At 34.2% G+C, this 72,089-nt stretch overlaps 1 protein-coding gene and 2 pseudogenes across 1 annotated transcript; 2 read left to right on the top strand and 1 right to left on the bottom strand.

Annotated features, from left to right (window-relative positions):
- Positions 1-17,894: 17,894 nt before the first annotated feature.
- LOC149219632 (uncharacterized) lies at positions 17,895-19,823 on the top strand. The gene is made up of 2 exons (XM_089386875.1): positions 17,895-18,513; positions 18,934-19,823. Exons 1-2 carry the CDS (start codon positions 17,895-17,897, stop codon positions 19,821-19,823), a joined length of 1,509 nt encoding a protein of 502 aa, XP_089243001.1.
- Positions 19,824-23,758: 3,935 nt separating this feature from the next.
- Positions 23,759-34,374, top strand: LOC149219631 (CEN-like protein 1; annotated as a pseudogene).
- Positions 34,375-40,436: 6,062 nt separating this feature from the next.
- LOC149219630 (putative protein phosphatase 2C 62) lies at positions 40,437-58,883 on the bottom strand (annotated as a pseudogene).
- Between the last annotated feature and the right edge of the window lie 13,206 nt (positions 58,884-72,089).

The raw sequence follows: 72,089 nt of genomic DNA, 5'->3' as shown, positions 1-72,089 counted from the left end.
CTTAAAAAATTGTCTTAAAATCCCCCTCCATGTAGTAGTGCCAAATGCAATGACACAAGTTGTCTTTAATCGTATTACCAGATATGAAAGGGACGGAAGAGGAATTGATGCAATGATAGACAAGTTGACTTTAATCGTATCACCAAATATGAAAGGAAAGGAAGAGGAATTGATGTCCAAGAAATCTTGTCAGTAAAAGTTTTGTGTTCTTCTTAGTTGACTACCTCCACAAAACAAACAACCCAACAAATCGTTGTTTTTATATAAGATAACATGAATGGTAAGTAAAATAACAACCTTGGTATAAACCCAAGAAAGCTCTATGACTCAAGGCACACTCTCAAAGACAATTTTGTAGTTGTTAGATAATATTGTCTTAAATTTAAAATAACAAATAACTAATTGCTATTAATAAAAAATATGCACGCCATAATTAAAAAAAAACAACTTTCACTACTAATTAAACTAAAAATTATAAAATAGATAACTTATAGAATTTGAAAAGCTACATGCTACATAGTATATAAAATATTTAATAAAAAATTGAACATATTTTTTTTTAAATACTCAATAAATAATGGGAATAGGAAAAAGGGATAAGTAATAACTTTATGTTGAAAATTAATATTCAAATAAAATGGATTTAATTAAATAATGCTCATTTATCTTATAATAATCGTTCAAGTAAAACCGTGTGGCATCCAAACGATTCTGTCCGGTTTCCCGATCGGAGAATAACTCATCCACTAGGTCCTATAATTGCGTCATTAATCTGACCCGTAAAATCTTCTTTATAACGGCTCCACTCACTATATTAGCATTCTTTATGCCATTAGTTCCATGAATGTATTTAAAACTGCCTGAAACCGTCGCATGCTACGAGGTGCATGCAAGCTCGAGTACTGACAGTTCTGTTCTCAATTATTCAAGAGGAATATTACGCATGCTTAACGGCAAGGATAGAATACCCTGGTTGTAATGTAAGCTGATTACACCTAATGTAATGTAATAGAATAGCGTTAGAAAAATCAACCTATTTTTCTCTGTTCAGGCGTGAGGGGTAACCATGCATAAGATTCATCTTGGGAGTCTGGGACAGCACCTAGCGGAAGGAGCTGGGTTTAAATAACTTTGGAAATTTTGGATGAGCCTGCTAACAAATACTTTTTGGCCAGCATTATCTGTATCTGGTATTTGGAAATAATAATAAATTATTTAGGAGAAGTATTTAAAAAGTTGGGCTCCCCATGGTTGGTTAAAGAATGGGGATGCTTCATATGGCAAGCATTCGTGAAAATAAAAAATTGGCTCATTGGAAATTTGAGTTGAGACATCGGTGCTGGCTCTATGGTTAAAGTGAGGCTGGATCTTATTAGTAGTGTTCAAAGAGATCGTTCATCTTATTTGTGAAGGAAATCTATAGTCACATTTCTTATTCTCTACAGGTCCCTGGAATGTTGTGCTCGTTCAGGCAGGTATGGTCATCAGGCATATGCTATTAGAATTAAAGCTTTTCAGTTGGCTAGTGTGGAAGAACAAGGTTCTAACTTGGGATAACCTTTGCTAAAGGGGTTACTGTGGACATGGTATGGTAGATGATTTATTCCTCCATAATTGTCGTCTGAATAAATGTGTTACAACTTTTAAATATGATTGCATACTGGAGTTTCTCGGCTATTGAAGCATGTAAAAAGGTGTGGATGAAAAATTTCATGTACGCGAGGAGACTTCCCATTTTCATCTTCCGGGGTATATGGTGTTGCAAAAATGCCATTATTTTTTTTAAAAAACCCTTTCGAAATTGATAGAAATAGCAACAAGATCTGTGCTTATTTTAATGAATTTTGTCATGTGGCTTAAAAAGGAAAAAATATCTAGCAAGTTTCTTTGATGGGGCCACCCAACAAAAAATATGTGGATGCGGGGTTCCCATTAAGTTTCTTTGATTGGGCCACCGAACAAAAGATATGTGGATGTGGGGTTTCTATGGTATTATCCTCAGATTTATATTATCAATTTATTATAGCACTTTGGGGATCACTTTTGTGTGCGAGATGGCTTTATATTGAGACAGTATGTGGGGTTTCTATGGTATTATCCTCAGATTTATATTATCAATTTATTATAGCACTTTGGGGATCACTTTTGTGTGCTAGATGGCTTTATATTGAGACTCTATATATTTTTGGCGAGTCAAAGTTCAGTATTGATTGGATTAACAATAGATCTTCTTTCGACCCTCCTTTGTTGTGCTACTTGATGCGCAGCATAATAAAGTTGAAGAGTATGTTTCAAATCGTTTCCTGTGCACATATTTACAGCGAACAAAAATCTTTTGTCGAAGCTCTATTGAAATTGGGCAAAACCCTTCGCATGGGCGAAATTCACTACTATGATTTTTAAATGGGAGAAGTTTAGAGTTCTAGCAAGATTCCATTCTATTGAGTTCTATTTTCCTTTGTTGTTTATAGATGATCTAAAGGATGGTCTAGTTAGTTTAGTTTAAAATGATTCATTGTGTTTTTTTATGTATTAAAATGAGACTTATTATATCTATAAGAGTTTATATAGCCTAGTACATGAAGGAGATGTTATCACTTCACATTAAAAGAAATAAAAAATATATGTGTTGGCATATATATATGAGAGATGTTGTGTCTAATGTTACTTTAAAAAAATTAATAACATTATTTTAAAAATCAATATAGACCATAAATAAAATACTTCAATTTTCACCTTTATTTTATAGCAGACTTTATATAGTGAGACAAAGTAATTGAAAAAAAAAAACTTTTCAATATGAGGGATATATGTAATTTCTTCATTGTCCTAAGATCTAATACATTTAATATCCTAAAAATGTGTAAAGTAAGGTAATGTAATGTAAACATTTTAACTTGGTGAAAACAAAATAAAATAAAACAAAATGACAAAATAAAAATAGCTCTATAAAAATTAAATTAAAAAAATTATATTGACCCATGGTATTCATGTGCAATATAGTCTATTTAAGGGGAAATTAAACTAGCCTAGATCCATCTTAGTTTGATATGATATTTCGATACATAATTAGCTCTTGAAAATGAAATTGAATCCATGTAGCCTGTAGAGGTAAAAAAAAGTTTATGGATATGTTCGTGTTGTTCATTTGAGAGGATATATTAGGAAAAATGTAATTATTTCATTTTATCTAATATTTATGCTTACCTCCATCCATTTTTTACTAGCTTATGTGAGTAAAATATAATACTGTCATGTTACATTTTACCCAATATTTCCCGTCAACCGGTCCATTTTTTGTTGTAATTTATATTTATATTTATATTTTATGTTTAAAAGTAAACAAAATCATGTTTAAAATTAGCACGAGTGAGGAGGAAAACTGAGTAAAATGTAATATTTAGGCGGGTGGAAATATTAGGTAAAATGAAATAATTAGTTGAGGTGGTAGGAAAAGGATTTCACATCACTTTTTATTAAAAAAATCTTTGTAATTGAAGTTTATAAGTAAACTTAACACCTATGTAAGCATTTGATCCCAATATGGTAGAGATATTGTAATATGTAACATCTTTACTTGATAAAAAAATAATTAAAAAAAATAATAATTAATAATTATATTTATTTAAGCAAAGCCTTTAGGTAGAAATGAGAGAAGAGAATTTTTTTGGCCGACGCTTTTTGAACCAACAAGTGTGGTTCATCATTAGGTCCAGATGAAGAGGCGGACCATGGAAAGGGGTTAAATACAGAGTAATGTAGAGACATAATTTCAAGTAGCTGCTAATATTTAAATTATGATATTAATTTATTAGTATATTAAAAACTAATATTATTAAGTAACTGCTATATTAAACTAAGCGACTAGTTTTGAAAAATAATATTTAAATTATAATATTAGTATATTAATATTTATTAAAAACAAATTATAATAAGTAACCGCTATATTAAACAACTAGATTTTAAAAAAATTATATTTAAATTAATTTATTAAAAATAATAATAATAATAATAATCAAAGTCAAACTCTAAAAATTATAAAAATTGTGAAGACCAAAATTGAGACTAGATCATTTAATAAAATAAAAGAATTAATGGAAATAAAATAAACTAAATTAAAAATAATTAATGGAAAAATAAATAAAATAAAACAAAAATATACTTAAGTCAAAAGAAATGTATGTATATATATATATATATATATATATATATATATATATATATATATATATATATATAAAGAAAAGTAATCAATAAATAAAACAAGGTCAACAATAAAATATGGGGTTGATATCCATTAAACAAATAATAAAAATACTAAAAGGAGTCAGGATGCTAAAATACATAAAAAAACATGAAGGATGGAGAAAACAAACTCTAATTAAGAATAAATGAACAACAAATACTATAAATAGGATGCCAATGTCTCCATAGATAAAAAAACAAACAAAAAAATCCCAAAAAGAAGCCTAAAAAACTGGGAGGATAGGGACCCAACTTCTATTAATATTCCAACTATCATATCTATTAAAATTATTGAGCCTTTTTCCAATTTCTAGGCCTCCCTCAATTTGCCATGATGGAAATGACTAACCGTAGCAACGACTAACTGAAAGACTTTACTTAATTCATTATGGATCTCTGAATACATAAATTATATTTATATTCATAATTGTAATTAGTTATAAATAATAATTAAACCATCCTAGGTCCATCTTAACTCGGGATCTACTAAGCTTCTAGAGGGATAAAATTTCTTGACATACAAACCTATTTTAAAGGGGAAATAAATTTGATCCCTCTTGGGGCTTGGTACATCCAGATTTAAGATGGATCTAGTTTAGTATAAACAATAGGGTGATAGATGTTCATGGGATCTTTATCAACATGAGCATGACTATCTATTTCCAAATATCAAACATTTGTAACTTGGTTTTTTATTAGTAGAAAAATATGTAGGCATATGCTTAAAATTGAAAGATGGGTTGATAATAATAATATTATTACAATCACATTAGCAAATGTCATTGATATACATGCATTATGAATATGTCTATTATTGTATAAAAGTTGGAAAACAACCCAAATTACTATATGTCAACCACATTTATTAACGAGGCACATGGCATGGGGAGAAATAGTAGATCATAGTTGAGAATAGATGGCATTGGTTGTCCACAACTAATCATTATAATTGAGTATGTTAAATATAATTAATTATGATTGTTCATATTTGGTCATGGCACATCATCGTTAACAATAATTTTCTTATGCCGGTCCATATTCATAATAGATCTTACCAGTGAAAAAATAGATTAATAATAATAATATAATAGTAACTCAGTGCATAAATATATTGTAAAACATTATGGACTGTAATGTTGTGCGAGTCTATCATATTAAAAAAAAAATAGTTTTCATTTTCAATTCTAAAATAAAAAAATAATAATTAAATTTAAAACCTTAATTCATTCTATATAAAATTTAGTGATGAAGTGATTCTGGTAACATGCAAAGACATCTTTCGAATTGGTTACATTTCTTTAGTAAAATGATTATAGCGAATTTCTATTGGATCTACGAAATAGTGTTAGTTTTTCGCATCTACTTGTACTGTCTTCACAAAATTCTAGCAAGACAATTAAATTGTTGGAGTAATTCTCAGTTTTATCTTTACATATATCTTAAAATCCATCTGAACATCTAGACACATCTTCAAATACATTTCTTTAATAAAACGATTACATCTTAATTTCTGAGGGTTCTTTAAATAATGGCAACATCTACCTTGACAGATTTAATATTTCTGCATAAGACTTCAAATACATTTCTTTAATAAAACGATTACATCTTAATTTCTAAGGGTTCTTTAAATAATGGCAACATCTACCTTGACAGATTTAATATTTCTGCATCTTTCTTATGCTCTGTAGGGTACCCAAGGCTTGAAGATGGATTTCAGAAGTTGAAAAAGAATTGGAAGGTAAAGGAGTCTGCACTGATTGAAGATAATGTAACCGTGACTTACTCTTGGAGATCCTGCCCATCCATATGCTTCATCACATGCTCTCTCAACATTGGATATTTGATTCAATGGAAAACCTCGGACACCTGACAGATATTGCGTTTGTCATAGTCTCTCCGTCGATTATTTTGTCTGGTTTTGAATGATTATAGAAACATGTGCACGGTGTTTGATTATTGCCTTGTCGCATTGTTTGGATGTTGCCCAAAAATTACTTCTTATAAGTTAAATAAACAACTAATTTTTGTATGTGTAAATAATCCATATACTCTGAGATTTGGAAGCTTTTCTTTATATAACACGGCTGTAATTGAACCTGGATGATTTATAATTATAATTATAAATATAATTATAATTATATGTGGGTAGCACAATTTTATAAGTTTTTATAATAGTATTTATAAAAAATACATTTAATTTTATATATAAAGAGAATAGGTTAAATTTTATTTCATTGATTTTTAAAATAATAGAAATTTTAATATTTTACTAAAACTTTTATAATAAAAAAATAATATTTTAAAAATGATAAAATGAAATATTAAAATAAAAATTAATAAAAATTAATATTTATATTAGAAAATAATAATAAACTAGTTTAGATTCATTTATATGCTTTAATTTAAAGGTTTTATTGTAACTTTTACCTAATATAATATTATGTGGATAATTGTCTTATATGTTTCATGCCATAGTTTACTTTATGGACATGTTGCATTATTAATGCATGATTTTAGATATTTATGTATTGATTTTTTTATTTTTAAGCTTTATTGAAAATCTATCCAAAATATAATCCTTGAAAATTTTTCATAAGTAAATGACATATTTATAATTATTTACTTCAAACAATAATTTAATCATGTCTTTGTATAAAAAATGGATAGCTAAATATATTTACCAAGAATTACATACAACTATTATTTATGTTTTCCTCACCACTTATGTATGAGTAAAATTGTAAATATATACACTTCCTAATCGTTACTCCCCACCAAAATTTATGCTAGTGTTTATACTAAATAAAAGATTAATTTAACCACTTCAAATCTCAATTTATTAATTCGGTTGATGTCCAAATTTAACCATTTCAAATCTCAATTTATTAATTCATACTAAGAAAAATACTCGTAACAGTATTAATCCCAAAGAAAAATACAGTATTTAAATCGCAGAAGGGCCTCTAGATGTCACGGGCTGGACGATTCAAAAGGTGACGTTGACGGTTAGGAGCTCCACGAGGAGAGAACCGAATAAAAAATATTCGCAACGTCGCCGGCATAAGCAAATCGTTTTATGCTAAACCTTGTTAAGCAAGCTTCTTGCATGTTACGTTTTGTGCTGGCATGATAGTTCTGCTCGATTCGATCTCTTATGTGTATATCAATTGTTATGTCGATGGAAGTAAGTGTACAGCTGTAATTGGCAGAGTTGAGTCGAAGATAATCCTTTTAAAAGAGCTTTATTACAGTGGATTTCAATTTAATTCAACTGTTTTGTCTTCCACTTTGAGTGGTTGTCGTAAATTTCGCCAACGGAATGGCAGTTCGACTGACCGAGGCCTTAGTTGTATTGGAAAATATTATCCCAGGATTAAGAGATTAAGGGATAAATGACTTTTCGCCTATTCATTCACTATTAGAGTAATCACCGGAGTCATCCAAATTGTTTTCATTGGAACCATCAAAACTGTTTTTGGAAGATTTCTCAAAATAATGTTCATAGATATCATATATTTCCTACATATCATATATAATAATTTGAGTTCTGATACATATAATTTACAATAATTTCAGTTCTAACCACCACATCAATATGCATTTGTTATTGTGTTATCTATGTCTTCATAATTTGAAATGTTTCTAGGGAAAAATAAATTCAAGGAACAAATAGTTTGATCGAGTAATCTCTTATCAATTACATGATATAGAAGTCTTAACTGTCTAAAAGCTGCTTCGAATCTCAATCTAGTTGCTTTGTTATTCTAAAAGGCTTGGAGTCTTCTTTGATTTAGATTAAAAAATGATAATAATAACTCTGTGTTTTCAAATTATGACAGATCCGGATGTACCTACTCCTATCGACCCTATCGCACGGGAGTATTTGCACTGGTATTTATTCATATTCTCTCAAAGTAGGCAATAAACTTTACAGTTCAATATATTGACCGTAGTTTAAAATTCAGAAATTAGTTTTGAAAATAATGGTACTTTGTTTGAAAATTATGATAAAATTTAATAGAAATTTTTGAAAATCTGCAGTTACAATTGTCAAATTTCAAGATTTTGAGTAACCAAAGTTGTTCATGGTGTTGAATCCACTTACCCATAAAAAAATGCTTCAAACACTCCAACCTAGATTTTGAGTAACCAAAGTTGTTCATGGTGTTGAATCCACTTACCCATAAAAAAAAACGCTTCAAACACTCCAACCTAACCTTTTGATTTGTTAATTTTTTTTACTAAATTCTATCAGAAAAAAATTGTCATCCATGTAAATTTGAGGCCACAATGCCAATATACACAAGCTCTATGAACTAAACATCGTGTCAACGTTGACCTTATGTATCTTTGAAACTTTATGTCATGTGCAGGATTGTCACTGACATTCCTGCTACAAAAGCGTCCATCTTTCAGTAGTAACTGAAACACAATATTCTTTTTAATTTGTTTGCATATGAAACCCCGATCGTTGTAATAAAATTTGAAATCATTTGAAAAATGTAGGACTGTTGTAATAAATATTGTAAAATTATCATAGTTTAATGGTTACATAGATTTGTGGCTTTTCTAATTTCCTTCTAAATTATAAGATTCAATTTATGAATGTAAGACGAGTAAATTTTTTTATGGCTCTCAGGAAGATAGTTGATGAGTTACAAGCTCCCAAGGCCTATGATTGGGATTCATAGGGATGTATTTCTTTTGTTCAAATAGACAGGATGACAAACAGTCGTCGTCCCTTCTAGATTGCGTCGTAACTTCAATACTAGAGATTTCGTCGTCCCTTCTAGATTCGTCGTAACTTCAATACTAGAGATTTCGTTGATCGCAATGGGCTTGGATTACCAATGGTTGTTGTTTCTTTCAATGCTCAAGGAGATACATCGGCTTGGAGACATTAGAAGGAAGCTAACAAGATTGTAATGCCAGTCCCTTGCCACTTGCTGCTTCTATATAAATAAAATTCCATTACTTTGTCATCTATAGTTATTGACCATAAAATATTCATAATTTGTCAAATAACTTGATCGTGTAATAAGTATTTGCTAATGTTCAGGTATTCATTACACCAAGTATTTGTTAACGTTGATGTATTCATTAAATCGGTAGGCATTAAAACTAACTTTCTTTTCTCAAATGTTACACCAAAACTCCGATGTATTAAATCCGACACTTCTTTCTTAAATGTTACACTAAAAAATTTAGCCATTAAATCCAAATCCTTTTTTTTCAGATGTAAATTGGGGAATTGAATCTTTCCCAAACTTCTAATATCATGTTGAATTTTTCCATTAAACGAAAACTTATAGACATTAATAAATTTCTAAACTATTATCTTTTTTTTTAAATGGTATTATCTAATCCAGCATGAATCTTGCTCTACCAATTACACACAATAAACAAAATGAAAGAACTAGCACCTAACCCCTTTCAGGCTGGGCACCCTTGCTAAAGCAACACTTGCAACACACATTCACACTGCTCAACTTGAACAAATGAAAAAATTAATGCATGGACATGATTTTTTAACATTAACATGGAATAAAATATATCTACATGCATGAGTTCTGAGTGGTTACAGCGACAATAATTGCAACATAACAAGGTCAAAGCTTTTCTGCCTGAGAGCCAACTAGTTTACGTTTTGCCTTCAATTGCAACCTACACAACTGAAATTTCTTAAACATAAATTCTTCTCATTATATTTAAAGGGTTTGCTCTACATAATTTTTAACATCGTAAACGGGATTCTACCAAATAACTTGGACTGAAAATTCCATATTCACACAACATTCATCTGTAACTACTGTTTTCTCCAAAAATTTCAAGCTAGTTCCCTTCAGACGATTCAACTCAGCCACATCCATCCAGTTCTACCTAGTTTCCCCTATGGTTCTTCTCTCCGTCGTCCCTCTGACCTCTTTCCCTTACCCTTTCTTTATCTTGGTATGCTCTACTTTATCTTTCTCCACCAACAGATTAGCTTAAACTATTATTAATTTACCTCAATTCAGAATAAAAATTAATAATAATTATAAATAATTATATTTAGAATATAGAATTATACAATTAGCTATAAACTTCATTCATGGTTTTACAAAATAAATAATTATATGTAAATATCTTTTTGGGATAAATATGGCCCCAAAAATGAGAGAATTCTTTTCTAAATACTCTATATAACAAATCTTTTATAACGCTTACATAGCGTCCTACAACCTAGATTTAATTTAGATTTAATTAAGGGTTATTTTCCAATCTCTTATCCCTTATTAAAAAATTATAATTAAAAGTAATAATTATTATATTTATAAGATGTCTGTTAACTATTATAGATAGCATGTATATAAGTAACTATTTTGCAATGTTTTTATGGAATTATAATCATTACAAACATAACACGATTGTTGTGTGCTCTTAGTATTAGCTATGCCGGAGAATAATTTAAAAAAATACTTATTTTTTCATGCTTATCTGTATGCTCGGTAAACTTTTTTATTCTTTTGGTTTAAATTTTATAGGCTGTATATCTTATCTTTTTCTTCCTATTTCAGTTTTATTCTTGTTTTCTTTTTCTTTATTATTATTATTATGTTTTTCTTTTTCATTTTACTCTCCCAGATACAGTTTTGTTATGCATTTTTTTTACTTAATTATTGTTGATTGAGCATTTTTGACACTTTTAATAGGACTAAAAAAATATTTACCTTTTTCTTCAATTTTTCTTCCATGGTCACAAAAGATTCAACAAATTCAATGGTTTCCTTCATTTTCTTGATTCATGAAGAAATGCTAATTCATTATCAAAATTCAACTCAACGACATTTTCATGCATATTTTTAACAACGTCCATTACTAGATTCTCCTACCATGTTGCTATTTCTAGAAATACAATTTCACATACATCTTCAACTTTAATTTCATCATCCACGTGTATGTAGACATAGGGATTAACTCTAGTCAACATTTTCTTTTCAGATTTATTCAATGAATACACTTTAGTTTCCACGTGTTGTATGTTCTTTTGCTTCAACAAGTTCTTCCAAAGTCAAAATCTTCTTCTTTCACAACAATTATTTCAATAACAACTACCATGTTCTACAGCTTATCTTGAGGTTTATTGATGTTTCTATTCCATGTGTTGTATATGTTCTTTTTGTTCATCATGTTCTTCCAAAGTCAAAAATTTCTTCTTTCACAACAATTATTTCGTCAACAACTACCATGTTCTACAACTTGGCTTGAGGTTTATTGATGTTACTATTCCATGTGTTGTATATGTTCTTTTCATTCAACAAGTTCTTCAAAACTCAAAATCTTCTTCTTTCACAACAACTATTTCATTAAAAACTACCATGCTCTACAACTTACCTTGAGCTTTATTGATGTTACTACTCCTTTCACTTGATGACATCTCGAAAATATACCAAGTTTCTTTGGACTTGGTTGTTGTGGTACTTTCGAAAGAATTTTATCATCCAAACATATTTGAATGAGAGAAAATAATGCTAGATTACCCTTATTGTTTTTAATCTGTAGATCTATCTCATATTAATTCATGGCCTCATAGGTTGTTTTATTTTCGGGTTGTTCAGACCCCTTCAACACAATATCCAATGAATTGCCTACTCATAGTTTCTTATCTTATTAATGACTGAAAAAACATAGTTTTACTAGAAAGGGATGAAATTGATTTTTCTGAACAAATCCATATTGGTAACTCCAAATTTAGTAAAACTCACTTTCTAAGGCCTATGATGGAGAAGAGACAAATCTAAAGAGAATCAAGACCTATTGTTGTGCAAGGATACTACATGAAGTCGTATGTTGTATTGTTATTATAATTTTTTGTGTTTTGATGATGAAAGAACAAAGCTTTTTTACTAGCAAGGCTTTAAGGATCCTATGGACAATGGTTTTACATATTTTATATTTCACTCATATATATGTGTGTTCCATTAACGGTAATTGAAGCACTATATCAAAGCTCTATCAACTAAGGAGAATCAATTGTACTCTTATCTGTACTACCTAATTCCCATAATATATGAGAGTATCTTCATGATTTGTGTTATTGTGCAACTATAGTCGTTGCTCACTCAAGTACTTGATTTAGGATTGGTTTTAGGATACCTGCATGACTTCCAATGTACCTTACGTTCAATGGATGCGAAATTTCTTGCATATGTTTGTATAATGTGATACTATCAAAAGGGATACCAATGGAGGTTACAAGGGTTTCCAGCTCAAGTGAAACAATTTGTTTTGAACCACATGAAACTATGCGTACTTCCTACATGTATGTTATGAAGTTGTAGATTTATGAGATTAATAGTAATGGTAGATCACGATAGATAGTAAACATATCTCGACCATAGAAACCTTCTAAAAATTATAGAGGAATAAATCCTTCACCATATCATGAGGTGGAATGAAATCCCTTCATGCAAAAGTGAGATGTATAAAACCAAGTCTTTAAAAACCTATTAGTAATTGAAATTGGGGCTTTTGTACCTTTTCATATGCATCAATTCTTAACCTCCCTCGAGTTCCACAACCTCTTCTATTTTTGTTTTTATTCTTTGACCTTTCAATACATTAGATTATCTTCTTGATTGGTTTTATTCATGCCCTTATAGTAGTTAGTAATTTGAGTTTCTGATTTAGGATTGGAATTAGGATGCCTACATGAATTCCAATATAAGTTATGTTACTTGAGGTTAAATTCCTTGTACAATTTTGTATGATGTGTTTCCAGCTAGGTAAAAAAATATGTTCAGACCACATGAAACTATGTGTGCTTCCTACATGTATTTTTCCTTAGTTGTAAATTTATGTGCTTACCATATCACGTTGATCTCTTATATACATATAAACATATATCTACCCTAGAAAAATTATATAAGTCATATAGGAATAAATTCTTCACCATATCATGAACTAAAAACAAAATCACTTCATGAAAAAAAGAGACGCATAAAACTAAACCCTTAAAAAGTTTCTACTCACTTAAATTGGCGTTCATGTACCTTTTCACAAGAATCTCTTGTTGTCCTCCTTGGGTTCCAAAGCCTATTATATTTGTGGTTTTATTATTGGACCTCTTTATATGTGAGAGCATTTCCATGATTGTTGTTCTTGGTGCCACTATAATAGTTAGCCATTTGAGATATAGGACTGGTTTCTAGATACCTACATGACTTCTAATATAATTTATGTTACTTGGAGGTTGAACTCGTTGTATAGGTTTGTATGAAGTTGTACTGCTCGAAGGCGTACCATAGTGGTTACAAGGGTTTGGAATGAACTGAAACAATGTATTTCAAATGACATGAGACCATAGTGTGCTTTCTACATGTATTTTTCTCCAATAGTAGATTTATGTACTTAATGGTAACTATATATCCCTGGTGAGTTCTTATACATATTGAAAAATATCTCTAGCCTAGAAACTTTTTAAGAATTATAGAAAACATAATTCTTCTCCATATCATGAAATGCAAACAAAATCCCTTCATGCAAAAAATAAATACATAAAATCAAACCCATAAAAAACTTCTTCTAACTTCAATTGAGGAGTTTGTACCTTGTCACATGGAATCCACTTATTGATCTCATTGGGTTACATAGCATCTTCCATTTGTTCCTCTATTCTTTAAAATTCAGGTCTAAATGATAGCTTAGCCACCATAGGCGTTATCTCTTAGATAAAACCCTCGTTGTAAGGGAAAAACTCTAAGGTAACCTCTGACCAATGCTTTTAATTGAAAGATAACCCTTTCAATTCAAGGGGGGTCTCTTCTATGACTCAGTCAAATCTGTCTTGTTATGTACTCAGAAACAAATTAGCTTAAACTATTATTAATTTACCCAGATTTAAAATAATAATTAAATTATAAATATAAATAATTATATATATCCAACAAAAATATAAAAGTATACACTTAGCTATCAAACTTCATTCATTGTCTTACAAAATAAATAATTATATGTAAATAAAATTTTTGACATAAATATGGCCCAAAAATTGAGAGAATTCTTTTCTAAATACTCTATATAACAATATTTAACAAAGCTTTTATAACGCTTACAAAGTGTCCTACAACCTAGATTTAATTTATATTTAATTATGGGTTATTTTCCATCTCTTATAAAGAATTATAATTAAAAGTAATAACTATTATATTTGTAAGATGTCTATTAACCATTACAGAGAATTAGAAGGCCACGGAGTCTGCACTTGACTTATTTATTCATGAAGCAAACGTGATGGGGATATTAGAATATTCGAGGACCTGGAATCCTGCCCATCCATATGCTTCGTCACATGGTCTCTCAACATTTGATATTTGATTCAATGGAAAACCTACCTGACACATATTACGTTTCACATAGTCTCTCCGTCGATTATTTTGTTTGTTTTCGAATGATTATTGAAACATGTGCACGATGTTTGACAGTTGCTTTGTCGCATTGTTTGGATGTTGCCCGAAAATTACTTCTTATAACTTAGTTAAACAACTAATTTTTGTATGTGTAAAGAAAATTTAATCCATATACTGGGAGATTTAGAAGCTTTTCTTTATGTAACACGACAATTGAACCATGATTATTTATATTTATGTTTATATTTATAATTATATGTGGGCTAGTACAATTTTATAAGTTTTAATATAATTTTTTATAATTATATTTATGAAAAATACATTTAATTTTATATACAAATAGAATAGTTTAAATTTTATTTTATTAATTTTTAAAATAATAAAAATTTCAATACTTTAGTAAAAATTCTATAAGAACTGAGAGAATTGACGAGAAGAGGAAGGAGCTCTGCAACTAGGGTTCTGGCGACTTTCTGAGATGGCGCGGTCAGGCACGACTCTACATCCACCGAGGGTCTGACCTCCTGGTTTCAACAAAGTACCACAGGCTTTACAACAGCGCACATGGATCCCCCCAGGGGAGGGCCTCAAAGCCCTCCCCTCTGTCCAATATCGCACCGCCAGGGCAAACGGGGTCTTTATTCTTCAGATCGATCCATGAAGAAACGAACAATAGCGAGATACCGCAGCAGAATAAGTACAATGAATCAGCCAGTCAGTCAGACAAGAGAGGTGAAACACCCGAAGGAAAAGACAAGCCAGAGGAAATGACCAAAGTCAGCTCAAAAACCTGCAAACCAATAGCAGCTGAAAGACCCAAGATAGAACTGCCCAATCAGAAGATCAACGAACGAATCCAATATATTGTGGATCATGCACTCATCGGGAAATTTATAGGATTCTGGCCGACAGAAAAAGCCCTGTATGGCTGGATCGCTGCTAAATGGAAACCCAAAGGCCATATCACATTGCAGCTAGGACCGAAGGGGTTCTTTACTGTGATCTTTTTGTGCTTAAAAGACAAGTTCAGAATCATGGATGAGGGACCATACTTTTTTAACTCAGCAGGATTGTATCTAAGGGATTGGGTAGTAAGATTTAACCCGAACAAGGAAGACCTCACCTGGGCTCCAGTGTGGATCAGAATGTATTCACTTCCAGAGGAATACTGGGATGAAGGGCTACTCAAAGATATTGGAAATGGGTTGGGGGAATACATAAAAGCAGCAGAAGAGACGAAGCTTCGAAGATACACATCCTATGCCCGCATCTGTGTCTTCATGCACCTAGACAAAGCCCTGCCAGACTCGGTAAGTCTCTCTCATGATGATTATGAATGGATTCAACCCTTGGATTATGAACATGTACCTTTTCGCTGCCGTAAATGTCATGCTCACGGGCATCTCTTTAGGGATTGTCCGCTAAATGCCAAAGCCAATGCCTCCGACCCCTCTAAATTGCCGGCCCAAGATGGCTTTACCAAAGTTCCCAGCCGCAAATGAGCGCACAAAAAACCTGCCACCGGGAAAAAACCCCAGCAAGACACTGCTTCTATCCCCTCCACGAGTAATAGTTTTGAAATTCTGGCTCAAGCCTCAGAAGAGCAACCCTTGAACACAAAGCATAGCTCCATACCCATCTCCTCCTCTGCATTTCCTCCCCCCCCTGGTTCCTCCCCAGCTTCACTCTTCCCTAAGGATGACAATGCAAACCCCAAGGAGAGCCAAAAAGGACTTGATGGAAAAGTAAATGATATGGAAGTAGATGGCACTCCAAACCAACCCCTGAGCTTAGAAGCATCTACAACAGAAAATAGTCAGATGCAACAGATGGATGAAGATCCAGAAAATATCGATATGGAAGGACTGGACATTCATGAGCTTGAACTAGCATGCAAAAAGAAGGACTATGATAAAATCCCAGAGCTTCAACTCAACAAACTGGAAGTTGTCCTCTCGAAGGCTTATTAGCAGAAACAGCTAGGCATCCAGCCAAGTAGTTATTTGGATGGTGGCCTCCCTCCAAAAGATTTCAAAAAGAGGGGGAGGAGAACGGATCTCCAGTGAACAATTGAAGTAGGGAAAATCCTGGTGGATTCAGGCAGGTATGCAAAATTGACGAAGTACTACAAACCCTCCATCAATAGTGAATTATAAAGCTTACTTCATGGAATTTAAGGGGGCTCAATAGCCCAGGGAAACTACGAATACTAAAAAACATGATAAAGTTGGAGAAGCTGCAAATATGCTTTCTTCAAGAAACAAAGTGTAATAGCAATACTCTAGGATGCATCCTTTCTAGAGCTTGGCCAGGATGCCAATCGGTTGCAGTGGATGCCGAGGGAGCATCGGGCGGGCTAGCCATTGTGTGGAATTCGCAAGTGCTAACTCTCTCTGATTTTCATGCTTCTCACCACATTATCCAGGCCACCTTTCACATTACAGGCACTAACATTCATGGCCACCTTACAAATGTTTACTTCCCACAGGAAGCAGGGAATAAAATAGCTTTACCTAACACTATAGAAGCTATGAGCCTCAATAGAAGGCATCCTCTCTGGATCATTGGAGGGGACTTCAATATGATCACAAGCTGGAGGAAAAGCAAGGAGGGAGAACTAGGATGGAACAGGAAAATGTCCACTTCAAATATTTCATCCAAAACAATTCTCTAATCGACCTACAATTTTGTAATGGCACGCATACATGGAGTAACCATAGAGCCGGGAAGCATCAAATCGCTTCCAAACTAGACAGATTCCTCATATATGACAACTTGGTTCATTTGGGAGGGGATATAGTGGCAGCAATTCTCCCTCATTCAGGCTCAGATCATTGGCCCATCTCCCTCCAATGGCAAAGACCAGGCAACACCACCAAATGGCCTTTCCGCTTCGAAGAGTTCTGGCTCACTCACCCCTCATTCAAGGACTTCATCAAATCAACTTGGAGCACCTTCTTTCCACCAGAGGGATCCAAAATGTTTCAGTTCCAACAGAAACTCAAGTATCTAAAATCCCAAATAAAGCGCTGGAATCAAGAGACATTTGGAAATATCTTCAAGGCACAACAAGAGCTAAACAAGGAAATGGCAGATCTCCAGCAACAAATAATCATAGGGGGACACACTGAATGGACCTTGGAACTGGAGGAGAGGAGAAAGCAGGAGGAGATACTATGGAAGCAAAAATCCAGGATTAGATGGTTGAAAGAGGGGGGAAGGAACACTAAATTCTTCCATCGAACCACTGTCCAAAGAAGAATGCACAACAATATCTCATTCATACAGAAGCAAGGAGGGGTAAGAGTGGAAAAGCATGCTGAAATCGAGGAGGAATTTCTCAGGCATTTCAGGCAAGTTCATCAAGAGCCCCTCACAGACAGAAGACCTGCTATAGAAAAAATCACCCAAAATGTACCAAAAATTATCACTGAGGAACATAATGAGCTTCTTCTACGCCCAATCCTACCCCAGGAGGTGGATGTAGCTATGAACCAACTCAAGGAGGGCAAAGCCCTTGGCCCGGATGGCTTCACTACCACCTTCTTCCACAATTTTTGGGAGCTGATAAAAGTTGAGGTGTGGCAAGTAGTGGAGGAATCAAGAGCTCTTCACTGGCTGTTACCCTCTCTCAACTCAACTTTCATAGCGCTCATTCCAAAGGAGGAGAAATCCAACACACCAGACAAATTCCGCCCAATAGCTCTCTGCAACGTTATTTACAAAGTAATCTCTAAAGTCATCGCCAACAGGTTAAAGCCACTTCTGCCCCTGCTCATCTCGCCTGAACAATCCGGTTATGTGGAAGGGAGACAGATACTAGATGGCATAATCCTCACGCATGAAATTATTCACTCCCTCAAGCACTCCAAACAGGCAGGTATGATACTTAAGCTTGATCTTTCAAAAGCCTTTGATAAGCTTAGTTGGACATACATTCAAAAAATGTTAAATGCTTTCGGATTCTCTCCTATGTGGGTACGCTGGATTATGAGTCTTATCTCCTCATCCTTCTTCTCCATTCTTGTGAACGGCATCCCCTCCCGTCCCTTTAGTCCCTCCAGAGGAATTCGGCAGGGCGACCCTCTCTCCCCCTTCCTCTTTGTGTTAATGGCTGAAGGCTTGGGTCACCACATCAAACAAGCCCTCATCACCAAGCAGCTCAAAGATCTCTCCATTCAGCACTCCCCAGCTATAACTCATCAGCAGTTTGTTGATGATAACATGCTATTTGGTTACCCGTCAGTCTAGGAAGCCTCCCTCTTCAAATCCCTGCTTAATGACTTCTCTGAGGCTTCAGGTACCAGCATCAATAAAGCCAAATCACAGATCTTTTTCTTCCATACTCCCCCTGTCGTGCAGCATGCTATAGCTCGGATATTGGGCTTCCCCATTCATACTCTCCCTTCCAAATATCTTGGAGCCCCCCTCATTGATTCGGCCATCAAGCATTCCTATTGGCGCATCCTCATCGAGAAGCTGGAATCCCGTCTCAATATATGGACGCACAAAGCGCTAAACATTGTAAGTCACGTGGTGCTCATAAAAGCTGTGCTTCAGGCAATGCCGCTCTATTTATTCTCTATCCTTGCAGCGCCCAAGTGGGTAATTAAAAGAATAAGGGATCTACAGCGTAACTTCCTCTGGGGAAATACAGCCACTAACCGCAAATGGGCCCTGGTAAAATGGACCACAGCCTATATGCCTAAAGAAACAGGTGGCATTGGCCTGAGGGACCCCAATCACAGCAATGCTATCATGTGCGCCAAAATCTGGTGGCAATGGCTCTCTTCCCCTGACAAGCCGTGGGCCGCCATATGGACAGCCAAATACGCCAATCATAGACCTCAGGAGGAGCTTATAAGATTCACTCCCAATGCAAAAGGTTCACTCATTTGGAATGCTGCCAAGCAACACTTCTTGTTGATTCAGCAACATAGTTTTTGGGAAGTAAGAAATGGTAGAATAGCTCGATTCTGGACAGATGCCTGGAACCAATTTCCAAAGCTCAATAAAATTCTCCACCCGCTTCCAAGCCACCTCGGGGAGGAACAACAACAGAAAAAGATTTGGCAGCATTGGACGCAGGAGACAGTGCAAGGATACAGACAATGGAAGCAAGGTGACGGGTTAATCAGGAATGCGGATCACCCTTTTATGAAGGATCTGGAAAAGGAGCTCCAAAAATGATGCATAAGATACTCTGAAGGTAGGGACATTTTATGATGGGGTTATAGGCCTAAAGGTACCTTTTCCACCTCAGAAGCTTACAAACTTATATGTACTGACCCTTCGCCCCCCGATCCCATTTGGGGGAAAATATGGGGTTCAGGTATCTGGCCCAAAGTCTCCCTTTTCCTCTGGCTGGTCGGGCATCAGAAAATTCTTACCTGGGATAGGCTGAGGCGAAGAAACTACCATGGCCCTTCTATATGTGTCAACTGTAAATCCCAGGAGGAAACTCTCCAGCACCTTCTGGACTCATGCACCCTGGCCAATCATTTATGGGAGAAGGCAAGCTTCAGGTGTCAAAGAAGATGTAGAGTGATGGAGGACGTCACCAATTCCTTACTTCATTGGCAAAAGAATCCCTACCAAAGTGAAATCCTTAACCATTTATGGAGGATGATTCCCGGGCTACTCATCTGGGGCGTCTGCAAAGAAAGGAACAAGCACATATTTAAAGATCAAATTTCTCCCTTAGAAATCATCTGGAGAAAATTCTATATGAATCTCAAAGAGACTCTGATGCTCCACTCTTGGACTCCGGAGGACCTTCCCTCTCTCGATAATGAGAAAGCCATCTGGGAGAACTAGAATATGCAACTCCCTGAGGAAACCTACATTAAAGCCCCCTCAAAAAGCATCAACATGAAAAAGGATTCCTGGACAGCTCCTCCGAAGCACGCCTTCAAGCTCAACTTTGATGGAGCTTCAAAGGGCAACCCTGGAAAAGCAAGTTATGGTGGAATTTTCAGAAATCATACAGAATTGTCTCTACTGGTTTACTTTGGAAACATTGGATGGGACACCAATAACTCGGCTGAATTGGAGGGTCTATGGCAAGGTCTCCTCCTCTCATGGAAACACAACTTCCATCCCCTAGAGGTCGAAGGTGATTCCATGATCCTTATCAACATGGCCAAGCAGCTCCTAAATGGATCTCATGCGAGGAAAATAGCCACTAGTTAGAGACTCAAGGCTAGATTGGAGGCCATAGAACAAGCGCTTCTCAACAACAGGGCCATAATCTTCAATCATGTTAAGAGGGAAAGCAACAAGGTCGCTGACCTCCTAGCCAATGTGGGTGTGGAAAATGAACATACTCTACTCATAGGAACTCTAGACATAATATCGAACCATGATCAAGTACAGGAATGCAAAATTCTGGTCCAAAGAGATGCTGCCCCCCCAGATGCGGGTGTCTAAAGCTGCCTTCATTGCGATGGGACTAGAGTGGGCGGAGCAGAGACGCCACCTGCCAGCCTTGTACAGCGGACCGGAAGCCATGTGGAGGGAGGATCACATGCAGGTGGGTTTAACAGGGTGTAAGGGAATGTTTGATGTTAACATTAATATGCCGTCCATCTCCGCACGCACTGGCTGGTATCGGCTCTCGGCTCCCATGAATGCCATAGTTATGGCGGGAGGGTCTCGAGGCAGGGGAAAATGCTTATTAACCAAATTCCGCCATGGGTATACTCTGTTGTTCCTTGTGTTGTGTTGGATGGGCGCAGGCTCAGCTAGCTCGAAGCCTCCGTGTTGGTTGAGCTCTTGCTCTACTTCTCCGTCTCCCACTGCTGCTTTGGGCTCCCGTCCGCTAGCCTGTGTGTTTGGACTGCGATATACCTCTCCGGTGGTTTGTTCTGTAATCCATTACGGTGTTGTCTCTACTGTCATGCCTTGGCTCTACCAAAGAATGCTTAGCTGCAGAGGCACCGCTCAGAGCACTCCTTCATGCCCTTCTTCTGGCGATGCTACCCCGAGTCAACATCCACGCTCTCACAGCGGAAGAGGGAACATTCTGAGGCCTAGCCAATTTCTCGAACCCAGCTCCCCAGGCTCCTCGTCTTCGCCCTCCTTCAGCTCAACAATCTTCACTTTCAACTGTTCCCTTAACCGACCTTGGATCATTGCCCATGTTTCAGTCCTCTTTCTAGAGGAAGCCCAAGAAGAGGGGGAATTCAGTGTTCTTCGGGAGGACCAAGGAACAGTTCCGATTCCAATTGCAGGCTCACCGCGAGACACGGAACCACCAGCCAGCATCGTCAATGACACTATAATGGCGCCTGCGCCTTCGGTTTTGAACGAGAATGAGGAGACCCAATCCCAGGACCTAGCTGACGGTGGATGGTGTAGGATCGTGGAGGAGATTCCGGAAGTTTAATCAAGCTTTGCAGCTTCTTAACAGGTTATGCAGCCCAGTAGCGAGGGCTTTTTTGTCAAAACTGTCAATCTTTGTATCTGCTATTGTGTCGAGGTCAATCTTTTGTTTCTGTTGTTTGTTTCTGTTGTTTTGTGTTCCTCTGGATCCCCTGCACGGGACTGCAAAGTATGGTCTTGTCCAACATCTGTGCTCTGTACACTTCTTGTTTCATGCGACCTTCCTTTCTGGCCAGCTGGTTCTTTTTGCTCGCTATGTTGTAATTTTACACTTTTAATGTGAATAGTAGAATAGTCTTATTTAGAAAAAAAATAAAAAAATTCTATAATAAAAAAATAAAATTATAAAAATAATAAAGTAAAATATTAAAATAAAATTTAATAAAAAATTATATTGATATTAGAAAAAATAATAAAGTAGTTTAGATTCATTTATCATGGTTGTATTTAAAAGTCTTATTGCAACTTTCACCCAATATAATACTATGTGGATAATTGTCTCATATATTTCATGACATGGTTTATGGACATGTTGCAATATTCATGCATAATTTAAATATTTATTTATTGATTTTTTTTGTTTTTATGTTTTGTAGAAAAACCATCGAAAAAAAAAATCCTTGAGCTTTTTCATAAGTAAATGACATATTTATAATTATTTACTTCAAACAATAAATTAACTGTCTTTGCATGAAAAATAGATAGTAAATAAATATATTTACCATGAATTATTTCCAACTATTATTTCTGTTTTCCTCACCACATATGTACGAGTAAAATTGTAAATATGTACACTTACTACTGGTTAGTCCCCACCAAAATTTATATTAGTGCTTTCTTGAATAAACAATTAATTTAACTACTTCAAATTTCAATTTATTAGTTCCTACTAGAGAAATACTATCAGATTCAATTTGGTTAATCACCAAACTTAATTTAACATGCAATAATATAAGTTATAATTTATCATAACAAAGTTACAACACTTTTTTTTAAATACATTTAATTTAATAAAAATTTAATAATGTTAATCCCAATTATCTTTTACTAACCTTTTGCTAAATATCAAATGATAAAAACAAAAAAATCTTCTTAAAATAAATTTTGAACATCAACCTCAATTGTAACTCCTAATACAAACCTATTAGCATTTAGGTTAATTGTTTCTCCTTCGAGGCCTATCAACCTTAATTGTAAGAACATGTTGTCATTTAGGCTATATTTTAATACCGCTAGGCCTATCAACCTTAATTGTAAAACCACTTAGAATTTAAACTAATTTTATATAGATTTTATAGGTAACAGATTGCATATATATTTGTTAGTTATTTTCGAGTGTGATCCCAAAAAAAACACAGTATTTAAATCGCAAAAGGGCCTCCTGATGTCACGGACTGGATGATTCAAAAGGTGACGTTGACGGTTAGGAGCTCCACCAGGAGAGAACCCAATAAAAAATACTTGTAATGTCGCCCGCAATGGCTTTTAAAACAAATCGTTTAATGCTAAACCTTGTTAAGTAAGCTTCTTGGATGTTACGTTTTGTGTTGAGATGATAGTTCTGCTTGATTCGATCTCTCATCTATATATTAATTGTTATGTTGGAAGTAACTGTAGAGTTGTAATTGACAGAGTTGAGTCGAAGATAATCCTTTTCAAAGAGCTTTAGAACAGTGGATTTCAATCTAATTCAATTGTTTTGTCTTCCACTTCGAGTGGTTGTCATAAATTTCGCCAACAGAATGGCAGTTCGATGGACAGAGCCCTTAGCGGTGGCTAACATTATCAGTGATGTGGTTTGCATGTTCACTCCTAGCATGAAAATGACAGTTAGATATGGTTCCAACCAGGTCAACGATGGCCACAAGCTTCTGCCTTCAGCCATTGTTTGTCCAAAATGGATCGAAATCACCCTCTAAGTCTTCAAAATCCAAAAGCTTTTGCAAAAAGAGAACCTTTAAAAATGTTGGATAACACTACCGGGAAGTAAAAACATGAAGAAAACAGTGAAATCGAGCCTATCAGAGGTCAAACCAACTTTGCATAGGAGCCGTCAGATCTGGCCGATCAATGGTTCAGATCTGATTGGCATATCACAATTGGCGGTGGCAGGCGGAGGATATCAGAGCCTATCATATGGCAATTATAATCACAATCAGTGCGGGTCAATGAGGACTATCGATCAAGCGCGCAGATCAACGACCCAGGTTAACTCGCGATATTGCAATCATCGACTACAGAGGAGTGCTTACAAATGGTGCGGGAGTCTATGTGATATGTGATTACAATCAATCACATCGCAATATTTCATCGGGGCTACACAAAGTAGTGTGGCCGATATAAATATGGCTTGCGATAGCCGAACTCGATAGAGTTGTAAATGATATTTGATATATTTTGATATCTGAAAAACGAAACTTTTTTGTGTATTTAGCATTTCTGCCAAATAAATGAAATACAAAGGGAATGTGCCCAATGCGATGAAACCGGACCCGACGGGATTTATGAATTCGATATTATATTATTTCAAGTCCGATATGAGTCTTTTTGTGGGATTTTCAGTGCTTTAATGTATTTTCCAAATACAAAGGGGAAACCATGAAACATGGAATTTGCGATATGAGATAGCGATTGAAGGCAGACCCGATAGGAATATAGTGCGGATTTATGAATATTTGAAATCCGATGAACAGTGATTCGGCGGATTTTTCTTGTGTTTTAGCGTATTTCTCTGTGTTAACATAAAACAATATTTTTGGGGATTTCAAAGGCTTGATGGTCCCTTCCGTTGTAGAATAGGTGGCAACCTTCCTTGAAGACATCATGCCATGATTGCTAACGCTCAGAAGAGGATTCGAGCGAATAGAGGTTGGGAGCTAGAGATCCCAAGAAGGGGAAATGAACATACAATGCCAATTGGATTTAACGCCACAGACTGACAGAGACAAAGAGAAAGCGGTGCTAAGAAAGAGAGAAGAGAGAGACAGAGAGTTAGTAAGAAGAGTATGTGTACTCATAGAGACTTGAGGGATTCAAGCAAACCTTGTTGTTTTGTATCTATTGTGTTGAGACTGAAATTGAGCTCACTGTTGTAAAACTCTGCTCTTGGAGACATAATAGAGAGGTCACCACTGAAGGCTGGAACAGGAGATGTAGCCTAGGAGTATTGTATGAACTTCATATTAAACTCGTTGTGTTTATGTGTGTTTGTCTATTATGTTTCTCTAACTGCTCAATTGTCTATATTATTAGCAATATTATCGATCCGTTGCACTAAGTAATATAGGCAAATCCATGCACATGAGTTTGTAATACCTTAAAAGTTATCTAAGATCTTCATTTTCAGATCAAGTGATATCAGAGCTTTAGGTTTGCTAAGGCTATACAACCTTCTGTTGGATTGTTGAATGCTAAATAGGCCAATGCTCAAACTACAAGAAGGAGAGCTTGTTGAGACCAATCTAGCGAATGGAAGAGTCTACGCTCAGAGGAGAATGGATAGAGAAGTCCCATTGGAGTCAGAATCTCAGTTCATGGACAGTTTCATGACCATGAGAGCCATGGTGGAGGAAATGTATTGGGAATTTAAGAAGGATTGAGGTGAAAGCACCTCAACACCAGAACAAGGCAAAGGAGTAGAGGAACCACTTCCATTTGCCCATTCAGAAGGCAAAGGGAGAGGGGAAGAGCCTCCTCCATCAACTCCTCCTTCTAGCCCTGAAAAGAAAAAGAAGAAAACATCTTTGATTAAATTAGATGTGAAATTTGATTTGCTAATCTATGATGGAGAATTAAATGCAGAAAAGCTAGATAACTGGATTAGACAGATTGATGTATATTGTAGGGTGCAGAACATTGATTCAGAAAGGAGTAAAATTCAGGTCGCTAACCTTCGCCTTGGATGAATTGACCTGGTGTGGTGGGAAGGCAGGACACAAGCTAATTTGAAGAAGCATGGTAAAATTCTTCCTACCTGGAGTGAATTTTTTTCTGCCATTAAAAAAAAATTCTATCAACTGGCTTATATGTAGCAAGCAATGATTAGTTGGCAAACTCTTCGCCAATTAAAGGGGCAAAGTGTAGAAAGCTATACCCAGGAATTTAGAAAAAGAGCTTTAATTCTAGGCATTTCTCAGGACTCACCTGAAACATTGTTGAAGTATATAGGTGGTCTGCATTGCTATTTGGGGCACACCATTATCATGTTTAACCCCACTAGCATATATGAGGTATCCATTCAGGCTACACATCTAGAGGCTAGAGGCAAAAATGTGAACCTAGAGACTGGGGGATCATCAAAACCCACTGCAAGCAAGAACAAGGAAAACAAGAAGCAGAAATGGAAAGAAAGGGATGCAACCGTTGTACAAAAAGACAAACCTTCATGCACTCAATGCAAGAAGGATAGACATGATGATGCACATTGTTGGTCTTTGCATTCGGAGCTGAAACCCAAGAAGTTCAATGGCAAGAAGAAGAAGACTGCTATTGTTATTTAGAAATATTTGGGGTCAAACTCAAGTGATGAAACAATAGTCACAGCTACAGGCATAAAAGGTAAAAATTATGAAGCATCTACTATTAATTCTGCACAATCTATTGATAATGAATAAAATGAGAGGAAAAGACATGAGATTTTTCATATTAGAGTTATTTCCAAGCATCCAAATATTGATACTTTATTTGATAGTGGATCACAAGTAAACTTGATTTCTGAAACAATTGTAAAGAAGTTGGGCTTACTAACTACACCTGATAGGAAGCCATATCCATTAGGTTGGGTATCTGATAAAGCAAAGCTACAAGTGACTAGACAATGTAAACTTAGGTTTGCATTTGGGTCAACATTTATAGATGAGGTTTAGTTAGATATAGTTCCCTTGGATGTATGTGGTATTGTTTTAGGAAGTCCTTACTTGTATGATAGAAAAGCCATTTTCTATAGAGCTGAAAATAATTATCAACTCACCAAAGATGGAATAGAATATATTGTAAGATCTCATGAGCTAAAAAATAATTACACTCTCATAATCTCATAGTAGATGAAAAGAATTGTAAATTCATGCAAGCAATTTTTACTGATGATTGTACAGGAAAAGGACCCTGATAAAACCAATGTATTTGAAGGTTGTGATACTAAATAGAAAGATGATTTAGTTAATTTTAGAATATGATATCCTATGTCAAGAACCTAAAGGTCTGCCACCCAAAAGGGAAATTGTACATGATATTCATTTGCAACAAGATGCTCCATTGCCTAACATCAAATGTACAGGTTATCCTCTTTAGAGAATGCAGAGATCAGGAAGTAGGTATAGGAGCTACTCGAAAAAGGGTTCATAAGGCCAAGCACATCACCATGTGGATCTCCAATCGTGTTGGTGAGAAAGAAAGATGGTTCGTGGAGGATGTGCATTAATTACAAAGCACTGAATAAAATAACGATCAAGAATCGTTATGCTCTTCCTCGCATTGATGATCTATTAGATCAGCTGAAAGAGGCAGTTTACTTTTTCAAGGTGGACTTGCATGGTGGCTATCATCAGGTCAGAGTAGCAGAACAAAATGCATGGAAGACTACTTTCAAAAGAAAGCAAGGGCTGTATGAATGGCCGGTTATGCCTTTTGTCTTAACTAATGGTCCTACCACTTTCATGAGAGTTATGAATGATGTACTCACGCCTTTTATTGATGATTTTGTAATTGTATATTTAGATGACATTCTTGTTTTCAGTAAAACATGGGAAGAACATTTGAAGCATGTAATGCAGACTTTAGATGTTTTGAAAAGAGAAAATCTCTATGTTACTTTATCAAAATGTGAATTTGGAAAAGCATCTTTAAATTATTTGGGTCACATTATAGGGGGTGATGAATTGAAGATAGATCCCTCTAAGGTTGGAGTCATTGTGAACTAGCCGAAACCCAAATCTGCTACAGAAGTTAGGAGCTTCCTAGGAGCAGCACAATATTGAAGGAAGTTTATTGCTAACTTTTCCTTGATTGCAGCTCCCTTACATGCTTTAACTGGATTGAATAAGTTGTTTCCGTGGACAAGAAAATCGTAGAAAACCTTTGACACCTTAAAAGAAAAAATTAGTACAGAACCAATACTAGCACTGTTAGATCTTCAACGACCATTTGAGATTGAAACAGATGCCCGTGACTATGCCATGGGAGTAGTGTTGATGAAACATGGTAAACCCATATGCTATCATTTTGAGACATTTAATTTTGCAGTAGTGAATTACCCACGTATGATAAAGAATTGTATGCCTTAGTACAGAGTGTGAAAAACTAAAAACATTACTTAATGGGCAAAGAAACAATCATCCATACAAACCATCAACGACTTCAATATTTTCGCTCACAAACTAAATTGAACCAATCAAGACACTATAGGTGGATGGGTTTTCTACAGTAGTTTCATCTAGTCATCAAATATAAGAAGGGCATACACAATAAAGTTGCAGATATGTTGTCTGGACCAATCATAAATGCATCTACTATACATAATCATAACTTAGTAATGCATGAAAGCTACATTGAACAATATGCTCAAGATATAGATTTTAAAGACGTATATGCAACTTTAAGTAATGGAAAACAAGTAGAAGAATTGGATTATTATGTTAAGGACCAACTCTTGTATCATTTGGGAAAGTTATGCATTCCACAAACTGAAAGAGTTAACGTAATTCAGGAAGCACATACTTCTCTTATATCAGGCCATTTTGGTGTAAGTAAAATAGTTTCACAACTACAAAGGTTATATTATTGGCCAAGAATGCATGAAAAAGTTTATAGATATATTAAAGGGTGTACCATGCGTGCTAAAAGCAAGCCTAGCAGCAGAAAATTAGGCATGTACACTCCACTTCCAGTTCCTTCTCGTCCTTGGGAAAGTGTTTCCATGGACTTTGTTGGGGGATTTCCAAAATCTAGAAAAGGTCGTGACTATTTATATGTTATTGTGGATAGGTTCAACAAAATGCGTATTTTAATACCTTGTAACAAGTAGATTACAGCTAAACAAACAACGAAGTTTTTCTTTCAGCATGTCTAGGTTTACCCACTTCCATTGTATCTGATCGAGATTCCCGGTTTGTTGCAAAGTTTTGGTCAAGTCTGTGGGAGTTGATGGACACTAGATTGAAGAAGAGCATAGGCTTTCATCCGCAAATAGATGGCCAAATAGAGGTGGTCAATAGGATAGTGATCCAGTTTCTTAGGGGCTATTGCAGCAAGCATCTGAAACTTTGGGATGAACATTTTTGTTATCTGCAACATGCTTACAACCGTGCTAAGCAATTTTCTACACAGAGATCTCCCTTTGAGACTTGTTTTGGCTTTACACCAAATTCTCCCTCGGATTTTGTCTTTGGAAAAGACATAGCGGTTGATGGACATTGTCATGTGGACAAAGAAACCAAGTTCATTGAACAAATCCAAGAAATTCACCAAGTAGTGCAGGAACAGCTGGAAAAGAGCTAGGCCAAGTACAAGGCAAGGCATGATAAGCATCGAATTGAACATAGCTTCCAAGATGGTGATCAAGTCTGGCTGTACATTAGCAAAGACAGAATCCAAGGTGAAGGAAAGAAGCTGAAGCCAATAAGGTATGAGCATTTCAAGATACTTGAGAAAATTGGTGAGAATGCTTATCGCCTTGATTTGCCAGCTTACATGCACATCTATTCAGTGGTTAATGCAGAAATTTGAGACTGTTTGAACCTTGATTAATTGAAGATCCTGAAGAGAAAAGTCAGTTGCCTTTTATTGATGATATGTTTCCTGAATATCTCAATGAGTTGCAGGAAGATATAGTTTTGGACAGGAAGGTGAGAACAACTCATAAAGGGGATACTGAGTACCTCAGAATTGGACTCAAAGGTTCAAAACCAAGCAGTGCATGATAGATGGAAATTGGACAAGTGAGGAAACTGTATCCTCACTTGATTGATGCTTGAAAACCAACTTTTGGTGCTCCAAAAGCTTTTTTAGTGGGAAGGCATAATCCAAAATGGATCCAAGTCACCCTCTAAGTCTTCAAAAACCAAAAACTATCACAAAAAGAGAACCTTTAAAAATGTCGGATAATACTATCAGGAGGAAAAAACATGAAGAAAATAGTGCAATTGAGCCTATCGGAGGTCAAACCAACTTTGCACAGGAGCTGTCGGATCTGGTCGATCAATGGTCCAGATCCGATTGGCATATCACAATCGGTGGTGGCAGGCGGAGGATATCAGAGCCTATCATATGACAATTGTGATCGAGATTAGCACGGGTCAACAAGGACCGTCGATCAAGCGCGCAGATTGATGGCCCAAATTAACTCGTCATATCACAATCAGTGATTACAAAGGAGCGCTTAAAAATGGCCCGGTGGTCTATGCGATATGCGATTGTGATCAATCGCATCACAATATTGCATCACTGCTACACAAAGGAGCGAGGCCGATATAAATATGGCTTGCGATAGCTGGACTCGATAGAGTTATAAATGATATTTGATATATTTTGAGATCCAGAAAATGACACTTTTATGTGTATTTTTCATTTTCACCAAATAAATGAAATACAAAGGGAATGGGCCCAATGCAATGAAACCAGACTTGATGGGATTTATGAATGCGATAAATATTATATTATTTCAAGTCCGATATGAGCCATTCTGTGGGATTTTTAGTGTTTTAACGTATTTTCCAAATACAAAGGGGAAACCATGAAACACGGGCATTTCCGATATGCGATAGTGATTGAAGGTGGACACGATAGGAATATAGTGTAGGATTATGAATATTTGAAGCCCGATGAACAGTGATTTGGAAAAATTTTCCTGTGTTTTAGCGTATTTCTCTGTGTAAACAGAGAATGCGATTTTTGGGGATTTTAGAGGCCCGATGGTCCCTTCTGTTGCAGAATAGGTGGCCACCTTCCTTGAATATGTTATGCCATGATTGCTGACCCTCAGAAGGGGATTCAAGCGAACAGAGGTCAGGAGCCAGAGAGCTCGAGAAGGGGAAATGAACAGACAACACCGATTGGCTTTAAAGCCATAGAATGATAGAGACGGAGAGAAAGCAGTGCTGAGATAGAGAGAAGATAGAGACAGAGAGTCAATAAGAAGAGTTTGTGTACTCATAGAGACTTGACGGATTCAAGAAATCCTTGCTGTTTTATATCTGTTGTGTTGAGACTGAAATTGAGCTCACTATTGTAAAACACTGCTCTTGGAGACATAATAGAGAGGTCACCTCTGAAAGCTGGACCAGGAGACGTAGCCCAGGAGTATTGGGTGAACTTCATATTAAACTTGCTGTGTTTATGTGTGTTTGTCTATTATGTTTCTGTAACTACTCAATTGTCTATATTATTTGCAATCTTATTGATCTGTTGTACTAAGTAATATAGGCAAATCCATGCACATGAGTCTATAATACCTTAAAAGTGATCTAAGATGTTCATTTTCAGATCAATTGTGTGCCCCCCTCCGGTGGAGGTTGGTGGTGAAGACATGCAAACATTCTACACTTTGCTATGCTCTTCGATCCTCTGCTTCCTTTCTTTTGGACTGATGATATAGTCGCATGCTGGTCTCCATTCAGATTTTTTGTAAAATTTATGCCAGAAAAAAATATCGTGTGTTGTTGTGCAAGAATATGAATCATGTGATTGGCATTTACCATATATATTTTCCTTCCGTATTTTACTTGATTTCTCTAGTTAGACAACTATATCAATCTCTTGGCAGTGGCTGATAACCATGCAGTTTTACAATATCCAGATTTTGAGAGTAGTAATGTTGTTTTTGTAGGGAAGGAAATGTAAGCACTTTTCACTCTACAAGGAGATTTAAAAGAAAACGAAGTTTTAAGAGTTATAATAAATAATTTGAATTATAAATCCATCTTAATTTAATATATTATGTAATGATATTATTATATTTTCTTTTTTTTTGGTAGGAAAGCACCCACAGGGGATTTGAACCAGTGACCTATCGCAAGGAGTGCCTTAACAATGCATGCATTCACCATCAATCCAAAGCCCCGTGGGCTATATTATTATATTTTCGATTTAATACTTATTATTATATTAAAAACATATTTTAATAAATTTAATTACAAAAAATTATATATATTAATAAAAAATAAAACACTGAAATATATATTAAAGATTAAAGTGTAGATATGTTAACATAAACAATATTAATCAACCATATTTCTTAATCAACATTAAAATGTTTTATTAGTTGTTTTATTTTTGTGATAACAGAAAATTATTATTTTTTTTAGTTTAATTGAAATATATTTAAATTAAATGGCACTTACTAACTACTATATAATCTTTTTATAAATTTATCTTTATATATATATATATATATATATATATATATATATATAGATAGATAGATATATTCAAATTATTATATATTTATTTTTATTTGAATATGTTATAGGTTAAAATTATATAAAATACTTACATTCAAATCTTTCATTCCATCTTTTTTTTTTAATTTCATGCATATGTAATAGAGATATTTCTATGCCTAGAATAATAAACTTTCAAGTAAATTGTCCTTTAATCATTGTACTAGGATCTCTATATTTAATTATTCATAGAAATTGTTGTTTAATCATTGTACTAGGATCTTAATATCTAAAGCCATTTAATCATTGTACTAGGATCTCAGTATCTAAAGGTTTTCCATTGTCAGAACATTTAATCAACATCCTTCGCAATAAGCAAAATATGCATAGATATGACAAAGGAAGAGGAAGGCTGATGGTTTAGCTTTGTTATGTTTATCATATTTACAGCGAAGTGGTATTGGAAGAAATTAAGAGATAAATGACATTTCGTTTATTCATTCACTATTAGAGTAGTCACCATAGCCATCCAAATTGTTTTCATTGGAATCATCCAAGTTGTTCTTCACTAATCGAGTAATCACCAGAGTCATCCAGATTGTTTTCATTAGAATCATCCAAGTTGTTCTTGGATGATTTCTCAAAATAATGCTCACAATAGATTCCAATATATTTGATAGATATCATGCACAATAATTTGAGTTCTATAGATATAATTTACAATAATTTCAGTTCTAACCACAACATCAATATGGATTTGTTATTGTGCTATATATGCCATCACAATAAATTTGAAATGTTTCCAGGGAGAAAATAAATTCAAGGAACAAATAGTTTGATCGAGTAATTTCCTATCAATTACAAGATATAGAAGTCCTAACTATGTAAAAGCTACTTAGAATCTTAGTCTAGTTGCTTTGTTATTCTAAAAGGCTTTGAGTCTTCGAATCTCAGTATAGTTGCTTTCTTATTCTAAAAGGCTTGGAGTCTTCTTTGATTTAGATTAAAAAATGATAATACTAAGTCTGTGTTTTCAGATTGAGACAGACCAGGATGCACCTACTCCTAGCAACCCTATCGCACTCGAGTATTTATGCTGGTATTTATTCATATTCTCTGAAACTAGGCAATAAACTTTACAGTTCAATATACTGACTGTAGTTTAAAATTCACAAATTAGTTTCGAAAATAATGGTAGTTTGTTTTAAAATTATGATAAAATTTAATAGAAATTTTTTAAAATCCGCTTTTATAGTTGCCAAATTTCAAGATTTTGAGTAACCAAAGTTGTTGATGGTGTTGAATCCACTTACCCGTAAAAACCAATGCTTCAAACACTCCAACCTTTTGATTTGTTAAATTCTTTTTCCTAAAATCTTAAAAAAAATAATTGTCATCCATGCAAATTTGTGGCCACAACGCCAATATACACAAGTTCTATGGACTAAACATCCTATCAACGGCGACCTTACGTATCTTTGAAACTTTGTTATGTGCAGGATTGTTACTGACATTCTTGCTACAACAGCGGCATCTTTCGGTAATAACTGTGACACAATATTCCTTTTAATTATTTTGCATATGAAACCCTAATCATTTTAATAAAATTTGAAATCGTTTGAAAACTGTAGGATTGTTGTAATAACTATTGTAAAATTATCTTAGTTTAATGATTACATAGATTTGTGGATTTTCTAATTTCCTGCTAAATTATAATATTCAATTTATGAATGTAAGACGAGTAAATGTTTTTATGGCTCTCAGGAAGACAGCTGATGAGTTACGAGCTCCCAAGGCCTATGATTGGGATTCATAGGTATGTATTTGTTTTGTTCAAATAGACAGGACGACAAACAATTGTCGTCCCTCCTAGATCCCGCCGAAACTTCAGTACCAGAGATTTCGCTGATCGCAATGGGCTTGGATTACCAGTTGCTGCTGTTTATTTCAATGCTCAAAGAGCAACAGCGGCTCGGAGACTTTAGAAGGAAGCCAACAAGATTGTAATGGCAGTTGCTTGCTGCTTCTATACAAATAAAATTCCATTACTTTGTGATCTATAGTTATTGACCATAAAATGTTCAGAATTTGTCAAATAACTTTTTGCTAATGTTGAGGTATTCATTACACCAAGTATTTGTTAATATTGATGTATTCATTAAATCGGTAGGCATTAAATCTAACTTTCTTTTCTCAAATGTTACACCAAAACTCCGATGTATTAAATCCAGCACTTCTTTCTTAAATGTTTCTTAAATGTTACACTAAAACTTTTAGGCATTAAATCTAAAACCTTTTTTTCAGATGCAAATTGGGGAATTGAATCTTCCCCAAGCTTCTAATATCATGTTGAATTTTTCCATTAAACTAAAACTTATAGAGATTAATAAACTTTTAAATTATTATCATTACTTTTTTAAATAGTCCCATGGTATATTCTAGCGTGATTGTTAGTCTATTTTATCTATTCCCAACTAAATAAGTGTGAAATTTCAACAATTAAAAAATGAAAATATAGTATTTATATAATTTGAGAGAATTAAAATACTCTAGAGTGATCGTTAATCTATTTTATCTATTCCCAACAAAATGAGTGTAAAAGTATAATATTTATATAATGTGAGAGAATTAAAATAATGAATGTATAGTAACTTATATATGATGTGACAAAGTTATCAACAGAAAGCATCTTGTTTGTGCTAGATGAAGAAGGGATATCTAATCCAGCATGAATCTCACTCTACCAATTGAACACAATAAACAAAATGAAAGAACTGGCACCTAACCCCTCTCAGCCACCTAACCCCTCTCAGCCTGGGCACCCTTGCTAGAACACAATTAAAAAACACAGACATGGGCTCAAGCAACACTTGCAACACACATTCACACTGCTCAGCTTGAACAAATGAAAAAATTAATGCATGGACATGATTTTTTAACATTAACATGGAATCAAATATATATATATATACATGCATCATTTCTGAGTGATTAGAGCTACAATAATTGCAACATAACGAAGTCAAAGCTTTTCTCCCCGAAAGCCAGCTGGTTTACGTTTCACCTTCAATTGCAACCTACACAATTGAAATTTGTTAAACATAAATTCTTTTCGTTATATTTAAAGGGTTTGGTGTGCATCATTTTTGTCATCGCAAACGAGATTCTACCGAGTAGCTTGGACTGAAAATTCCATATTCTTATCTAACTATTGTTTCTCCATAAATTGCAAGCTAGTTCCCTTCAGACGATTTGACTCAGCGACATCCATTCGGTTCTACCCAATTTCCCCTATGGTTCTTCTCTCTGTCGTCCCTCCCACCTCTTTCCATCCCCTTCCTTTATCTTGGTATCCTCTAGTTTATCTTTCTCCACCAACAAATTAGCTTAAATTATTATTAATTTACTTGAATTCGGAATAAAAAATTATTTATAATTATAAATAATTGTATTTAGAATATACAATTAGCTATCAAACTTCATTTATGATTTTACAAAATAAATAATTATATGTAAATAAAACTTTTGGGATAAATATGGCCCAAAAATCGAGAGAATTCTATTCTAAATACTGTATATAACAAAGCTTTTATAACGCTTACAGAGCGTCCTACAACCTAGATTTAATTTATATTTAATTAAGGGTTATTTTCCAATCTCTTATAAAAAATTATAATTAAACTTAATAAGTATTATATTTATAAGATGTCTATTAACTGTTATAAATAGCATGTATATAAGTAACTATTTTGCAATGTTTTTATGGACTTATAATCATTACAAACATAACATGATTGTTGGGTGCTCTTAGTGTTAGCTATGTCGGAGAATAATTCAAAAAAAGACTTATATTTACATGCTTATATATATGCTCGATAAACATTTTTATTCTTCTGGTGTAAATTTTATATGGTGCATATCTTTTCTTTTTCTTCTTCCTTTAGTTTTATTCTTGTTTTCTTTTTCATTTTTTTTCTGTCTTTTTCATTTTACTCTTCCTATACAGTTTTGTTATGCATTTTTTTTACTTAATTTTTCTTGATTGAGCATTTTTGACACCTTTGATATGACTAAAAACAATATTTACCTTTTCCTTCATTTTTTATTCCATGGCCAAAAAGATTCAACAACTTCAATGATTTCCTTCATTTTCTTTATTCATGAAGAAAAGCTAATTCATCTTCCTAATCCAACTCAACTACATTTTCAGGCATATTTTTAGCAACGTTCATTACTAGATTCTCCTACCATGTTACTATTTCTAGAAATACAATTTCACATACACCTTCAACTTTAATTTTATCATCCACATGTGTATATAGACATAGGGATTTACTTTAGTCAACATTTTCTTTTCAAATTTATTCAATGAAGAGAACTTTAGTTTCCACATGTTGTACGTTCTTTTGGTTCAACAAGTTCTTCCAAAGTCAAAATCTTGTTCTTTCACAACAATTATTTCATTAACAACTACCATGTTCTACAACTTAGCTTGAGGTTTATTGGTGTTACTATTCCATGTGTTGTATATGTTCTTTTTGTTCATAAGTTCTTCCAAAGTCAAAATCTTCTTCCTTCCCAACAATTATTTCATGAACAACTACCATGTTCTATGGCTTGGCTTGAGGTTTATTGATGTTACTATTCCATGTGTTGTATATGTTCTTTTGGTTCAACAAGTCCTTCAAAAGTCAAAATCTTCTTCTGTAACAACAATTATTCCATTAACAACCACCATGTTCTATAACTTAGCTTGAAGTTTATTGATGTTACTACTCCTTTCACTCAATGACATCTTGAAAATATACCAAGTTTCTTTGGACTTGGTTGTTGTGGTACTTTTGGAAGAATTTTATCATCCAAACATATTTGAATGAGAGAAAATAATGCTACATTATCCTTATTGTTTTTAATATGTAGATCTATCTGATATTAATTCATGGCCTCATAGGTTGTTTGATTTACGGGTTCTTCAAACCCCTTCAACACAATATCCAATGAATTGTCTACTCATAGTGTCTTATCTTATTAACGACTGAAAAAACATAATTTTACTAGAAAGGGATGAAAATGATTTTTTTGAACAAATCCATATTGGTAACTACAAATTTAGTAAAACTCACTTTCGAAGGCCTATGATTGAGAAGAGACAAACCTAGAGAGAATCAAGACCTATTGTTGTGAAAGGATACTACACAAAGTGTTATGTTGTATTGTTATTATCATTTTTTCTGTTTTGATGATGAAAGAACAAAGAATTTTTACTAGCAAGGCTTTAAGGATGCTATAGACAATGGTTTTACATATTTTATAGTTCACTCATATATATGTGTGTTGCATTAGCATACTTGAAGAAATATATCAAGGCTCTATCGACTAAGGAGAATCAATTGTACTCTTATCTATATTACCTGACTCCCATAGTATATGAGAGTATCTTCATGATTTGTGTTATTGTGCAACTATAGTTTTTGCTCACTCAAGTGGCTGATTTAGGATTGGTTTTAGGGTACCTACATGACTACCAATGTAACTTATGTTCAATGGATGCAAAATGTTTTGTACATGTTTGTATAATGTGATACTATCAGAAGGGATACCAATAGAGGTTACAAGGGTTTCCAACTCAAGTGAAACAATTTATTTTGAACCACATGAAACCATGCATACTTCCTACATGTATTTTATGAAGTTGTAGATTTATGGGATTAATGGTAATGGTAGATCGTGATAGATAATAAACATATTTCGACCCTACAAACCTTGTAAAAGTAATAGAGGAATAAATCCTTCACAATATCATCAGGTGCAAATGAAATCCCTTCATGCAAAAGTGAGATGTGTAAAACCAAGTCCTTAAAAACCTTCTAGTAATTGAAATTGGGGCTTTTGTACCTTTCCATATGCATCAATTCTTAACCTCCCTCGGGTTCTTCAACCTCTTCTATTTTTGTTTTTATTCTTTGACCATTCAGTACATTAGATTATCTTCTTGATTTGTTTTCTTCATGCCATTATAGTAGCTAGTAATTTGAGTTTCTAATTTAGGATTGGATTTAGGATGCCTACATGAATTCCAATATAAGTTATGTTACTTGAGGTTAAATTCCTTGTACAATTTTGTATGATGTGTTTAAGACCACATGAGACTATGTGTGCTTCCTATATGTATTTTTCCTTAGTTGTAGATTTATGTGCTAACCACAACACGTTGATCTCTTATATACATATAAACATATATCTACCCAAGAAAAATTATATGTCATACAGGAATAAATTCTTCACCATATCATGAACTAAAAACAAAATCACTTCATGAAAAGAAGAGATGCATAAAACTAAACCCTTTAAAAGTTTCTACTCACTTAAATTGGCGTTCATGTACCTTTTAACAAGAATCTCTTTTTGTCCTCCTTGGGTTCCAAATCCTATTATATTTGTGGTTTTATTATTTGACTTTTTTTATATGTGGGAGGATTTTCATGGTTGGTATTCTTGGTGCCACTATAATAGTTAGCAATTTGAGATATAGGATTGGTTTCCAGATACCTACATGACTTCTAATATACTTTATGTTACTTAGAGGTTGAACTTGTTGTATAGGTTTGTATGAAGTAGTACTACTAGAAGGCATATCATAGTGGTTACAAGGGATTGGAATGAACTGAAATAATGTATTTCAAATGACATGAAACCGTAGTGTGCTTTCTACATGTATTTTTCTCCAATTGTAGATTTACGTACTTAATGTTAACTATATATCCCCTGTGAGTGTTTATACATATTGAAAAATATCTCTAGCATAGAAACTTTCTAAAAGTTATAGAAAAAATATTTCTTCTACATATCATGAAGTGCAAACAAAATCCCTTCATGCAAAAAATAAATACATAAAATCAAACCCATAAAAAAATTCTACTAACTTAAATTGAGGAGTTTGTACCTTGACACATGGAATCCACGTATTGATCTCTTTGGGTTACATAGCATCTTCTATTTGTTCTTTTATTCTTTAACATTCAGGTCTAAAAGGTAGGTTAGGCACCATAGGCGTTAACTCTTAGATAAAACCCTCGTTGTAAGGGAAAAACTCTAAAATAACCTCTAAGCAATGTTTTGAATTGAAAGCTAACCCTTTCAATTCAAAGGGAGATCTCTTCTATGACTCAATCAAATATGTCTTGTTATATACTAAGCAACAAATTAGCTTAAACTATTATTAATTTACGAGATTCAAAATAATAAATTAATTATAAATATAAATAATTGTATATATATAGAATTATACATTTAGCTATCAATATTCAAACTTCATTCATGGTTTTACAAAATAAATAATTATATGTAAATAAAATTTTTGACATAAATATGGCCCAAAAATTGGGAGAATTCTTTTCTAAATACTCTATATAACAAAGATTTTATAACGCCTGCAGAGTGTCCTACAACCTATGTTTAATTTAAATTTAATTAAGGGTTATTTTCCAATCTCTTATTAAAAAATTAGAATTCAAAGTGATAATTAATATATTTATAAGATGTCTATTAACTATTATAGAGAATTAGAAGGCCACGGAGTGTGCACTTGACTTATTTATGCATGAAGCAAACGTGATAGGGATACTAGAATATTCGAGGACCTGGAGATCCTGCCCATCCATACGCCTCGTCACATGCTTTCTCAACATTTGATATTTGATTCAATGGAAAACCTCGGAGACCTGACACATATTACGTTTCACATAGTCTCTCCATCAATTATTTTGATTGGTTTCGAATGATTACAGAAACATGTGCACTATGTTTGACTGTTGCTTTGTCGCATTGTTTGGATGTTGCCCAAAAATTACTTCTTATAACTTAATTAAACAACTAATTCTTTTTGTGTAAATAAAATTTAATGCATATACTTGGAGATTTGGAAGCTTTTCTTTATATAACACCACAATTAAACCATTTACATTTATATTTACGCCGTAAGGCGTTCCTCTGGGAAAGACTCCCCTCCAGTGCCACTCTGTACTTTCCTGCGCCATTGATTTTGTTGTTAGACGATGGAATTAATATTCACCGTTTGATTCGAAGTGTTTTGGCCGCGCATCGCATCTGGCATCTGGCCGCGGCGCAAGAAAGGAGCGTTTACACGTAATTGGCTGAGGTACGTGGCTCCCTTGGAATGCTTTACGGGGAGACCTGGTCCACTCAACGGCCTTCGCATCACAATTGATCCCATCCCATTTCAGAGTAATCAACCGATCCATATTTCCATTAATTCCTCTAATTTCTCTGCCCATTTCTGGGTTTTATATAAAGAGTCTTTCGATTTACTTTCATCCATAGGCGGGTTTCATATATCTCATCTTACTTTCATTGAGCTCCTCCTCTCATCATCGAATCCATCGGTGGGGTGGAGTTGTTGCTACACTAGTGAATAATATGAAGGCTACAATAACCCAACAATGACCAGAAAACTATCAGGTATTTATTGTTTTTTTAGAGTGCTAGATTTATGGATCTGCCTGTGTTTTTGAATTTTGTTGATCCATCTCTTTTTCTTATATTAATTCATCTATCCATCTCTGTAGGGAAAAATACAACGAGAGGCTCCACTCATCGATGGAAGCCAACGCTGGAACAAAAAACTGTACTTGAATCTATTCACAAAAGCGACATTCATTCACCAATGTTGGAAGTGATATGGAGGATTACCAAACATTTGCAGCAGTATGGCAATGTTGAAAATAAAAGTTCTGTATGCAAGTATTTGATTCTGATTTGGAAGCATTGCCAACACAACAGGAATCATTAGGCATTCAAAGGCTGATTATGTCTGAAATAGGCAAATTGCAAATTTGTTTTGTGAAGGTCTTGGAGAAAGGGGATAGCTATGAGGTTCAATACACACATTTTATCAATTTGCTTGACTTATCATTCTGCTTCCACATACTGTCTGTTTTAGCATTCTATTCGATTAGAAGAGAATTCTTGCCCATGTATACATTGCTAATTTGTAATAATATAATGCATCTTTGATTCAACTGGTGAGGTCGACGGAATGTTAAGCCAACCACCTTACCTCCATTCTCGCTACAGTTTTCCGCATTCCTATAGCATAAGTTAAGGGGTGACACTACGTGCAATTCCAGGGACTGGGCAGATAAATGCCCCTCAGATCTGGCACCTAGGGAAAGGAAATCCTCTCTTTGCAATGCAGTTACTTGGGGCATCTTTCTTTAAGAACTTCAAAAAAGAACCTCTCTGGTATTCAGATGAAGTATTCGAGTAAAATTAATGACAATACAGTAATCAAAAAATTTCCTAGATGCTTTCTCCCATGAGATGAGTTTGCGAAAAAAAAATATGCATCTAACAGTAACTATGCAAATAAGTAAATGATTGGAAAAAATGCCTTGCCTTCCACAATCAATCACTAGCCAAAATGAGAAATTTTGTGGTTGCATCTATGGTCGTGTCTCTCACACCTGGTTCTGAACTTAAATGAACTCGAGGTACATCTCCTAATATATAAAAAAAAAAACGCCATTAAGTATACAGTTTCTCTTGTGACCATTCAAATGTTACTCTTGAGCTAGACCATTAAGATAGAATTATAAAGTTACAAATCAAAAAATTATTTAAGTATGTTCTCATTAAAATTAATCTATGCACAACATTTGTAGTGGTACCTGGCAGGAGTGTCACAAATAAACCCTTATCGATGTTTTGGCGTTCAATACTTGTCTCATGATCAACAGTCAGCTCAATAGCAATACCGTTTTTACATATAACAGCCCTGGAATCCCCTGTATTTGCTACAAAGAGTTTTTTCCCATCAACTAAAATAACAGTGACTGTTGTGGAGCCACCGGGCCCTAAATCAACTGCCTTTGCTAAAATTTTCCCATCAGTCCGGTTGTATGCATTCTTGATGGCACTTTATGGGTCTGTCTAGAACTTCGGCACCATTATTATCAGAGATACTTGTCAGCATTAAAATACTTAATTAGCATTTTACACTATACGAAACTTTGAAAATAGCAAGTGACAACCAATACAACGAATGGCAGATCAGCTGTAAAAGCATTTTACTGGATGTGCATCAGAGTCAGAAATCTCATCTAATATACAATTTTTTTCTAAAGAATCATTTGAGAACCATCATATTTATATAAATGAAGGAAATGATAAAAAATGATAACGATTTGTCACAAATGCAATTTTTGCAATAAGGAAGCACTATTGCTTTATGCCATGACGTAATGCTACTATTGGACGTTTTTTCTTTGGATAGGTGCAAGAGACAAATGAACATATAAGTATAGGAAATATATGAACAGTTTAAGCTATTTGAAAAATAGTGTATTTACGCATGGAACATATTCAACTAGAAATATGATGGGAAAAACAAGAAATTCATTATATGTGAGAAGTAAAATGTTGGAGAATCTTCGCCTTTGAGGTTTGAGAAATGGACATGGCAATATATCACAACTAGAAAAATCTTGTTCATTGATGCAGATCATTGTTACAATTAACAATATATATCATATGCCAAAGATAAAACACAGGAAATTAACCCATGAAGTCAATGCAAGTAGAAACACCATAATAGAACCAATAGAGGAGAAAACGAAATCGTTTCACAAGTTACAATCAAGTTAGGAAATTGAGATAAACATATGCAATTTGGAAAATGGAAAGAAACTTTGAACCTGCTCCAATTTAATGTATAATTTTAATTTTTGATTGACTAGCGATTGTAAAACAATACATGTCAAAATACAATCAACTATAAAATTTAAATAGATGTTGAATTTAAATAGATGTTGTTAAATTCATAGAGACCTTCCAAGTATTCCCTATGATTCATAGATGCTAAACCAGGTAGACCATTAGCATTGATTACAAGTATTCCCCATGATTCATAGATGGTAAACCAGGCAGACCATCAGCATTGATTACAAGTATTCCCCATGATTCATAGATGGTAAACCAGGTAGACCATCAACATTGATTACAGTGCATAACCCCAAAGGAATTGTAAGAGTTGAACTTGTGACATCCCATTTCTGAGAATTTCAATGTCTAACTCCAAGGCCAATCAAGCCAACCCCTGGGCTCAAAAATAAGATAATAAAAAATATATGCATTTGGTAATGAGGCGTGATACCTATCATCCAGCTCAGAAAGGATATAGGTTGGCAACAATTGAAATAGACTTACAAATTAGCTAATTTAGAGAGTTTCGTTGTGGGCAAAATCAAGAATCTCATTCTAGATTACGATTTAAGTTGGGAATCATACCCTACTCAGCTAATGAAAGGACTGAAATTTGCTAAACCCCTTTCCAAAAATAATTTAAATATGTAGACTATAGATTGGTACTACCCAGGCACTCCCTAGGTGACATTATCAAGGAGCGCATCAGTAGCTACAGAGTGATTGATACAGATGTGGATGCTTCTTCTCCCTCCTATACTTTTTACATCTATACCTAATGACAAGTAATGGGCACTTCCACAGTATGTTGTAACTGGTGTACTTTTGAGCCCCGTCGACCTCTCTTTTGGTCACCCACTGCCATTAATAAAACTAGTCTTATCTTATCTTCTGTCGTCTGTTAATAGGAAATGGTACTGTAATATAAAAACAATACTAAATAGCCAGGACTAACTCTCACCAATTTAGATCCTCATCTAGGTGAGCACTTAGTGTCTATGCTTTCTTCGCCATTGATTTCGTTGTTAGACGATGGAATTAATATTCACCGTTTGATTTGAAGTGTTCGATTCATTATCCCTGGCCATGCATCGCATCTGGCATCTGGAAAGTATGCACTGCACTACGAATCCTCCTGCACTCTTTGTTCATTAAGCAAAACCCTCCTGCGCTCTCTGTTCATTAAGCAAACGAGAAACTTCCAGGATGTGGATATCATGCCCGGGGGATCCATGAGCATCGTGAGAGAAATCCCTACTGCTGCCATTGTCAAATTCAAGGATGGAAGTATCGAGCCGGCCCATCACCATACCTTTGGGCATGATCTTGTTGTTGTCAAATTCAAGGCCGGAAGTATCGAGCCGGCCCATCACCATACCTTTGGGCATGATCTTCTTGTTGTGTCTGGGTGATCCCGTTTGATAAAGTTGATTTTCACACAGGGTAAGTGGTATCTCAGAATAAAAAGGAAGCAAGCAAGCGACATAGCATTGGAAATATGGTAGAAGAAGATATGGCCAGGTCCAAACCCCCGCATATCCTCAAACGCTAGATTTCTCCACCGTTCTTACAAGTTTAGTAGGTTTATTTTAGCATAAGGAGCCTCAAGGCACTTGAGATATTAACTACACGTTGTTTGCCGGTTCGATTCCCAAACGAAATACAAACCCTCCGCCGCTGAATTTCTGAGGGTTTTAGCGACAAATTATCATGCAGGTGCCCTGTCAAAGGTACAACATTTTTACAGCTCGTTTGAGATCCAGTTTTGGGGTTCTGTTCTTTTGTTGTTGGGCTGAAATTGGGTTTACTCAGTGTTAGGTTATTCAGTTGTGTGGGCATATTCTCAGTTTTGTTAATTGAGTGATGCAAATCCTATCTAATTTTTGTAGAAATTATAATTTTTTTTCCTGGTGGTTCACGGCGTCCGGCACATTGTCTGTGAATTTTCAAGGTTTTTGCAAATTTCATTATTATTTAAATTTAGTGTTTTGTTGTAATTGGGGTTCAATTTTGGCTGTAATTGATCTATTGTTTATGTAAAATTGCAAGAGAGTAGGGTACAAGTCTAATCACTGCTCCTGGAGGTGATAACAGTTTCTTCTATCTCCATTTCAGGTACATTCATTCTTGTTATTAGTACCTTGTTTGCGTATTCTATGCACAATTGCGTTGAGTAGAGGTTATTTAGTTATTGGACATGAATTCCCGCACTTAATTTTATGACGGTCGTGTTCTTTTTTGTTTGTTTGTTTAAATTATATTTATTTATTGCATATGCACTAGGAGGTATGAGCATAACAAGATCCACTAGGCACCGGTAGGTGTGATTGCATTAGTTTTTAGTAGCAGGAACTCTGACCTCGTTATTGCTCTTCCTCAAACTTCCCAAGTCCTAGCTACTTCCATGAAACATTTTCTGGTGCAACACAACTACTAGAATGCTTTCCTCTAACTTACTTCATTGTCTAGGGTTAACGCCTCTGGATTTGCCCCCCTTTTTGAGTCCACCCGGACCCCTTTTCCATCTTATTCTCTACTTTTCCTTTCTTTCCTTAACATAGATTTTAGACTGTTTCAGAGATGCTCTAGGCAGTCAATCGTTGTTCTTCCCAGTCCTGTTGACCTGTTTTGGTCATTTGAGCTCATTACAGATTTTAGGCTTTTCAGAGATGCTCTATGCACCTCCTTATTGCTGTTCTCAATCGTTGTTCTACCTCTTCCCAATCGGTAGGTTTAATTTAGTTTGACATAACTGAACTTGCTATCAATGTGTTTTTCCTTCTGGAGAAACTGTGATCTCGATTGAAACTTCAGAATATTTGATCTATATTCTTTGATGTTTTAAAAGTATTTATGTTAATAATTACATATCATTTCCATAGAAGATTTTATTTTCCCAATAGGCATTTATTCAACTGGTGAGGTCGACGGAATGTTAAGCCAACCACCTTACCTCCATTCTCGCTACAGTTTTCTACATTCCTATAGCATAAGTTAAGGGGTGACACTACGTGCAATTCCAGGGACTGGGCAGATAAATGCCCCTCGGATCTGGCACCTAGGGACAGGAAATCCTCTCTTTGCAATGCAGTTACTTGGGGCATATTTCTTCAAGCACTTCAAAAAAGAACCTCTCTGGTATTCAGATGAAGTATTCGAGTAAAATTAATGACAATACAGTAATCAAAAAATTTCCTAGATGCTTTCTCCCATGAGATGAGTTTGTGAAAAAAAAATATGCATCTAACAGTAACTATGCAAATAAGTAAATGATTGGAAAAAATGCCTTGCCTTCCACAATCCATCACTAGCCAAAATGAGAAATTTTGTGGTTGCATATATGGTCGTGTCTCTCACATCTGGTTCTGAACTTAAATGAACTTGAGGTACATCTCCTAATATATAAAAAAAAAACGCCATTAAGTATACAGTTTCTCCTTGTGACCATTCAAATGTTACTCTTGAGCTAGACCATTAAGATAGAATTAGAAAGTTACAATCAAAAAATTATTTAAGTATGTTCTCATTAAAATTAATCTCTACACAACATTTGTAGTGGTACCTGGCAGGAGTGTCACAAATCCACCCTTATCGATGTTTTGGTGTTCAATATTTGGCTCATGATCAAGAGTCAGCTCAATAGCAATGCCGTTTTTACATATAATAGCCCTGGAATCCCCTGTATTTGCTACAAAGTGTTTTTTCCCATCAACTAAAATAGCAGCGACTGTTGTGGAGCCACCGGGCCCTAAATCAGCTGCCTTTGCTAAAATTTTCCCATCAGTCTGGTTGTATGCATTCTTAATGGCACTTTCTAGGTTTGTCCAGAACTTCGGCTCCATTATTATCAGAGATACTTGTTAGCATTAAAATACTTGATTAGCATTTTACACCATACGAAACTTTGAGAATAGCAAGTGACAACCAATACAACAAATGGCAGATCAGCTGTAAAAGCATTTTACTGGATGTGCATCAAAGTCATAAATCTCATCTAATATACAATTTTTTTCTAAAGAGTCATTTGAGAACCATCATATTTATATAAATGAAGGAAATTATCAAAAATGATAACGATTTGTCACAAACACAATTTTTGCAATAAGGAAGCACTATTGCTTTATGCCATGACTTAATGCTACTACTGGACCGTTTTTCTTTGGATAGGTGCAAGAGACACATGAACATATAAGTATAGGAAATATATGAACAGTTTAAAGCTATTTGAAAAATAGTGGATTTACGCATGAAACATATTCAACTAGAAATATGATGGGGAAAAACAAGAAATTCATTATATGTGAGAAGTAGAATGTTGGAGAATCTTCACCTTTGAGGTTTGAGAAATGGACATGGCGATATATCACAACTAGAAAAATCTTGTTCATTGATGCAGATCATTGTTACAATTAACAATATATATCATATGCCAAAAGATAAAACACAGGAAATTAACCCATGAAGTCAATGCAAGTAGAAACACCATAATAGAACCAATAGAGGAGAAAACAAAATTGTTTCACAAGTTACAATCAAGTTATGAAATTGAGATAAACATATGCAATTTGGAAAATGGAAAGAAACTTTGAACCTACTCCAATTTAATGTATAATTTTAATTTTTTATTGACTAGCGATTGCAAAACAATACATGTCACAATACAATCAACTATAAAATTTAAATAGATGTTGAATTTAAATAGATGTTGTTAAATTCACAGAGACCTTCCAAGTATTCCCTATGATTCATAGATGCTAAACCAGGTAGACCATCAGCATTGATTACAAGTATTCCCCATGATTCATAGATGGTAAACCAGGTAGACCATCAGCATTGATTACAAGTATTCCCCATGATTCATAGATGGTAAATGAGGTAGACCATCAGCATTGATTGCAGTGCATAACCTCGAAGGAATCGTAAGAGTTGAACTTGTGATATCCCATTTCTGAGAAGTTCAATGTCTAACTCCAAGGCCAATCAAGCCAACCCCAAGGCTCAAAAATAAGATAATAAAAAATATATGCATTTGGTAATGAGGCGTGATACCTATCATCCAGCTCAGAAAGGATATAGGTTGGTAACAATTGAAATAGACTTACAAATTAGCTAATTTAGAGAGTTTCACTGTGGGCAAAATCAAGAATCTCATTCTAGATTACGATTTAAGTTGGGAATCAAACGCTACTCAACTAATGAAAGGACTGAAATTTTGCTAAACCCCTTTCCAGCACTAATTTAAATATGTAGACTATAGATTGGTACTACCCAGGCACTCCCTAGGTGACATTATCAAGTAGCGCATCGGTAGATACAGAGTGATTGATACAGATGTGGATGTTTCTTCTCCCTTCTCTACTTTTTACATCTATACCTAATGACAAGTAATGGGCACTTCCACAGTATGTTGTAACTGGTGTAATTTTGAGCCCCGTCGACCTCTCTTTTGGTCACCCACTACCATTAATAAAACTAGTCTTATCTTATCTTCTGTCGTCTGTTAATAGGAAATGGTACTGTAATATAAAAATAATACTAAATAGCCAGGACTAACTCTCACCAATTTAGATCCTCATCTAGGTGAGCACTTAGTGTCTATACTTTCTTTTCTATATTTGAGGCCAATGTACATCGAGAAATTACATTGTACAATACAAGTATTCAAGAGACGTCTGCTATCAATTCCATCTGAGCAACGAAAATCTTAGTTACATACCATGAACCATGTAATCCAAATGTACATCAAGAAATTAAATTGTATAAAACAACTATTCGAGCGACACCTCCCATCAGTTCCGTTTCAGCAAAAGCAATCTCGGTTATTTACCCTGAACCTCAAAATTTTGATGACATGGTTCATGGTATACAACTGAGATTGTTGTTTGCTGAAATGGAATTAATGGAAGGTGTCACTTGAATAATTGTTTTGTACGGTGTAATTTTTTGAGGTACAATGGCCTCAATAGCCATTGTGTTCTAGGCTTATTCTACATTACATCTTTAATATCGGAAGCAGGATCCAATTTGACCCATATTTAATATCGGAAGCAGGATCCAATTTTACCCAGATCTATATACATAATAATAATAGTGGATTGAGTACCATCAAAATTGTGTAATAAAATAAATTTTGTTATTTTAATTTTTTATTAGTTTTTTTTAACAAATTTGATTTTTATTTTATTTGGTATAGAGAGTAAATGTTTGAAATTGTTGGTGTATAATTAGCCCATGCCATACATTTCAATAATGAACATTGCATGCAGTTTTGTTAATAGTGTTTTTGTAATTCACTGTTAAAAAATTAGAATTAACCATATGTAGTGGTAGTAGGCAAGACCTTTTTTCGCACCATTTATGACTGAATTTTTTCAAATTTTATGAAGAAAATTGATATTTAAAAGTCTCTTTCAAGAGGTTCTAGGGAATTTGTATTTGGAAAATATTATATCCATGGTTTATAAATTACTCACAAAAAGTTGATTCAAAGTAAAATTCCAATTTCTATTGTGATGGGTTAGAAATGGTTTTAACTATTGACTTTTGTATTTTAATTTTCCCCTAGCTTTTAAATACATTTCAAACGCTTTAATTGGCTTCATGGATTGTGAATGCTTAGAATTATTGACCTAAATATATGTATTATTAATGTCTTTTGCAAAACAACCCTTCACAACCACCATAAATAAAATAGACCCTAAAATTTTCGAACCCCACACAATATTTAAAATTTTTAAATCAGTAATATTATTAAATAAACTAATATCATTTTTTTTTGAGAAATTTAAATTTTATAAATTCTCAATATTACTTGCAGTTATTCTTAGTTGTAAAAATTTTACACATTTAGGGACGAAAGGCACACTCATCATAAGTTTTACTTCATGAATTGGAAGGTCAGTTTACCAAAAGAAAAATATAGTATTTTCTTGGGAATTTCACGAGAGTAACAAGGTGCTCTACAGCCCAGTATTACATATATACATGGCAATATCTAAAAAATAAATAAAATAACATAGATCCATCTTCAACCCGGATCTCTCAAATACCAAGAGAGATCAAATAATAATAAAAATTTACACCTAAAGAAATTTGATCCCTCTCAGTACTTGATGAACCCAAATTTGGTGAATCTACACTAGTTTTAATAAAACCCTTTAAAAAAATGTTTTAAAAATGTATTAAAACATCATCATTAACAAAATTGAGTAAAGTTGATTAGTTCAAAAATTTACGAAAAAAGTTGAAATGCAATACAAAATCTTGCAAAAAGGCTAAGAAAATTTGAGATGACCATCCAAGGCACGAGCACTTCATACCTACCTCATTTAAAATGTTGTCAAAAAGATTTGATTGCAAGTAACATGGGATGCCATGTCCCAAATGTTCGTCAAAGATAGCAAAAAACCCCAAATCATGATCTTCTACATGTCTATACTCTACGACATGGTAGTCCTCCATATCATGCCTTGTTTTACCCTTCACTAAATGAAATCCATGAATTACTTTATTGTTTGGTAACTTGCAACGTCCTTTTCTTGTATCAGATGAGGATGGAGTGAAGCCAACTGCCGTATTGTTGCCACTTTAGCAGCCATTGTAGCCAGTCAAGCATTGATTACGGCAACATTCTCAATCATAAGACAGTCCATGGCTCTTAGTTGCTTCCCTCGAGTGAATATTGTTCATACCTCACAAAATTACGAGGGTTAGATCTATTCACCTAAAGTTAACTATGTTCTCATGGTTATCTGCCTTGCAATTGTCGTAGGATTCCGGGATGGAACACAATTTGGCAATGCATATGGTAAGAATATACGAATTTATATCTGACAACCGAATTTGGTAGTTTTTATCGATTCTTTTGAGTTTCCAAGGATAATTTTAGGTGTTTGGTGGTGCAGGGGTTGCAGTGGTTGGGGTCATGTTCATTACAACGTGCGTAGTAACCTTGGTCATGCTTGTGGTTGGAACATGCATGTTTTTCTTATACTACCCTTCACTCTGTTTTTTGCTATCTTTGAAGGCGTTTATCTATCATCTATATTGAAAAAGGTGCCACAGGGAGGTTGGTGTCCCTTCCTAATTGCAACAATTTTGGTCATGCTTGTGGTTTGGAACATGCATGTTTTTCTTATACTACCCTTCACTCTATTTTTTGCTATCTTTGAAGGAGTTTATCTATCATCTGTATTGAATAAGGTGCCACAGGGTGGTTGGTGTCCCTTCGTCATTGCAACAATTTTTCTGACCATAATGTTCTCTAGGAAATAAGGAAGGTAGACAAAGTATAAATATTTAGCACAGAGAAAACTCAGCATAGAAGGTTTGAATGGATTGATTGTTGGGATTAATTCACTTGTATCAGGAATTCATTTCTTTTGCAGTGACCTTATTTCTGACTTACCACCGATTATTGAGCATTATGTAAAGAATGGGGGGTCTCTGCATGAAGTTCTTATCATTGTCACCATAAGAATGGTTCCAGTCAAGACAACACTTTTGTCAGAGAGATTTATGGTTGGAAAACTAGAGCCAAAAGGTGTATATAAATGTGTAGCCCAATATGGTTACAAAGATGCCCCAAACATTGAAGGCTCTGAATTTATCAGCTAGGTTTTTGAAAGCATAAAAGACTATCTCAAGCTTAGAGGAACTCATTCCTCCTCACGTGATAGAAGTTATGCAAGCAGAAATACAGTGGAAGAAAGTAACTACTCTTAGATGAGGAATTGTAGTAGATTGAATTGGCAAAGAATACAGGGTTTGTGTATCTTCTAGGAAAAATCACACTGAAGACTAATAAGAGCGCTAGGCCTTTTGAAGGATTACTGATTGACAAGCTCTATAGGTTTCTCCAAAACAATTGCAGGTTGACTCTGTCTCCCTACAATATACCACCTGTGCATTTACTTCAAGTCAGAATGGTGCAAGAAATTTAGAGTTCGTTCACACAAAACTGTTAGAAGACAATGAAATTATAAGCTTTTACTCATAATAAAACATTTAGGGCTGTAAAGTTCCTGATCACTCAAAAATAAGATATAATTTCGTACTATTGTTACTATTTTAATAGATTTATAAGATTTCAAAATGCAAAGTTCTGTTGAGATCAGAAGATATAAGCATTGATCTTTTTACCATTTCTGCAATAAATCATGAATCATGTAGAGTGAACTGGTACATACATGTTTGATGTTTTGTGACTGGTGGAATAGAAAAAAATGATAACAGCTCATTACTTTTCAGTTTCAATCCTTATTTTACAGTAAGGCTCTTATCTTTTGATGAAATGCAGAGGTTGGTAAATTAAAATTTTCAAGAAATCCTAGGTAGAGTTTGTTAAGCGGGAATTTTAAATTTTAATAGTAAGTCCTTTTTATCCTTTGTCCTCGGAAATTTGTACACTCTCGAGTTTTTTGGGGCTAAGTACCAGTTCATGTGTTACAGGCCCAAGCCACCAAACAACACTATTACGATGTTGGTCCTTTCAAATTCTGAATCTAAGAAGCCCCATAGGAGCAACAAAATGAAAATGATACCTAGAAAATCAATCTTCTTGCCTAAGCCACCAAAAGGCACCAATCCTAGTAAGGCTTAAGGAGGACCAACGATAATTATAAGGATCCCATGCTTCCACTATACTCTCTATTGCTTTATGATCCAATATGTTTCTCATCCTACCTTTCCATTTTGTTTTGAATGTGGAGTCTTTATGGCCTAAGCCCCTATAGCAATATTCAAAATGTGGCTAGAGTCGCTTTACAATATCTGTAGATGACGGTATGCAAAATTATTTTATTATTATTGTTTTGATTTAATGTTTCATTATGCATACTAAATCTTTTTTTCATATAAAACCAAATTTTAAATGTTTACTCATTTACAAATACTACAACAGATACCCCTTTTTTGGATTGATGTTTATGAGTAGTAGGCCAAAACTTGCCAAACACTTCAATTTCTTTTCCAAAATTTCAAAGATGCCCATTTGAAAAACCTTAACATAATGTACAAAAACACGTTCACATAAACAACAACTACTACATGGATAATGGATAACCTCTACCTGACATTAAATATAACTCATTATCATCCACCCATGCTTTCAAGAATGTCCATTCACATGTTGCTATTCTTCCACAAACTACTATTACTTACAAAATATCCCTATTCAAAACATACATAACTAATAGTTTCAAGTGTAACTCAATATCATCCACGCTTGCTTTCAACAATGTCCATTCACATGTCACTATTCTTCTACACACTATTATTTACAAAATATCCATATTCAGCATACACATAACTAACAATTTCAATTGCAACTCATTATCATCCACCCATGCTTTCAACAATGCCCATTCGCGTGTCGCTATTCTTCCACACTCTATGCCTTACGACGTTTCACTCTATGCCTTACGACGTTTCTTTTGCAACATCAGGTGCAAATGCTAGTTATATTTATATTTGTATTTATACTTATACGTGGGATAATACAATTTTATAAGTTTTTATATAATCTTTTATAATTGTATTTATGAAAAATATATTTAACTTTATATACAAAGATAATAGTTTAAAATTTATTTTATTAATTTTTAAAATAATAGAAATTTTAATACTTTAGTAAAAATTCTATAATGAAAATATAACCTTATAAAAATGATAAAGTAAAATATTAAAATATAATTTAATAAAAAGATATATTGATATTAGAAAAAATAATAAAGTTGTTTAGACCTATCTATCAAGGTTGCATTTAAAGGTCCTATTGCAATTTTCACCTAATATAATATTATGTGGATAACTGTCTGATATATTTCATGACATAGTTTATGGACATCTTGCAATATTCATGCATAATTTTAGATATTTATTTATTTAATTTGTTTACTTTTTATTTTTTATTTTTATTTTTAATTTTGTAGAAAAACCATCCAAAAAATAATACTTGAAAGATTTTCATAAGTAAATGACATATTTATAGTTATTTACTTCAAACAATAAATTAATTGTGTGTGCATAAAAAATTGATAGTAAATAAATATATTTACCATGAATTATTTCCAACTATTATTTGTGTTTTTCTCACTGTTTATGTATGAGTAAATTGTAAATGTATACGCTTACTAGTGGTTACTTCCCAGCAAATTTTATGCTAGTGTTTATCGTTAATAATCAATTAATTTAACTACTAATCTCAATCTATTAGTTCCTTCTTAAAAAATACTATAAGATACAATATGGTTAATGACCAAACTTAATTTAGCATGGGACAACATAAGTTATAATTTTTTATATAATCTTTATCATAACAGAGTTATGACACTTTTTTTTAAATAGATTTAAATTAATAATGTTAATCCCAATCTTTTACTAACCTTTTACTAAATATCAAATGATACAGACAAAAAAAAATATTTTTAAAATAAATTTTAAACATCAACCTCAATTGTAAATCTTAATGCAAACCTATTAGCATTTAGGTTAATTGTTTGTCCTGCGAGGCCTATCACCCTTTGTAAGAACATGTTATCATTTAGGCTGAATTTTAATACCCCTAGGCCTATCAACCTTAATTGTAAACGCACTTAGCATTTAGGCTAATTTTATATACCTTTTATAGGTAACAGATTGCATATATACTTGTTAGTTATTTTCGAGTGCGATCCCAAAAAATATACAGTATTTAAATCGCAGAAGGGCCTCCTGTTGTCACGGACTGGACGATTCAAAAGGTGACGTTGACGGTTAGGAGCTCCACCCGGAGAGAACGCAATAATAAATACTCGTAACGTCGCCGGCAATGGCTTTTAAAGAAAATCGTTTTATGCTAAACCTCGTTAAGCAAGCTTCTTGGATGTTACGTTTTGGGCTGATATAATAGTTCTGCTTGATTCGATCTCTCATGTGTATATCAATTGTTATGTCGATGAAAGTAAGTGTAATTGGCAGAGCTAAGTCGAAGATAATCCTTCTCAAAGCGCTTTAGAAAAGTGGATTTCAATTTAATTCAACTGTTTTGTCTTCCACTTTGAAAAGTTGTCGCAAATTTTGCCAATGGACTGACAGAGCCCTTATCGTTGATGTGGTTGACAACTTGACATGTTCACTCGCAGCCTGAAAATGACAGTCAGATATGGTTCCAACCAGGTCAACAATGGCCACGAGCTTACCCCTTCGGCCATTGTGTGCCCCCCTCTGCTGGAGGTTGGAGGCGAAGACATGCGAACCTTCTAGACTTTGGTATGCTCTTCGATCCTCTGCTTCCATTCTTTTGCCGTCACGATATAGTCGCGTGTCTCCATTAAGATTTTTGTAAAATTTACGCCAGAAAAAACTATCGTCTGTGTTGCTGTGCAAGAATACGAATCATGTGATTGCCATTTCTTGTATGTCTTTTCCTTCGATAGTTTACTTAGACTTCTAGTGGTACACAAGTATATCAATCTATTGGCTGTCGCTGATAACCATGGACTTTTACAATATCCATATTTTGAGAGCAGTAATGTTATTTTCGTAGTGAAGGAAATTGAAATACTTCAATTATAAATTCATCTTAATTGAATATTTTATGTAATGATATTAATATAGTTGCAGTAGCCATGGTGGTATTACTCATTCGGTTTTGTTTATGCAGTATTACATATTAAATTTTTTTATTAAATTTTTATTAAGTATTTTTTTTTTTTTTTCCGAAAAATTGATGCAACTTATTCATAGTTTAAAATTATCAATTTAATTTTTTTAATTTTTTATTATTATTTAAATTTATTTATTTGTAAAGTGATTGGTTAAAGTCTTATTATAACTACTTTAGTAATTTTCATTTCTAATAGTTTCTAATTTTTAATTTATTTTTATTTTTATTTTCATTTTCATTTTTTTTTTCTACTATTTCCATTTCTATGAATATTAGTTTCTTATCAGTGTTTTCAATTTAATACTGATTATTATATTAATAACATATTTTAATAAATTTAGTTATAAAAAATTATATGTATTAATACAAAATAAAATACTTAAATATATATTAAAGTATAGATATCTTAATATAAACAATATTAATTAGTTTTATTTTTTTATCTTTTGTAATGGCATTCAACAATACTATGTATTATTAGTTGTTTTATTTTTGTGTTAAAAACTGTCTTTATTTTTTAATTTAATTAAAATATATTTAAAATAATATTTATGTTAATTTATATATTTAAATTCAAGTTATTTTATATTTATTTTTATTCCTCCCACTTCCTTGGTTTGTTCATTACATATATTATCAACATGTCCTCAAGGAATTTATTTGTCCTCTCAGTCCACTCATCAGTTTTTGGATGGTGTGTTGTGCTAAAAGCTAGCTTTTCTCCCGAGCCCACAAATAGTTCCTTCCAAAAATTTGAAGTAAAATTGGCAACTCTATGTAAGATAATCTTCTTGGGAACTCCACGCAATCTTAAAACCTTCTTTATGGAAAATTTTTCCACGTCACTTGTTCAATAAGTATATTTAACTACCACAACGTGAGCCACCTTGCTCAACTTGTCAACCATGAACATGATTGCATCATGTTGTTTGGATGTTGTTGGTAATCCTATAATTAAGACCATGGAAATCACTTCCCATTTCCATTATGAAATAGGAATAGGCTGCAACAAACTAGTTGGGTGCTTATACTCAGCCTTTTCTTGCTAACACTCAAGGAACTTAGAAATGAAATTAGTAACTTCTTTCTTGAATTGAGGCCAATAGTAAAGTTGTTTTATTGTTGTTAGAGTCTTTTTGTAGCCCATGTGGCCAGAATATGGATTTTCATGAAATTATTTTAATACGAGCTTCTTCAAACTACTTTCATTTGGCACAAATAGTATATTCTTTAATTTAATTATCCCATCCTCAGTGAGGCGATATTCCTTGCCTTTTCCATTTTTTAGCTCTTAGTGTAGTTTGTAATTTAACTATTTATATTCTTCAGTTTGTTTCCATGTGTGTTTAATTATATACTAAAGATAAGTTCCTTAAGAACTTATAGATACTACATGGTACATTTTCACCCTTCTACTAAGTGCATCAGCAATTCGATTCTCTTTATGTTTTATTTATTTAATCTTGAAATCAAACTCACTAAGTGTGGCTAGTCATCTAGCTTTCTTAGAATTCAATTTAGGTTAATCAAACAAATACTTCACCTCTGCATAATCAGACATTAAAATCAATATCCTTCCAAGGAGATAATGGCTCCACATTTTTGATGCATGAATGATGGTATCGAACTCCAAGTCATGAGTTACATAGCTTTTCTCATGCTCATTTAGTTTTCCTAATTCATAAAAACCACTTTATTTTACTTTAACAACACTCTGCTGAGTCCCTATTTTTAGAAATATATGCAAATCATGAAGTCCATGTTTGAATCCTCTATTATTTGCATTGGTACTTTAGTGATTAATTGCTTCATCTAATCAAAGATTGTTTCACATTCAACTGTCCATTCTAACTACTTCCCTTTCTTTTGCAATGTAGTGATTGGAAGACCAATCTTGGAAAAGTTCTTGAGAAGCTCGGGTAATATCCTTCCAGCCGCATAACGGATCTGATTCCAACCATTTTCTTTGTTACTGGCCACTTCATGATGGCCTTAATCTTCTTTGGATCAACAACTACTCCCTCATTTAAGACAATGTGTCCCAGTTAATGGGTTTGTGACTGAAAGAAGTCATAATTATTAATCTTTTCATAAATCTTGTGTTATATTAGTAGTTGTAGTAACATAACTAGGTGTTATTCATGCTCCTCCTTGGTCCTTGAATATAACAATATTTCATTAACAAAAGCACTACAAAATTTTCCAGCTAAGGACACAACACATTGTTCATCAAGCACATAAAAGTTATTGGTGCATTAGTAAGCCCAAAAGGAACTACCATGAATACATAAATACAATACCTCATTTGAAATGATGTCTTATGGATTTATTCATATTTAATGCACACTTTTTGAAAGCATGATCTTAAATCAATCTTTCAGAATACAGCTTCTCCACTCAGTTGGTCAAATAAATCATTGTTCTGTGGCTGGGGATATTTGTTCTCACAAGTGAATTTATTCAGTTTCTTGCAATAGATGCACAACCTAAGTGTTCCATCCTTCTTCTTCATGAATAAGATCATTTCTCCCCATGGAGACATACTCGACATTATGTAGCCATTACCCTACATCTTCTTGAGTTGTAGCTTCAAGTCAATTAACTCTAGAATGCTCATTCTATATGGAGCATTGGATATTGGAGATATCCCTAGTATGCATTCAATTTGGAAATCCACTTCTATATGAGGAGGAAAACCTAAAAATTCCCAAAAAAAACATCTTGAAATTGGTTTAAGATAGGATACATTAATATAGTATCATAGTCATTTTCCTCAACATTCCTGTTGGCTTCAGTGTTTCTGATAATTTGGATAGCAAATAGAATACATCCCTTTCTGCAACTTTTGTTGGCTTGCATGTCCATAATTAGCCTCACTCATGTGGGTTTTAATTTCCCCTGCAATATTCCACTCTCCTCAATCTCATTGGGGCATTCAATGAATTTTTCATAAAAATCCATGTTTGTGTGATGCAAGAACAATCATTCCATTCCTAGTAGCACATCATATGGCCCTAGTGAAATATAATAAAATTTTCAATAGTTGACATTCCATTCATATCGAATGGGAATCATTTCACCCAATATTCAACCCTCCTTTTTGTCCTTGTGTCAAATTTGACCAACCATGATTCTTCATGTGCTTGCTTAGCTAATTGGCACTACTCAACAATTTTTAGGTTAACATAAATATAGTTGGATCCCGAGCCAATTAAAATAGAGACAACTTGATCATTGATCGTACCTTCTATTTCAGTTATGGATACCTAGTGATTAAATTTTCTATTGTCAACCACTACATAAATATTGGGCATGATGTGAGCCACATCACGTACAGTCCAGGATTCCTATGCATTATACATTTAAGGTCCACTGCTCCTTTGTTGGGAAGAGTCCCTCCTGAGATGATTTTCTCTACAATGTTGGCATTATGGTCAATGTGTTGTCCTTGATGGCAACTCACATATATGATAAGAAGATGTATCCATAGGTCATTTTAGAAATGATAAAGTGATGTATGATGGAAACTAACATTGTAACAAGTCAATTTAGAGGTAATAGAGTAGTTGTTGGCATTATGATACACGTGTTGTCCTTGATGGAAACTCACATAGATGACAACTCACAGTGCAGTAGGTTAACAACAAAGGATTATAGATTAGACTCCAGAGATTGAAGAAAGAGAGTGGTTTAAGAAGTATACGCTGGCCAACTTTGTCCACATAGCGTATACATGCGAGTTAAAAAAAAAAAAGAGTGTATATGTATACACACACTCTTGTAAGAGGAAAAGCACGTATTGGATGGAAAATCAAGGCTTTGGTCCGAGGTATTTTTTCGAAGGTATTTGGTCCGAGGTATTTGATCTGAGGTATTGGTCTGAGGTATTTGGTCCAAGGTATTAGTCCTAAGTGGTTTTTGTCCAAGGTATTGAGAAAGGCCTAAAAACTATAGAAGGAGGAGAAGATCATTAGGCCATGTAGTGCAAGTAATGAATACCTTATGAACAGTGAGATCAAAAGTAGATATGCATGTTATGGGTTTTTGGTGCTTTTCTTGATCTGAACTAAGGATGAACCCTAGCGGTTGATGAGGGATGAGATCCAATGAAGGATCAGGATCATGGGACCTAAAATGAATTATTATTATATGGTTTGATCATGGGTAGTCTAGATCTGAATGCTAATGTGTGATTTACACTATAAATGTTATGACCTAGGTATGACTAAAGTATGGAATAGTTGTGATGTTTTAAGTTAGCATTTGCAGATCTGTACACTGGTTCACTTTGTTAAAAGTGCGTATACACATCAGTTCCACACATCAAAGTAGCGTATACATTATGAAATATGATATTTGAAGTTGTAGTTGGTTATGGTTGTTGATGCAGAGTTCTGGGTTCTGCTCTATGTTTTGGTGATAGCGTTCTAAATGTTCAGATTGATTGATTTTGATTTGCTTCAGTGATGACGGGTTTTCAATGATTAGTTGTATTGCAGTGGTGATTGATTATGAGCTTCAATGTTGTTGATGGGTCTAGTATGAAAATTTGATGAAACGTGGCCTTCGGATTGTGCTGTTGTGTTCTAGGAGTATCCAGTCTAAAAATTTATGAAACGTGGTCCCTGGAAGAAGATAGGAGGACGTAGCCTTTTGTAGGTCGGTGCCTACGTACTGGTAAACATATCGACTAGTACAAGAGCCAGGGGGTTGGAGCTCCCTTCCAGTAGCAGCTAGAAAATGAGTGAAGGTAGGAGCCTTCTGTAGGCCGATGCCTATGTACTAGTAAATGGATCAGCTAGTACAAGAGCCAGGAGGTTGGAGCTCCCTTACAGTAGCAGCTAGAAAACGAGTGAAGGTTAGAGCATTCTATAGGCTGGCGCCTATGTACTAGTAAAGGGGTCAACTAGTACAAGAGCTAGGGGGTTGTAGGTCCCTTCCAGTACAAGTTGGAGAATGAGAGAAGGTTGTAGCCTTCTGCAGGTGGGTGCCTGTGCACTAGTATGAGACTACACTAGTAGAAGAATGTAAACATGTTTTTTCTTATATTAAAAGAATACAACAACAGGTGGTTTTTGTCATGCATTGTGTTTCCACCTTAAATCTTGGTGTTCATGTGTGTTGCTTATGAGTGATGGTTTATTCTATTATTAATGCACATGGTTACTATTTATATGGTTAATGAAGTACTAATGCACTAATTAACAGTCAACATATGATGAATTAACTAAATCATATGTTTGTTGGATATACGTTGGTTGCTTTAAAGATAGTTGCTTGTACATGGGAGTTAACTTCATTGAAGTAGCATATATAAATCTTAGTATGAAACGAGAAAGTTATTGATTTGATAATACTGATTCATCCCCCCCAAGTATTATTTCCAACAATTGGTCCAAATGGGGAGATTGTTGGCATTTTGATACAGGTGTTGTCCATGATGGAAACTCACATAGATGACAACTCATAGTGCAACAGGTTAAAAGCAAAGGATTACAGATCAGACTCTAGAGATTGAAGATAGATAGTGGTTTAAGAAGTATACGCTGGTTCACTTTGTCCAAACAACGTATACACACAGGTTAACAAAACAAAAAGAGCATATACATATACACACATTGTCACAAGAGGAAAAGCTTGTACAGGATGGAAAATCAAGGTTTTGGTCCAAGGTATTGGTACGAGGTATTTGGTCCAAGGTATTGGTCCGAGGTATTTGGTCTGAGGTATTGGTTTGAGGTATTTGGTCCAAGGTATTGGTCCTAAGTTGTTTTGTTTCAAGGTATTAAGAAAGGCCTAAAAAATATATAAGCATGAGAAGAACATTAGGCCATGTGGTGGAAGTAATCAATATGTTATGAAGAGTGAGATCAAAAGCAAATATGCATGTTATGGGTTTCTAGTGCTTTGCTTGATCTGAACTAAGGATGAACCTTAGTGGTTGATGAGGGATGAGATCTAATCATGGATCATGATCATGAGACCTAAAATGAATTATTATTATATGGTTTGATCATGGATTGTCTGGATCTGATTGTTAATGCATGATTTACACTGTAAATGTTCTGATCTGGGTATGAGTAAAGTCTGGAATAGTTGTGATATTTTATGTTAGCATTTATAGATCCGTACACAGGTTCTCTTTAGTAAAAGCACGTATACATGCTCATTCGCCACATCAAAGTAGCATATACATTATGAAATATGATGTTTGAAGTTGCAGTTGGTTCTGGTTGTTGATGCAGAGTTCTGGGTTCTGCTTTGTGTTCTGAGGACTGTATTCTAGTGACAATGCTCTGAATGGTCAGATTGATTGATTGTGATTTGCTTCCATGATGATGGGTTTTCAGTGATTGATTCAGTTGTGGTTGATTCAGAGATCGATAATTGAGTTTTAGTAATTGGTTGATGTAGATGTATTTGATGGTTGTATTACAATGGTGATTGATTCTGAGATTCAAGGTTACTCATGGGTCTAGTATGAAAATATGATGAAACGAGGCCTTCAAATTGTGGCATTGTGTTCCTGGAGTATCTAGTCTAAAAGTTTAAGAAATGTGGTCCCTGAAGAAAGAGAGAAGGTCGTAGCCTTGTGTAGGCAGGCGCCTACGTACTGGTAAACATATAGGCTAGTACAAGAGCCTGGGGGTTGGAGCTCCCTTCCAGTAGCAACATGAAAATGAGTGAAGGTTGGAGCCTTTTGTAGGTTGCCGCCTACGTACTAGTAAATGGATCAGCTAGTACAAGAGTTAGGGGGTTGGAGCTCCCTTCCAGTAGTAGCTAGAAAACGAGTGAAGGTTGGAGCCTTCTATAAGTCAACACCTATGTACTAGTAAACAAATCGGCTAATACAAGAGCTAGGGGTTTGTAGCTCCCTTCCAGTAGAAGCTGGAGAATGAGAGAAGGTTGTGGCCTTCTGTAGGTGGTTGCCTGCATACTGGTATGAGTCTACACTAGTACAATATTGTTAACAGGTTTTTCTTATATTAAAACAAGATAAAAGGAGGTTCTTTTTGTCCTGCATTGGGTTTCCACCTTAAATCTTGGTGTTCATGTGTGTTTCTTAAGTGTGATGGCTTGTTCTATTATTATTGCACATGGTTACTATTTATATGGTTAATGAAGTTTTGATGCATTGATTAAAGATCAACATATGATGAATTAACTGAATCATAAGTTTGTTGGATATATGTTGGTTGCCTTAAATACAATTGCGTGTACACATGAGTTACCTTTATTGAAGTAGCATATATAAATCAGAGTATGAAAAGAAAAAGTTATTGATTTGACTAATACGGATTCACCCCCCCTCTTAGTATTATTTCCAACAGTAATGGCACAGAAGAATAGGATGATGGACAAAGGATTACAGATCAGAATCAATAAATTGAGGAAAGAGAATGTTTTAAGTTGTATATACCGCTTAACATAGTCCAAGTCACGTATACATGTAGGCACACAGAATAAAAGGTGCGTATACGTATGAACACATTTTCACAGAAGGAAAAGCACGTATGTGATGGAGAATTAAGGTTAAAGAATAACAAGGGTCCATAGCATGGTATTAGCCCATAATATTGATCAGAATAATGGTTACTTGATCCCATCTAAGAATACCATAGATTCTAAGTGTTTTTTTGGTTCATGGTATTGACAAAGGCTCTAAGTATATAAGGAGGAGGAGATCAAAGCGATAAATGTGCAAGCAAAATGGTTTTTCGTGAATACTTCTATCTGAAGTACATTTTGTGTTGTGAGGGTTATGGTTATGATATAGATTTGAAACATCTTGTGCACCCTTGGATACAATGTTGGATCAGGATCATGAGACCTGAAATGACTTATCATTGTATGATCTGATAATGGATAGGCTAGATATGAGTGCTAACACATGTTTTATCCTTTGAATGCTATGATCTAATTATATCTGAAGTCTTTAAAAGAGGTGAAGTTATAACTCATTATTTTCATATCTATACGCAGGTTTGCCTTGGTGAAGGTACATATACACGTGGATTTAGAACTTCCAAGTGTTGATTTATTCTATTCTTACTACATATTTTTACTTCTCAGTAAATACGTCACACTCTAACTTAAGTTCAACAATTAATGAATTAATTGTTTTACAAGTTTATTATCTATACGATGGTTTCATTCATTATAGTCACAGACATACGTTATTTGGTTTCTATAAAATCGGGTATACAGTTTGAAAAAGAAAATTATTATTGTGAAAATTTAAATACTGATTCACCACCTCCCCCTCTCAGTATTTTTCCCAACAACTGGTATTAGAGTATCTCCTTCAAAAGAAGCTTGATTGCTTGGAGGAAGATCTCTCAGGATGATAAATCAAGATGGAATGGAATCTATTAGACCACCACTCTTTAATGGAAGTAACTTAGCATATTGGAAGATACAAAATAGAGCCTATATTTAGTCACTTGGATGTGATGCTTTGGCAATTGTGGAAGGAGGATACCAATATCCAACAGCAGTCCCCATAGATGCAGCAGAAAAGAAATCATATGAAACCAATTCCAAAGTCGTCAGTGCATTATTGGAAATTTTATTAGATTCAAAATTCGTCAAAGTCATGCAGCTCAACACAACCAAATAAATATGGGACAGAAACATTCAGAGCTATCAAGGAGACTCACAGGTCAAACATGCTAAACTTCAAACTCCCAGAATTCAATATGAAGCTCTCAAGATGCATAGTGATGAAATTATTGCTAGTTAATTTTTACAAGTAGATGAGATTGTAAATCGAATGAAGAATGTGGGCAAAGAAATAATGGATGCTACTATATTAGAGAAAATTTTGAGATCACTATCGTCTAAATTTGAGTCAAAATTATCTTCCATTCAAGAGAAGAAGGATATACAATCTGTTACTATTGTTCAACTTCATGGAATTTTAACTACCTTTGAAATCAGGAAAGGAGGTCCATTAGAAATCAGATGAGCTGCTTTCAAAGCCTCTACAAAGGGAAAGGAAAAGGAAGATCCCAAGGAATTGGGATATATATTAGAAGAAGATGAGGTAAACTTTGTGAAGAAACTTCAACTAGGTTCGAGAAGATTTAGAGGTAAGCTTCCCTTCAAATGTTTTGTATGTGGTAGAGTTGGTCATTATGCTGCTAAATGTCCTCATAAATATAACCATGAGAAAGGGAAGAATCCTGCAAAAGGTAATAGGAAATAGTTTGTTAATAGAAGAAGTTATTATACTCATGAAGATAGTGAATTGCCTATCTAATGGTGATGAAGGTGAATCTGATCAAGATATTAAATTGCTCATGGCTTATGAAAATGAAAAGTTTCTTGATGCCTTAGAAGAATATTTTTCTTTTAAAGAAATCACTCAACTCAAAATCTGCTTGGAAGAAAAGAATATAGTCATAGACACTTTGACACATCAAATCATGCAAAGGGAAAAGCACAATGAAAAATTAGAGTGTGAAGTAGTAAGTCTAAGAAAGGAACTTGAGAAGACAAAAACTCTCAATCGTAGATCTTTTGAAGGATTAGAAACCTTAGATGAAATCATCAAGGTTCAGTGTTATCCTCTTATAAAGACTGATCTTGGATACACTGGAGGATCATCCCAACCAGAAAAGTCTTCAGCGATCACCAGAAACTATCTTAATGCAGCAAAACTAGTCAACATTGCGTCAATCCTAAAAAAAAAGCCTAAAGGTACTCCCCAGGTAAATCATGCTCATTTTACTCCAAGGGTGATCATCAATATAATAACCAACCAAAAGGTGAACAATACCAAAAGATTTTATGGTCACAGAAACTTCTTCTTTAATGTACAATGATTTTCATGCCACAACTTTTGTTAGTCCCTATACTGCTAGTGTAACCCTTATTTTTATTAGTACAACCCCCTTATTATACTTTTGTGCCCATGTAGTCCCCATATTGTTATTATTGTGCCCCACAGAAGACCACTATTGTTATTAGTGTGCTGTTACATTATTATTGTTATGTCGGCTCTGATTATATTATGACCCCGTAGACTCCTATATATAGAAAGGAGGTCTTGTTATTTGTATCATCGAAGAATTGTTCATTTGTGTAATGTAAAGGAGGCTTTCCCCTCAGAGAGGCTTATTTTGAAGGCATTTATCTATCTTTTCTATCCTTTTGTGAGTTGGTTGCATAACATTTGGTATCAGAGCTTTGGATTCTAGGGTTTCGCTGCTCCAAACAGGCCAGTGTGGAATTTTCACTATAACGTGTTTTCGGCAATGTTTCATAAGCTAAAGAAAAAACCCATTTTATACAACATATTGCTAAAACTCGAGTCCAAATTTTAGATCTTGTCTCACTATATTTTCGTAGATATGATCTAAGGAAGTTAGTGTTTGTGCAAGCTCCAAAATTCCATCTCAAACAGGTCATCATGGAATTTTCGCTATAATTGCTTTTATACTAAGTTTTAGACTGTAAAATTAAAACCCATTTGAGATGCAAACTCATTGAATCTTGGACCCAAATTTCCAATCTTGTTTTTTTTATATTTTCAGAGATACTGGGCCAGACATTTCGGGTTTCCACAGGCTCCCAAATTACATCCCAAATAGATGACCTTGGGAAAATCATCATAACTTTCACTTTGAACATCATATTGAAATTTTGTAAGAAGTTACAAAAAAAGCATGGACTGTAGTTTTCTATAAATCGGTTTCAGGTCGTCAGGTTTAAATAGTGACACGTGACACTTCGTACAAGTTTGCTCTACTGAACCGGTCTATAATCAGGTCATCGTGGGTGATTTGACGTAAATCTTCCTTGCAGAATCCAATCTTTATCAGAATTGTGGGGTTAAAAAGAAAAATTAGAGGGCTACGTCAAGATGCTATTTCAGAACTTGGAGATCTTAAATTACATAGTTACAGTTGTTTCAACATTGAGCTCCTAAAATCAAGAAAATGCGATATGAGGAAGTTTGATGGCAAGGATGCGTTAAATGGGATACTACAGATGGAGAAATATTTTGATCTACATGAGGTACAACGTTACAAAGGTACGTATTGCATCTTTAAATTTAGAACTGAATCAATTTTTATGGTACAAAAGGCTTTGTTCTCGTAAACCACTTGTCACGTGGTCAATTTTTAGAGAGGAAATGATAGCACATTATGAGGATACAAAGAGAAACACATTTTTTAGCCAATTGATAAATCTCAAACAAAAGGGTTCAATGGCAGAGCACATTGAGGACTTTCAAAAATTAAATATAAGGGTAAATGATATTCCAATGAAGGAAAGGATTGATGTCTTAATAGGGACTTTAAAGGATAACATTAAACATGAGGTTCGTCTTTGGGAACCTGATTCATTGGGGAAGGAATTCAGGTTGGAAAGAAAAATTGAAAGCCAAATTATGGAAACAAGGAATCCCACCACTCACGGCTAAAATTATGGAAGTGTTTTTACTTCTAGCCTTCCAAAACCTACAAGTTTTACAGCACAATTAGATGAAAAAAGGGAAAAAGGGCTTTGTTACAATTGTGATATAAAATACAATAAAGGTCATAAGTGTGCTGAGAACAAATTATTTTACATAGATTATAAAGAGGAGGAAGAAAAGGATCAAGAAACGTCAAAAGAAGAGGATATACACTAGGAACCAAACCCAGAGAAGGAAGAAATGAATCTAACCATATCTTGTAAAGCATTGGCAAGAATTACCACTCCTCAAACTTTCAAGATAGAAGGACATATCAAGAAGAAAAAGGTTCAAGAAGTGAAAGATCACATCGATAATAAAGAAATGAATTTGACCATATCTTGTAATACATTGGTCGGATTTACCACTCCTCAAACTATCAAGATAGAAGGACATATGAAGAAGAAAAATGTTCAAGTAGTGAAGATCGCATCGAGCATCAGGAAATGAATATGACCATATCTTGTAATGCATTGGAGGAAATTACCACTCCTCAAACTCTCAAGATAGAAGGACATATCAAGAAGAAAAAGATTCAAGAAGTGAAAGATCACATTGAGCATCAACAACAAGTTCTCCAACTCTTAAAGGATAACACCACTTTGGTGCAAAATCGAATGAGACAATAGGCAGATCAACATCGCAGTGAAAGATGTTTTGATGTAGGGGACTAGGTATTTTTACGGCTACATCTCAAGCAAGCTATTTATGAGAAGGAAATGTTGGCAATACTACATGCACTTAAGAAATGATGACCTTACCTAATGGGAAGACACTTCAAGGTTAAAATGGATCATGATAGTCTTAAATAATTTTTAGAATAAATATTATTTTTAGAAGTACAAAAAAAAATGGGTCACAAATATGTTGAGTTATGACTTTGAAATCATCTACAAAAAATGGAAGCAAAATGTTGTTGCAGACGCATTCTCAAGAAAGGATGAGGATGTGGAAGCATTATTTTGTGCTATTTCTATCATCCAACTAGATTGGATAAAAGAAGCAGTGGGTGAATGGAAGAAGGACGAAGAAGTGCAGCCACTCATTCAAAAGTTGCAGAAGATCCTAGTTCAAACAATATTGGCAGAACTTAATGAGGAAAGAGAAATCGTATTGAAACCTGGAGAAGTCACAGAAACAAGAACCTAACAGCTACGAAATTGATCAGTTTCAGAGTATCTCATCAAGTGGAAGAACTTACTTGATGAAGATTCCATATGGTAGGACAATAATTTTATACAGAAGCATCAAGAACTACTCAAGCGTTGAGGACAACACTTTTTGAAGGAGAGGGGCGTGTTAGGTCCCTATACTACTAGTGTAACTCATTATTTTTATTAGTACAACCCCCTTATTATATCATTGTACACATATAGTCCTCGTATTGTTAATATTGTGCCCCATAGAAGCCCAATATTGTTATTATTGTGCCCTTACATTATTATTGTTATGTCAGCCGTGATTATATTATGACCCCTTACACTCCTATATATAGAAAGGAGGTCTTGTCATTTGTATCATTGAAGAATTATTCATTTGTGTAATGTAAAGGAGGTTGCCCCCTCGAAGAGGCTTATTTTGAAGGTGTTTATCTATATTTTCTATCTTTTTGTGAGTTGGTTTCATAACAACTTTGGTCATAACGTTGCTCAATGTGTTTCTTACAAAACTATCATGACTAGAGAAGAAAGAAAGCAAAGGAGCAAAGGAGCAAAACTATCAAACTCCAAGGTATGGAAAAAGAAGGAATTACACTCAAAAAGGTGTGGCATAGCTTTGTTTGTAAAAGGACAAGAAAACCAGTGGTACATTGATAGAGGATGCTCAAAACACATGACAGGTGATAAAGATAAACACATTTCATTCAATGCTTCAGAAAAGGAAAAGAATATCTCTTTTGTAAATGAATCACCAGCTATCATTAAGGGTAAAGGTTTTGTTTATCTAAAAGAAAAGGTTAAAGTTGGAAATGTTATGTATGTTGATGGATTAAAGCATAAATTATTTAGTGTTAGTCAAATGTGTGATCAAGGAAATGAAGTTGTGTTTTGATCAAAATAATGCATGGTTCACGAGATTGACATAGGAAAGACCATAATCAAAGGTACAATAACTCCAAAAAATCTATATATGTTGGAAGGAGGTCAAGAATAATGTTATATAAGAAAAATAGAATAGAACTGGTTATGGCCTAGAATATTGGGGCATCTAAGCTTTTCTAAAATAAGAAAATCATGCAGGCTCAAGATTGTTCCTGACCTTCCAGATATCATCATCCCAGAATGTACCATCTACAAATCATGTCAATTCAGTAAGAAAACCAGAGTTCAATTCAATGCCAAAGAAGGATCAATAAGTAAGCCTCTTGAACTCATTCATATTGATTTGTTTGGACCAACAAGGAAAAAGTCACCTCGTGGAGAAGAATACTACATTTTATTCATTGATGATTTTTCTAGAATGTGTTGGATTTGTTTACTAAAACATAAAGATGAAGAATTTGAAAAATTTAAGGTCTTCAAATCTTTAGTTTAAAATGAATTAGATATGAAAATCAGATGTCTCAAATTTGATTGGGGAGGAGAATTCATATCAGATGATTTTTTGAATCTTGTGATCAACATGGAATAAAGAGATAGTTCTCTATTGCCAGAACTCCTCAACAAAATGGCATGGTGAAAAGAATGAACAAAGTAGTTCAACAAATGGCTCAAGCTATTCTTGATGAGTTTGGAACTTATGACACCTTTTGGGGCGAAGCTGCACATACAACAGTAAATATTCTTAACAAGTATCATGTACATGTAAATAGTGATAAAAATTCATCTGAACTTTGGTATGGTAAGCCTCCCGCTGTAAAACACTTCAAAGTTTTTTGAAGAAAATGTTTCATAAAAAATAATGATGAAAAACTTGGTAAGTTTCAACCCATAGCAGATGAAGGAATATTTCTTGGTTATTCATCTACAGGTAAAGGATACAAATATTATAATAAAAGACTTAAAAAATTGTTGAATGCATTGATGTTGTAGTCGATGAAGCATGCAGAAATCCAAAATAGGTGACATCAGCAAAAGAAGATGATAATAATAAAGAAGGTGAATGCTTTCTTGTGTCAAATCAAAATGATATAGAGGAAGAGCCCAATGAAGCATTAGAAGAAGATATATCTAGAAGTTGAAAGGCTCCATCCAGGTATGTTCAAAAGAATCATCCAGAATCTCAAATTCTAGGAGAAAAGTGGTCTAGAGTACAAACAAGAAGAAATCTTGTATGATCTCCTAGTTATCTAGCTTTATTATCCTCCATAGAACCACAAAATGTAAATCAAGCTAGCAAAGATGAATGTTGGGTTAAGGCCATGAATGAAGAACTTGTCCAAATTGAAAAGAATGATACTTTGGAATTAGGTCCTAGACCTCATGATAAAAATGTTATAGGGAAAAAATGGATATTCAAGAATAAGTTGAATGAAAATGGAGAGGTAATTAGGAACAAACAAGTCTTTTTTGTAAATGGTATGCAGAATAAGAAGGTATAGACTTTGAAGAAACTTTTACACCTGTAGCTAGACTTTAAGCCATAAGAATGTTCCTTTCTCTTTCAAGTTTTCAAAAATTCTAAGTTTATCAAAAGGAAGTAAAATCTTCATTTTTTAATGGAGATCTAGAAGAATAAGCATATGTTGAACAACTAGAAGGATTAATTTTGGGAAATGATGCAAAGCTTGTATGAAAACTCAAAAATGCTTTATATGGACTAAAACAAGCTCTAAGGGCATGGTATTATCGTCTTGACAAATATATTCAATAAGAAGGCTTCACAAAAGGATCCGCAAACAACAACTTATATACAAAAATTCAGAATGATAAAATGCTAATTATTGTTGTTTATGTTGATGCTATCATCTTTGGCAATAATGAAGAATCTATGAGTCAAAACTTTTCTTCTATTATGCAAAAAGAATTTGAAATGTCTTTATTTGGAAAACTAACCTATTTTCTTGGTCTACAAGCGTAGCAAAAGAAATATGGCATCTTTCTCTCACAAACTAAATATCTCAAGAGTATTCTCAAGAAGTATGAAATGGAAGATTCCAAACCTGTATGAACTCCAATGGTAACAAGATGTAGTCTCAGTTCTAAAGATGATTCTCCTATAGTGAATCAACCAGAGTAAAAATCTATGATTGGAAGTTTACTTTATCTAACAGGTACCAGACCAGATATCATGCATGCGATAGGAATTGTTGGAATATTCCAAGCCAATCCAAAGGAATCACATCTTTAGGCAGTAAAGAGAATATTCAAATATCTCCAAGGAACTCAGGAATTTGGTCTATGGTATCCTAAAGATACAGATCTCACCCTTCATGCATATAAAAATGCGGATTGGGCTGGGAATGTTGATGAATGAAAAATAACTAGTGGAGGTGCATTTTATATGGGATCACAATAAGTATATTGGTTCAACAAGAAACAAAGCTTGATTTCCTTATTTACAATGGAAGCAAAATATGTGGCTGCTACATCTTGATGCACACAACTTCTCTGGATGATGAAAACATCACAAGATATTCAAATTAAATGTTCTTCACCCATCTCCATCTGATGTGACAATACACATGTGATTAGTATTTCGAAAAATATGGTTATGCACTCTAAGACCAAGCACATACCCATTAAGTACCACTTTCTATGGGAACAAGTGCTTGAAAAAAGGTTAAATTAGACTATATACCGTCCAAAGATCAGGTTGCTGATATATTTACTAAATCTCTTCCCAGAGAAGCATTTGAATATCTCAAACAAAAGCTGGGAGTTGTTTCTACCTCATCTTGCTCTTAAAACCAGTTTGTTTAGTCTACATGC

Source organism: Pinus tabuliformis, chromosome Q (assembly GCF_031772625.1).
Source record: "Pinus tabuliformis cultivar Carrire ecotype Pingquan chromosome Q, CPIR1, whole genome shotgun sequence".
NCBI lineage: Eukaryota > Viridiplantae > Streptophyta > Pinopsida > Pinales > Pinaceae > Pinus > Pinus tabuliformis.
This window is presented reverse-complemented; position numbering and strand designations above follow the sequence as displayed.

What these genes read in the sequence shown, in the direction of transcription:
- LOC149219632 (XM_089386875.1), top strand. Translation starts at nt 17,895, where the DNA reads ATGCACAACAATATCTCATTCATACAGAAGCAAGGAGGGGTAAGAGTG. An exon ending in CAAGCACTCCAAACAGGCAG is followed by an intron (nt 18,514 to 18,933) that starts GTATGATACTTA and finishes CTGAGGCTTCAG; the next exon opens with GTACCAGCATCAATAAAGCC.